Source organism: Panthera onca, chromosome B4 (assembly GCF_046562875.1).
Source record: "Panthera onca isolate mPanOnc1 chromosome B4, mPanOnc1 haplotype 2, whole genome shotgun sequence".
Lineage (NCBI taxonomy): Eukaryota > Metazoa > Chordata > Mammalia > Carnivora > Felidae > Panthera > Panthera onca.
This window is the reverse complement of record NC_138345.1, coordinates 93,683,972-93,756,060: the sequence shown is the minus strand read 5'-3', so window position 1 is coordinate 93,756,060 and position 72,089 is coordinate 93,683,972. Positions and strand designations below refer to the sequence as shown.

The 72,089-nt window shown below is 39.5% G+C and overlaps 2 protein-coding genes and 1 pseudogene across 4 annotated transcripts in view; 1 reads left to right on the top strand and 2 right to left on the bottom strand.

Moving 5' to 3' along the window:
- The window catches only part of YEATS4 (YEATS domain containing 4), an 80,270-nt gene extending 58,482 nt beyond the window's left edge, over positions 1-21,788 (bottom strand). For 2 of the 3 annotated variants that reach the window (XR_009617156.3, XM_078449693.2), the window contains exons 1-6: positions 21,529-21,788; positions 18,707-18,826; positions 17,556-17,622; positions 17,355-17,449; positions 11,818-11,910; positions 11,642-11,729 (exon numbers count right to left, since the gene is read on the bottom strand). Coding sequence is in view for 2 of the 3 variants with exons in the window: in XM_078449693.2 (XP_078305819.1) it covers positions 11,642-11,729; positions 11,818-11,910; positions 17,355-17,449; positions 17,556-17,622; positions 18,707-18,826; positions 21,529-21,579 (514 nt within the window). In the remaining variant the exon portion in view is untranslated. Of the gene's footprint in view, positions 536-11,641; positions 11,730-11,817; positions 11,911-17,354; positions 17,450-17,555; positions 17,623-18,706; positions 18,827-21,528 lie in introns of all 3 variants that reach the window. The other variant, XM_060657010.3, reaches the window with a different exon arrangement.
- Positions 21,789-31,150: 9,362 nt separating this feature from the next.
- On the bottom strand, positions 31,151-48,593 carry LYZ (lysozyme). The gene is made up of 5 exons (XM_078449694.2): positions 48,505-48,593; positions 43,101-43,336; positions 40,941-41,105; positions 33,178-33,256; positions 31,151-32,073 (listed from the first exon to the last, which is right to left on the bottom strand). The coding sequence occupies exons 2-5, from the start codon at positions 43,234-43,236 to the stop codon at positions 32,007-32,009; spliced, it is 447 nt and encodes a 148-aa protein (XP_078305820.1). The 5' UTR covers positions 43,237-43,336; positions 48,505-48,593; the 3' UTR covers positions 31,151-32,006.
- A 14,069-nt stretch (positions 48,594-62,662) lies between these two features.
- Positions 62,663-63,883, top strand: LOC132660290 (tRNA-splicing ligase complex subunit RTRAF-like; annotated as a pseudogene).
- Positions 63,884-72,089: the final 8,206 nt, after the last annotated feature.

Genomic DNA, 72,089 nt, shown 5'->3' with positions numbered 1-72,089 from the left:
CTACCAGGAAAGTACAAAATTTTTACAACTTACACTTTATAATGAAATTGTGATGCTTGTCAAAAGGATAAGCTATACATACAAAGCGAAAAAATTTTTTAAATTGTGCTTAACATCATTAGAATTACCCTAAAATGGGTTGATAAAATGCCTATTCAGCATTCATTCTCATTACACACATATATTTCACTTCCTTAAACACTGCTTGAAAAGTACAAATACTTTGACTTAATTGCTGAGAAATCTGTGGTCAACAACTACATGTGCCGTTTCTCTAAGAAACATCATGGCATGTGCGGTCCATTTCTCCTTTAAAGTCCATCTTATTTTCAGCTTAGCTTACTATCAAGTTCTCTTAGAACTGTTTATATCTCTTTTGTCTGATCATCTTCTTCAAGTTTCCTGATTTCATTTTTTAAACAATTTATAGTTTCACGACTTGCCTTTAATCTCTCCTTAAGCTCTGCGATTTCAAAGCTTGTTTTTTTTTTTGCAGCTTCTAATTTTTCTCTGGTTTTCACTTCAAGTTCTGCAACTAAGGAAAACATTTTTATCGAACTATTTCATTTTTCTCAGATGTCTAAGGTATGTTATAGAGTAATAAATATGGCATTTCCTTAGGTCAGTTTCCATGATAAAAAATATAAACAACTTAAGATATATTACATTAAACATAAGGAGGTGGGTAGAAAGTCTGAACTCTCATGAGAGAAGCTAAGACATTTTCTACAACTAAGAATGAAATTTGGCCACTCAGTTTAAAATTTACAATTAAGATGTTAAGACATAATGTCCTTGTTTTCCTTTCCATACACAAATTTGGAAATAAGGGGGCATACAATCCAAGAGACATCCAACTAATAAGAAGAGCTAACTAAATACAGTGTTCTGAGGGCACCTGGGTGGCTTAGTCGGTTAAGTGCCTGGCTCCTGATTTCTGCTCAGGTCATGATCTCACAGTCCTGAGATGGAGCCCTACATAGGGCCCTAAGCTCAACGTGGAGGCTGCTTAAGATTCTCCCTCTCCCTCCGCCTCTCCCCCACTTGTGCACATGATCTCTCTCTCAAAAAATAAAAATAAATGTTAAAAAATTAAAAGGAAATAAAGAGGGGTGCCTAGGTGGATCAGTCCACTAAGTTTCCAATTCTTGGTTTCATATCAGGACATGATCTCATGGTTCCTGAGACTGAGTTCTGTGTTGGGCTCTGTGCTGGCAGCGTGGAGTCTGCTTGGGAGTTTCTCTCTGCCCCTGCACCCCCTCTTGCGTGCGATCTCTCTCTCTCTCTCAAACATTTAAGAATAAACAGGGGCACCTGGGTGGCTCAGTCAGTTAAGCGTCCTACTTTGGCTCAGATCATGATCTCCTGGTTTGTGAGTTTGAGCCTCACATCGGGTTCTCTGCTGTCAGCACAGAGACTGCTTCGGATCCTCTGTCCCCCTCACTCTCTGTCCTTCCCTCACTGGTTCTCTCTCTCTCAAAATAAATAAACTTAAAAAAAAAACAACAAAAACACATACATACATACAGTGTTCTTAATGTACAGGTGAAACATATAAACAAAATCACACTGGTAAAACAAACCTTTATTTTTTTTCTCAAAAAAGACAGCAATAATTCTTAGGTCTAAATTCCAGCTGTACCATTTATTAGCTGTGCCACTCTTAAGTTATTTATTATTTTTATGCTCTTTTCCTCACTATATTATGATGTATATTATAATAAGACTATAACAAATACCTCATATTATTAAAAAAATATTTTAAGTGTAGTTTTTTAAAAGTTTATTTATTTATTTAGAAAGTGTGTACTCGCATGCCAGTGGGGGAGGGCAGACAGACAGGGAGAGAGAGAATCCCAAGCAGGCTCTGTGCTGATAGCCCAGAGCTTGACACAGGGCTCAATCTCATGAACTACTTGCCAGATCATGACCAGGGCCCAAAATCGAAGAGTCAGACACTTAACTGACTGAGCCACCCAGACACCCTTAACTTCTAGTTTTAATTGCTTCATTTATTTTGCGACCTATTTCTTTCTCCCAAACTAGTCTTCGTGGTTTTACAGAAATTCTGGTAGATAATGTGCTCTTAGTTGAGCTTTTCTATTTTCTTGGTGCTTGTGGAATGACTCCTACTGGTATTAATGACCAGCTAGTCAAAGAGGACCTAGCATCTTATGAAGTAGGGTAAGCAGAGCTGTGAACTTCCATTTTTAGTTGATATGTAAACTTTATTCAAACATTTTAAATGAATTAATGTATACAAAGTATCTGGAATACTGCCAGATACATAAAAAGCCATCCTAACTACCAATATGACAAAGAAACACTAAATGATATCTAAAACATTCTAGCTGACTACATAACAAATTACTAAAGAAAATATCATTACTGTAAAATAGAATACACCTATTTATTATTTTTAATGTTTATTTAATTTTGAAAGAAAGAGAGAGAGAGAGAGAGCACGAGTGGGGGAGGGGCAGAGAGGGAGACACAGAATCCGAAGCAGGCTCCAGGCTCTGAGCTGTCAGCAGAGCCCAATATGCGGCTTGAACCCATGAAGAGACCATGACCTGAGCTGAAGTCAGCCGCTTAACTGACAGAGTCACCCAGGTGAATAGATCCATTTAAATATTCCATTTGGATAGTGTAGTATTATGCTTTACAAAGAAAAATGCCTACTTTCATCCAACATTTCCATCTTGTGGGCATTTCAGGTAATTGCTGCTGATGCCTATTAAAGCGTAGCTGTACTTTTGATAAGATATCACTGACTGGAAGCAGCACGGTTTGGAAAACCAGGGCAAAAAAGCCCTGTGAAATGAGAAAGACTTCGGTTCGAATATAACCTTGGCCCCTTATTGGTTAAATGCTGATATCACGTAAGTCTCCCTCAATCTGTTTTCTATTTGGTACAGTTAAAACTGTATTTCTCAGGGGATTTCTGAAAATTAAGTAATAAATGTAAATCACCTAGCACATTAAAAGCATGCAGTAATATTTCTTTATTTTACTCCTGGCTGGGGACTTTCTTTTTGTGATACATTTTGTAATACACATAAAATTTTATATTGGCAAAACAATCCTTACTTTCTTTGTGATTTCTTTCATTGCTTTTATTTTTAAAATTGATTTTGAAAATAGTAGTACCTACACATGATACAAAATAAAAAGGCTGAAAAATGTAGATGATGAAAAAAGGTCTCCTTTCACTCCCTCCCACACCAATCCCACACTGATTATTCCCGGAGATAATCAGTTGTAGGTTTCTTTGGTATATTTCCAGAAATAATTTGTTCATAGACAAGCACACACCTAAGTGATTTCTTCTCCTCACTCTCAAACAAGTAGTATCAGACTATATATGCATTGCTCTGCACCTTGCTGTTTCACTTAATATTACATCTGAAAGCCTACTCTATATCTTAGAGCTGTCTTATTCTCTTAAAGGCTGTAGACGACCTCACTAAATGGACATACATAATTTATCTGTCCCCTTTGATATGCAGGGTATTTCCATTTTTTCTTTTACAATGGTAAAATGTATGCTGTGCATAATCACTTCAGTATACTTGTGACATAACCAGTACACCTGCAGGATAAATTCCTGTTAAGTATCATTGTTGGGGCAAAGGATACACGTACTTATAACTTTGAAGGAATGCCAAGTGACTCTTTTCTATTAATTTATGGGGCACCTGGGTGGCTCAGTTGACAGTCCGACTTTGGCTCAAGTCATGATCTCACAGTTAGTGAGTTCGAGCCTTGCATCAGACTCTGTGCTGACAGCCTGGAGCCTGCTTCAGATTCTGTGTCTCTCTCTCTGTCCCTCCCCCACTCACACTCTCTCTCTCTGTCTCAAAACCAAATAAACATTTAAAAAAAAAAAAAGGTTCTATCAATTTACAATCCCACTAGCATTGTATGTCTGTTTCCCTACTGTTTCAACTTTTTGGTCTCAGTTACTCTGAAAGGTTAAAAATGGTATTTCAGAGTAATTTTAATTTGTATTTCTCTTTTACCACTAAGGCTGACCACTAATCTCCTTCTTCCTTTTTATGAATTATGTTTTACCTTTGCTAATTTTTCTATCACATTACTGGCCTTTTTAAAAAATTGAGGTATAACTGACATGTTAGTATCAGGTGTAGAACATAATGATTTCACATTTGTATACGCCGCAAAATGATCATCACAGTAAATCTGGTTAACATCTGTCACCATAGTTACAAAAATTTTCTTTCTTGTGATAACTTCTAAGATCTCTTAGCAACTTTCAAATATGCAATACAATATTGCTAACTACAGTTTCCGTGCTGTACATTACATCCCCATGACTTTATTTTGTAACTGGAAGTTTGTGCCTTTTCACCCATGCAGCCATTTCACCAACCTCCCACTCTTGACTCCAACAACACCAATTCATTCTCTGCATCTATGAGCTTAGTTTTTGTTTTTTAATTCCATATATGAGATCATTTGGCATTTGTCTTTCTCTAACTTATTTCACTTAGGATAATGTCCTCAAGGTCCTTCCATGTTGTCACAAAAATGGCAAGATTTCCTTTTTTTTTTTTTTTTTAACCGGTTGAATAATATTCCACTGTATATATATTCCGCTGTGTATACGTTTGCTCTATCTACTCATTCATCAATAGACACTTCAGTTGTTTATTGTAAACAATATCTTGGCTACTGTAAATAATGCTGCAAAGAACATGGGGCTGTTTCTGTTTTTGTCATATAAATATCCAGACATGGAACTGTTGGATCATATAATAGCTCTATTTTTAATTTTTTGATGAATTTCCATACTGTTTTCTGGAGTGGCTGCACCAATTTACATTCCCACCAACAGTGCATCGGGGTTCCCTTTTCTCCACGTCCTCACCAACACTTGTTATTTCTTGTCTTTTTGATTCTAGCCATTCTAGCAGATGTGAGGTGGTATCTTATCGTAATTTTAAGTTGCATTTCCCTGATGAGTGATATTGAGCACCTTTTCATGTGCCTGTAGGCCCATCTGTATGTCTTCTTTGGAAAACTATTCAGATCTTCTGCTCATTTTTAAATTGGATTGTTTGCTTTTTTTTTTGCTATCAAGTTGCAGGAGTTCTTTATGTTTTTGGATATGAACCCCTTATCAGATACATCATTTGTAAATACCTTCTCCCGTTCATTATGTTGCCTTTTCATTTTGTTAATGCTTCCCTTTGCTGTGCAGAAGCTTTTTAGTTATTGGCCTTTCTTACCGATGTGCAGGAGTTTGTTATACTTTAAAGAAACTAGTCATTTGTGATATGAATACAGTATTTTTCATGGCTTGTCTGTCTTTAGACTTAGAGTGTTTTACTATGCAAAAATTTTTCTCTCCTTGCTCCCTCTCTCTCCACATCAATTATAAAATGTATACTGAGTGAAAGGCACTTTGTTAGATGCTGAGGTAGAGGAAGAAAATAGACCAGAAAGAAAAATGAATTACAGTGTCATAGGGAGCTATGAGAGCAGACTGGATTCATACCAACATGAAAGGGGGTGTGTGTGTGTGTGTGTGTATCAAGGAAGGCTTCTTGGCAGCAGTAAAATCTGAACTGAGTTTTAAAGAATGAGAAAGGAATCAGATGGAAGAAGCGGACACTGCAGGCCCTGGAAACAGCACATATAGATTTGGGAAGCAATAAGAAGTCCTGTACAAATGGCAACAGATAGTTTTAAATGTAGTCAGGAAGACCTGATCCGACTCCTTTGTCAAAAGGACAGCATTCACTGTAATATAGATTCTTGTTGTTTGGCTTAGTCATTACACTTTATTTTTTGACAAATCGTAAGACTGCAAAGGGCATGATATATTTGGAAGAAGACCTGGGCTAATTAACAATGAGATCATAAAGGAAAAAATTCAAAAACTGCTTTTAGCTTATTTCAGTTTTCTGCTTCCTATATATTAAATGATCATATAAAAAAATGTTTGTTTTGGGGCACCAGGGTGGCTCAGTTAAACATCCGACTCTTGGTTTCAGCTCAGGTCATGATCTCACAGTTTATGAATTCGAGCCCCACATTGGGCTCTGTGCTGACAGTGCACAGCCTGCTTGGCATTCTCTCTCTCTCTCTCTCTCTCTCTCTCTGTCCCTCCTCTGCTCGTGCGCCCTCTCAAAACAAAGAAATAAAACAATTTTTAAAAACTTATTTTAAATTTCCAAATTAAGCCTCAATTTGGAGGAAATCAATCCAAAGAGGAATTATTTTTGCCAAGTCATATAACTTACTAGTTAGTAGAAGCACAAACTATGAGGCTTTTACACAGAGAACAGTTTATCAACAGAAAAGAAAGACAGCATGGACGCGGGTTAAATCCTGGCTTCGCTGGGTGATTTGGGACAAGTCGTCAAGTCTCTCTATGATCTAGGGCCTTAACTCACAAAATGGGGCTAATGGTACCTTCCTCCTAGGGTTGTTAGAGGTATTCAAGAAGTTCAGAAATGTAAAGCACTTATCTAGTACACAGTAAGCTCTTATCACATGCGCACTATCGTTTTAATGATTCCTTATAGAAGTGATTAATAGCCAGATCACTGTACTTAAGCAATTTTCTATAAATTTATTGATGTAAATAGGTTCATAAACTTTTAATATGCAGGGCGTCTGGATGGCTCAGTAAGTTGAGGGTCCGACTTTGGCTCAGGTCATGATCTCACAGTTCGTGAGTTCGAAACTTGCATCGGGGTCTGTGCTGACAGCTCAGAGCCTGGAGCCTGCTTCAGATTCTGTGTCTCCCCTTCTCTCTGTCCCTTCCCCACTCACGCTCTCTGCCTCTCAAAAATAAAGAAATGTGATAAAAAGAAAATTATAAACTTTTAATATGCTACGTAACATGCAACCTCTACTCTGAGTATTACTCTATCTAAATATATTGCTAAGTTTTTTGAGCCTAAGTTGTGAAGACTGCCTAGGATGAAGTTCAGGCTCCACCACTAACTAGCCGTGTAAACTTGGGCAAGTTTCTTAAACTCCCTGTGCCTCCCTCTTCCAAGTGGATTACCTAAAAAGTTATTGTAGATTTAAATAAGTTTATACATTTACAGATTTAGATGAGTAAAAACAGTAAGTGTTTAATAGCTCTGATATTTTATTATAACCAAATATTGGGTGTAATGCCCTCAAATTGGTAAAAGTGTACATATCTTTTTTATGTCTTTGATTAAGATTCCAAAATTGCTTTCCTAAAAAGGCTAAACAATTCATGAGAATGCAAGGTTCACCAAATCCTTAACATGTACTACTATTAAAGATTCCTTTTGCTAATTTGATACAAATATGGCAACCCATTAATGTTTGGCTTGCATTTTTAAAATTACTAGCAGGGCCAATATTTTCCCACTCTATTCTCTAGCCATCTCTTCTTTCATCTGTCTGCCCATGGCTTTTGTCTATTTGTCAATTGAAGTTCAAAAATTTTTTTCTACGTTATCGAGTTCAGGGTTTTAAAGCTATGAATCCCTTGCCATATTTTCCACAAATTTATTTTTTTTCGTCCTTCTGAAATGTAGAAGTTAAATATATTTTACAAAGCCAAGTCTGCCTTTCTTTTCATGTAATTTCTTCTAATGTGATTTCTTCTCATACCACAAATTTAGCAAGTCTTCCTTACCAGGACAGAAAGTCACTTCTCTAATTTTTTAAATGACAGGTTGCTTGACTTAAAAAAAAAAAAAAAAATTACTACATTTAATTAAACTGGAATTTGTTTTGTAAATGCTACGAGCAACGATCTAAATTAAATTTTCCTTCCAAAAGCTTAACAGTTGTGCCAATATCATTTATGGAATTAGATACTATTAAGAAAATAAACTGAATACAAAACATGTAATTTACTGATAAAAACTTCCCAAGGTTATACAACTCCATACCATAAGCTTTAACACATCAAAGTCCTTTTTATAAAACACGTTATCAGTACTACCTACTATACACACCTGAATTAATATCAGTTTGTTGAAAATACAAAAATGTGGGCACTTGGGTCATTATTTTTTTAGTTTATTTATTTATTTTGAGAGAGAGTGAGTTGGGGAGAGGCAGAGAGACAGGGAGGGAGAGACAGGGAGGGAGAGACAGGGAGGGAGAGAGAGAGAATCCCAAGAAGGCTCCATGCTGTCAGTGCAGAGCCCAATGTGGGGCTCGAACCCACGAACTGCGAGACCATGACCTAAGCCCAAATCAAGAGTCAGGCACTCAACTAACTGAGCCACCCAGGTGCCCCTGTGGGCATTTGAATTTTAAAAGAGCAGTTTATTCTTATGAATTGGGCACATTTCCATAGTATAGGAGAAAGATCTATAATGAAGAGGAAATGACCAATACAAAATAGCATATCAGTAGTGCTTTTTACCTTCTAAAAGTGATCATATACGTATGTTCTATGTTTATAACAAAGTAGTCCAGGTAAATGTTCTTGCAGATGTAAAAAATAAAGCATAAAATTTTTTAAATCAGTGTGATTTAAAATTTTAAGTGACTACCGAGTTGTAAAATTGTAATTAGTATTCAGCTCTTGTAACTCCTAGTCACAGGTTTCATGAAAATACAAACAAAACACCATTACAACCATTAGCAGTTAAACCGCAACCCCCTTCTCTCCTGCATTCTCATCTCCCACTCCCTCTTTTATTGCGTTCACCTCTTGTGGCCTACAATATACTGGCTTATTTCCCCCCTGATATTGCACCCCCTCCCCACCTCTTGACCCCATATCCTGCTTCTGCTACCACTTCCAAGGCTACTACTTCCCTTTATAGCCAAGCTCCAAGACAGTTGCCCCCAGCGCTTGTCTCCATCTCCATTTCTCTCATTCTCTTTTGATCCATTTCAGTTGATCTTCTGTCCTCACCATTCTCCTTCCATTGCTCCTCCTAAGGTCATCAAGAACTTCTACTAGCCCGTTTCTCGGCTCTTATCTTACTTGATCTATCAGCACTGGACCACTATCAGTATCAGTTCTAGCAGTATTGGACAGAGCTAATGACTATTTCCTGATACACTGTCTTCACCTGACTTTATATGCACCTTGTTTTTCTCCGTACTCACTGCTATTTCCCAATTTCATTTGCTGGTCATCTCCTTAATCTCTAAATGTTGATGCCCATGGCTCAGTCCTTAGACCTCTTTTTTTATCTTCACTCACTCCTTTGATGATACTAGTTGGTCTTAAAATTTATAAATCCATCCATATACTAACTTCCAAATGTGTATCTTTAGCTTAGACCTCTCCTTAAATACTAGACTTGTGGGTGCAATTCCCTTACCAGCATTTCCACTTTGATGTCTTACAGGCATCCCACATTCAACATGTCCACAACAGCACTTCTAATCTTTCTGCCAAAGCCTGCCCCTCCCAGACTTCCCACCTCTATGAAAAGCAACGATGGTTTTTTTTGGCTCCTTGGGCCCAAAACCTTAAGAGTTATTCTGTCTGTCTACTTCTCTCACATCTTATTCTTAAAACCATCAAAAAATCCTATTGTATCTATCTTCAAAATAAATCAAAACCTGACACCCTCTCAGCACTTCCACTGCTATTACTCTGGTACCACCTACCACTCTATCATATCTGGAATACTGGAACAGCCTCCTAACTATTCTCTCTGCCACTATACTTTTTGCTTTATGTGTGTTTTCAACACAGCAGCCAGGGTGATTGATCTTTTAAAATGTTTTATAATGTCACTTCTGTTAAAAACCCACAAACAACTTCACATTTCCTTCTGTTTAATTAATACTGTAAAGTACTTGCGGCTACCCTCAAGTCCCTAAATGACTTGATCCCTTATTAACTTTTCTGGTCTCACCTCCCCCTTCTTGTCTCTTTACTCACTCTACTCCAGTCACACTGGCCTACTCAGATATGCCAGGCATGCTCTTACCTTAGGGTTTTTGCCCTTCTTGCTCCCCTGACACTTAACATTCTTCCCTCAGATAAGAATGGTTCACTTCTGGGACACCTGGGTGGCTCAGTCAGTTAAGTGTCCAACTTTAGCTCAGGTCATGACCTCATGGTTCGTGGGTTGAAGCCCTGTGTAAGGCTCTGTGCTAACCTCTCTGAGCCTGGAGCCTGCTTCGGTTTCTGTGTCTCCCTCTCTCTCTCTGCCCCTCCCCTGCTTGCTCTCTGTCTCTCTCTCAGAAAAAAAAAAAAAAAAAAAAAAAAATCATTAAAAAAAAAAAGAATGGTTCACTTCCTTACTTCTTTAGGTATCTGTTCAAATGCCACAAACTCAGGGAGCATTCTCTGACCTGATATTTAAAACTTCAACTATCTCCTCCTACCAAAGGTGTTCCCTCCCCTACTTTATTTTTATCCATATCACCTAATCACTATCTTGCACTTTATTGTTCTATTTATTTAACATCTGCCTTTATTTTACTAGAATGTAAGCTTCGTGAGAGCAAGGATTTTGTCTGGTTTGGATACTGCTCTATCTTCAGAACCGAAGACAATGCCTGGCATATAACTGGGGCTCAATATATACTAGAAGCAAATGAATGGAAGATCAAAGGAACAACTGAATGAATGGTGACATAAATGTTAACACAAGATGGCAAACAGGTTTCACGTTGAGTGCCAAGTGCAAATGCTTGGCAGTAGCTGCACTAAGCGATGTGTAAGGGATTCTAAGGCCATGTTAGCTTAGAGGGAAAATACAACATGACTGATTATGAGTATGTCATTCTAGTACCTACCACCCCAGCATTAATTCAGATTAATAGGGCTTGATCTCACAAACCATGAGACCATGGCCTGAGCCAAAATCAAGATTTGGAGACTCAACCAACTGAGCTACCCAGGCACCCCATAGCATACTTTACTTTATTACATGGAATAAAATACATATAAATATACAAAATATGTGTGGACTGTTTACCAATAAAGCTTCCCATCAACAGCAGGTTATTGGTAGTTAAGTGTTTGGTAAGTGAAAAGTTGTATACAGATTTCTGACCGTTGGGAGGTGGGGATGGGGAGGCTGGTTGGCAACCCTAACCCCGCATTGTTCAAGAGTCAACTCTAATTGTGTTCTGCAAGGTTCTTCACACAGATTTTATTAGCAAAGACTAATAAACAGGAAATGACTGAGTAACAGATTAAGCAAAATTAGTGAAAAGCTATGCTTAAAAGTAATTAGAGAATAAAAGACAGTATTTCAAAGAATGTGAGAGGCTGTTTTTTACCTTTCTGAAAGTAGGCCTACTTTGGAAACAATTTTTTGTTTTGTTTTGTTTTTTGAGAAAGAGAGTGCACAAGCAGGGGAGGGGGCAGAGGGAGAGACAGGGAGAACCTCAAGCAGGCTCCATACTCAGTGTGGAGCCCGATGCAGGGTTCTATCCCACAACCCAGGAATCATGACCTGAGCTGAAATCAAGAGTCGAATGCTCAACCAACTGAGCTACCCAGGCACCCTTACTCTGAGAACAATTTAAAACATCCTTCTTAGATAGATGCTCTATAGTAATACATTTTTTTTAACTCCTAAAAATTTTACCTTTATATATCATTAGAAAAAAATTTAATACTCACTAATCATAATCTTTTTACCATTATAGAATACATTATTTTTCAGAATAATTATGAACTCATGGCACTTACATTCTGTTTCATGCTTATAGGCTCCTAACGTTAGCTGGCGAGATGTTGTTAATAATTGTTGCATCATTGCTGTTGGGTCTTGAAATATCTAACGGGATAGAATGAAAAAAGACCAATAACTTCAAAGTTCTACAACTTAAAATGCTTTTAAAATTCTCATTATAAAATCCTCTTACCATTTCATCATAGAACTCTGAAACCACTGTCTTTTTTCCCAGCATTGCATTGGTGTCTGACTGAAACAGCTTTAATAAATGATAGAGGGTCACCTGTGAAATAAAAATAGATGTCACACCTGTGCAATGATTTTCATCATCGTGAGACATCATGATTTCTGTAACTGAATTAGAGACTGGAATTAGCTAACATGTCAAATTCAGGATCGTATCTCAACTACAACTTACTGTGTGGCAAATCACTCAAACTCTGTATCTTATTTTCCTATTAGGTATCATTATCCATCCACATCGACTAAACATGAATGCTTTGAAGAGAGTAAGTATGGATGTTACAAAGTGTCTCTACAAAATGACTACATAGAAAAACAATATAAAATACAGCTATAGAAATTAAACTGGAAAATCATTAAGATATGAATTCTTTTATTTACACAGGTAAAACTAGATCAATTTTGACAGCTATTCTGTGAAGATTAAAGTCTACAGGGGCGCCTGGGTGGCTCAGTCGGTTAAGCGGCCGACTTAGGCTCAGGTCACGATCTCGCGGTCCGTGGGTTCGAGCCCCGCGTCGGGCTCTGTGCTGACAGCTCAGAGCCTGGAGCCTGCTTCCAATTCTGTGTCTCCCTCTCTCTCTGCCCCTCCCCCGTTCATGCTCTGTCTCTCTCTGTCTCAAAAATAAATAAAACGTTAAAAAAAAAAAAATTAAAAAAAAAAAAAAAAAAGTCTACAAATTTACAGGGGGAGGGAAGATTTTATACTTTCAAAATAAATAACCAATACTAAAATGCTCAGTGAATGCAAAATATTTCTTCGGTGATCTATTATTATATAAATAACATAATAAATAAAAGTCAATGATAATTTACTTCTGTAGGAGCAACAGGTCTTCAAAATACCTAAGAACAGGTATAATAGGACATCAAAGGAAAAGCTTTGCAGCATAATGTGTGATTACTTGAACAAAATAAAACCTAGGTAGCAAAACAGCAAAATTGATGTTATAGAAACCAATTCAGAGGCCTCAAAGAATTTTCTAAAAGGTTAGCTAAAATCATTATAAGGAACATGTATGATATACCATACTTAATTTTTTTTTTTTCCATTTGAGAGAAAGAGAGCGTGACAGCAGGGGAGAGGAGCAGAAGTGAGGAGGGAGAGATAAAATCTCAAGCAGACTCCACACTCAGTGTGGAGTCCAATGCGAGGCTCAGTCCCACGACCCTGGGACAAAATCAAGAGTCAAATTCAACTGACTAAGCCAGCCAGGGGCCCCTATACACCATATTTAAAGCAGATAATTTAACAATTTCTGGAGTAGACAGAAGGGAGAAGAGACTACATGAGTGGATTAACCAGAACAGAAAAACTCACAACATGAAAACTTAAGGCAGAAAACAGCAGCAGAGGTCAGAGCCAGCACTCCCAGTGGAACCCCAGGGAGGCTCCAAGCCCAAAGTCGGCAGCTATAGAAATCAAGAATGCTGTGTGGTGGCAAGGCCTGTTACCCTTCCCTTCTCCCATCACTCAGAGACAAGCGAGCATATCCTCCTGTGAAACTTACAATTTTTCACCCAATCAAATATGAAGCAAAAATAAAGATATTTTCAGGCAGCAATGGTTCAAAGGTTCATTACTCAGGCATCCTTTCTGAAATAATTCCTCCAGCAAAACAAAAAAAGAAGCCTGGAATGATGAAGAAAAAGAACCATCTGTCATCACATGAGGAGGTGACAGTATTACCTAAAATTGAAAAATCAGGAGCACCTGGGTGGCTCAGTCAGTTACGTGTCCAACTCTTGATTCAGCTCAGGTGGTGATCTCCCAGTTTGTGAGATCGAGCCCTGCATCAGGCTCCGCTGACAACATGGGGCCTACTTGGGATTCTCTCTCCCTCTCTCTGCCCTTCCCCCACTCACCTGCACATGCTCTCTCTCAAAATAAATAAAACAAAAAAATAAAATTGAAAAATCAAACAGATTGAAATATAGGAGATGCATGGCGTAATTTCTAGAGAACTGAAAAGAATCACTGTGGTTCTTCTTGGGAAGGGGCCAGAGAAGGGAGAAAGAAAATGTTATGAGTTAAATTGTGACCCTGCCAAAAGATATGCTGAAGTCCTAACCCTTAGTACTAGTAAATGTGACCTTACTTGGAAATAGGGTCTTTGCAGGTGTAATCAAGTTAAGATAGAGTGGTTAGGCTCTAATCCAGTATGACTGGTGTCCTCATAAGAAGAGAAGACACACAGAGACAAGGAGAGATAGGGGCCAGGTGACAATGGAGGCACAGATTAGAGTTATACTGCCAAAACCAAGAAACACCTGGGGCTACCTGGAACTAGAAGAGGTAAGAAAGGATCCTCCTTCTCTTGAGGTTTTGGAGAGAGCATGGCCAACACCTTGATTTTGGACTTCTAGCCTCCAGAACCGTGAGAATAAACATCTGCTGTTTTTGGCCACTCAGTTTGTGGTCCTTAAATTTTTTTTTTAATGTTTTATTTATTTTTGAGACAGAGACAGAGCATGAGTAGGGGAGAGGCAGAGAGAGAGGGAGACACAGAATCCGAAGCAGCCTCCAGGCTCCGAGCTGTCAGCACGGAGACCGATGCAGGGCTCAAACTCACAAACCGTGAGATCACGACCTGAGCCGAAGTCGGATGCCCAACTGACTGAGTCGCCCAGGCGCCCCAGTCTGTGGTCCTTTATTATGGCAATCCTAAGAAACTGATACAGGAGACTTGTATTTTTTTAGAGTATTTTTTAAAACCGTGTGCACGTTTTACTTTTATAATTTAAGAGAAATTTAAAACTGCATCATAAAACTGTCCTTCCTTAAATTTATTATTCAGATTCCCAAAAGCATTCATGCAGATATAGGCAACGAAAAACATCAAGATAGATGTCTCTAATTTTGAAGGATGTTTGAAGATTCTTAGAGCAATGGAAATGCCTATACTAGCTATGAAGATAATTCTAGGAATAAAAACCCAATTTTTGCATTCTGCTTCTAGGAATAACCATTCCTTTTATACTGGCTTAATCTATTAATAGGTTATTGGGTAACAGGTATTAGTCACAAGTTACTTAGGTCTTTCTTCTATATTTTAAATAAACCTTCATGACTTATTTTAAAGAGCCAACAATTAAAAAAGTATAAAGGCTTCATTGTACTAAAAGAAAATGATGGGCACCTAGTTGGCTCAGTCGGTTAAGCATCCGACTTCAGCTTGGGTGATGATCTCACAGTTTGTGAGTTCGAGACCCACGTTGGGCTCTGTGCTGACAGCTCAGAGCCTGGAGCCTGCTTCAGATTCTGTGTCTTCCTCTTTCTCTGTCCTTCCCCCACTCATGCTCGGTCTCTCTCAAAAATAAATAAACATTTAAAAAAAAAAAAAAAGATGACAATAGTTTTTGGGTAATAAAATTCAGGCCTATGTAGATCTATATGGAAATTTATTCAGTAAGTTCATCACTGCAGAAGTGTCATAACCACTCTTTCCAAGACTGGACTTTGAATGTTGTCTTATACTGAAGTTATATGATACCATGATTTCTTTCAGAGATGTATTTTCCAATTGAGAGTGGTGGGTGAGACAGTTGAAGAACAGACAAGGCAGCACATTCTCAAAGTAAAAATGAATTCAAAGCAATCTTACAAAGTTAAAGAGAGTTTCTGCTATAGTAGCATTACTGATTTCTTCTCCTCTCTCAATATCTGCTGCATTTCTGTGCTCTATTCTCCCTAATAGACTATTTTCATTAAGGACAAGAACAGTATCTCATCTTTGTATCCGACCCCTAGAACAATATCTTGACAAATAATGGGTATTTAATAATTTCTTGCCAAGTAGAATATAATGTCTTTTGAAAGTATTCTATTCTAAGAAGGACAAAAGAATGATAGGAGATCTGGAAACCTTATCACATGGAAAGTATTTAAATAAGCTATAGATGTTATTCAGGAGAAAAGAAAACAAATGTATGAACAGTTATCAGTAAAAAGTTCAAGGAAGCTTACCATAAACTAGAGCTTTATTACATTTAGAACTACCTAGATCTGAATAGGATGTTTCACTTAATGACAAAAGTCAAGAGTCTGTCTACTGGAGACAACAAGCCCAAACAAGACTCTCATTTGAAAGACTGCCTAAAGAAATTCCTACGCAGGAAGAGTATGGCCTATATTATGGGTCCTAAATCTTACTGTGCACCAAGATCACCTGGGTACTGGCCCCCTCTCCAAACCTACTAAATCAGACTTTCCAGGGGATGGGGCCTAGGAGTCCAAATTTTTAACAAACAACTCCAGTATCTCTGGTGCAGTCCATTAGGAACTAATTCTCTGAACTACAGGCCCAGGTCATAGCTCCTTTAGAAGAACATACACTTCTAAAAATGTAATCTGATAATTAAAGTGTAAATGTTTGGTGCTAAAGGAATGCACTGAATCTAACAAGATGAAAATTAACGGTGATGACCTGAAACTAGAGTTAAGCACCAGTCATGCGTATGTGGAATAAGGGAGCCATAACTGAGTTGTGACCCTATAGGTTTACAAACAAAACAAGCTGAGTGGACTTAGTCAAAAAAAAAAAAAAAAAAAAAAAAAAAAGGGGGTCATGGAAAGAATGTGAGGTATGAGTGCATATAACTTGGGTTCAAAAACTAGCTCTGCCACAGTAACTGTGCTTTTGAGCAATATGGCTTGATCTCTGAACTTCAGTATCCTCATCTCTAAAATGACGGTATCACCAACCTCACAAAATTGCTGAGGAATCAAAGTGAAAGCTTTGAGGGACATTTTACATTATCAAGCAACAATGTGATAAGAGGAGATCAAAAGATGAAAAAGTCAGTGGTTATAAATAAAAATTCATGAATAAAATATAAAGTAAAGCTGCTAGTACGGACAGCAACTTGAAAAAACAAAAAGACTATTGCTAGGGCTTTTATTTTTTTTTTTAACCTTTATTTTTGAGACAGAGAGAGACAGAGCATGAATGGGGGAGGGTCAGAGAGAGAGAGGGAGATACAGAATCTGAAACAGGCTCCAGGCTCTGAGCTATCAGCACAGAGCCCAACGCGGGGCTCGAACTCACGGAGTGAGAGATCATGACCTGAGCTGAAGTCGGACGCTCAACCGACTGAGCCACCCAGGCGCCCCTGCAGGGCTTTTAACTATAAAATGTGGGTATTCTCATTCTTGACAGCAGTTGGACTCATCTTGTTTATTACTAATAACCAAATAATATTAATGAATTTAAAATTTTTTTTTGTTCTAGTAATCACACAATCCCATGATTTCTTTCTGAGAAATGTTCACATTATATCCCATCTTTCTATACTTGAAAAATTAAAGTTTTCAAAGGCACTTCCCATGAAAAATCTTAACTCAAGGCAAAATATACTATGCGATAAGCTTACATAAAGTGTATCTGAATAAAAATGTCAATATGTAACAAACTATTCAAGTATTGTCACATTTTCACAATTACAAAAATCTATTTTATGGTTGCAAAGATTATCATTACTCACAGGTCTTTCATTAGGATCAATGAAAAATATTTTGATGATTATTTCAAATTCACCCCATCCTGTTTCAGTAATTTCATATGGAGGCTTAGTAACAACTGAAAGGAGAGAAAAAAATAATTATAAAATATTTTTAAATTTGTATATTATGAATAAAAAATCTTTTTAAATGTGTACATTATGAATCAAAAAACTGTACTGTACCTCTTAAAGGATTGCCATAGCTTTCATGTAATTTAAATTGGATTTTCTTCACATATGCTGACATATCCTAAAATACAAAGGAATTAATTAGTTCTGCCATCTATATATAAAAACTGAGAGAATATGTATGTAGTCATTGAAGGTTTTTTTTTAATAACAGCTTTATCAAGATATTCACATACCACGTAATTCACCCACTTAAAGTAACTATTCAATGGCTTTTAGAATATTCAGAGTTGTACAGCCATTCCCATAATCGATTTTAGAATACTTTTATCACACAAAAAAGAAACCTCATACCCATTAGCACAAACTCCTAAGTCCCTCTTCCTCTCATTCACTGGCAACCACCAATCTATTTCTGTGTCTATGGATTTGCCTCTTCCGGATATTTTATAAAATGGTATCATCCAGTATGTGGCTTTTGGTCTGGCGTCTTTCACTTACCATAACATTTCTAAATTTATTCCATGTGGTAGTAGCATGTATCAGTACTTTATTTCTTTTTGCTGCCTAGTAATATTCCATTGTGTGGATATCCTACATTTTATTCACCCATTCATCGGATGAAAGATATTTGGGTTGTTTCTATTTTTTTTTGGCTATTAAGAATAACACTGCTAAAAACATTCATATGAAAGTTTTTGTGCTTTAAAGGGTTTTAAGTGGAGAAATATTTGTTCAATTAACATCTACTGAATACCTACCATGTACTGACTGCATTCCAGACATTAGATTCAGCAGCAAAACAAAATTGCCAGCAGCCAGATTATACAGCAGTTTTGCCATTCATCCTTTCTGATGGTCTTTTACCAATTGTTAAAGAATTAAAAAGTATGAACTACTATTCCCGAAACACCTGATTAAATACTAGGCTAACTTAAGATGTGATGATTGGAAGATGTGCTGTGTTTGTAGCATAGTTTTTGTTATCATAACTTAATTTTAGTTACAAAGTTTTGCAAAATTGATTTCTGCTAACAGTTATATGATGACAACTCTCACTTTATTCTTTCAACTTTTTTGGGTTGACATTTCTACAATGGGCCAATTTTATAATCAGAAAGTTACTATAGAATAATATTATAATTTATCTTCAATCAAAAACAAACTATGGCTTCAAAACAGTTATAGGAGAAACAAGTGCCTACCTCATTTCTATACGGTTTGACATACACTGTCCACTGATGGGTGTGCCCATCCTCTTCTCTCTTCTTCCCGAAATATCGAGCAACATTACCATAAACTATTGGTTTAACGATAGTAACCCCCTAAAAGAAAAATAATTTCAACATCAATTAATATTGTATTATTACCCAAATGTACAGAATAAGAGCTGTGAAAACCTATTTTAAGGAATGGCAGGTGATCTAAAAACCTAGTTTGCTTATAACGTGGATTTCTCTCAAAAAATCAATTTCAGACAATTATTCTCATTTCGTGTTAACAAAGTAACTAACCACCAGATTAATTATAATGTTCCTGCTTTGAAAATGTCTATTTAAGTCATGTCAAGTACTTGGAGAGGTTTTTCTTTGTTTTTGTTTTGAAGAAAGGCGAAAGGCTATTTACAAACTTGAAAGTGAGCCTCAGGAATTAAGACCACCAGTTTTGACTGCCATCACCTAATGGTAATAATGTCCTGATTTGTCAGCTTATAGCAGTGTTTCCCAAAATACAGTACAAATATTAAAGGCAGTTTGGGAGAGGATTTTAGGTAGAATTAGGGCAAACATTGTTCATTTTATTACTTATGTGTTAAGTTCTGAGATGTAAGTACATGTTTCTCGGCACATCTGGTAAGTGTAGAAGTGGTGCGTGTTGACAGATTATCACGGAAAGGAGAAACAAAACATTTCAAGTCAGGAGAAAATACTGAATGACATGAAACTTCACGTGAAACTTGAGACTAGTTGTTCAACAGTAAGAATGTAACTGACTGTGCAAAATACACCACATGTGAAAAGTGCTATGCCAATGTACTCAACAATTACTAAGAAATGAGGAAGAGCAGCGAACAAATGAAAAAAAACTTTCCATTTTGGCTGGTAATTAACAAAAAAATCCAATCCCTATAAGCCTCATGTTAGTTCAGAAGAAGGCAAGCAATCTGTATGAGAATTTAAATAGTCACAGGAAGTGCTACTGACACTTGTGGCACAGGTTTAAGGCCTGAATAAATGAGCGTAAGGTGAATAGACAATAGATCCTGTAGCTGTTACCGTGTTACTGGAAACTTGCAGATTTCCTCAGTGACGCAGAGGGGGTTCACTTACCAAGAGACTTTCTATATGAATGAAACTTATCTAAATTTGAAAAAGATGCCTACAAGACCACATAACAATCATCAAGAGTGAGAAATAAATCCTTAATTTTAAGACTCTACATGACACTCATTTTTGACAGAAAAGCATTTGAGAACTACAAGCCTCACCTCCACACCGAGCGCAGAGCCTGCCCCAGGGCTCACACCCACCACGGTGAGATCATGACCTGAGCCGAAATCAAGAGGTGGACGCTCCATCAACTGAGCCGCCCTGGTGCCCCCAAACTTTTTGAACCTTACATGACCACAAGTAGAGAAAGTTTTTTTTAAGTTCTCCAAAAGCCAATGTTTCAAACTTCTGGTAGTACTTTCCTATCAACCCAAAATCTTGTGCAAAAAGCTTGGCTAAATATATATTTATGAAATTTCTGGTACTATGAGTTTTACCTGACCCCCTTCCAATACATTTTGGCAGTTTTTTAAATTTTCCAAGAACTCCTACTTTGCATGTGATATGAAAGCACTGTGTGTAATAGCTGTATGCGCAAACAGTTAAAATTATGTGAAAGCAGTAGGACACAGAAAGGGACTCGAACTAGAGTAACTAGATTGGTGCAAACGTGGGTGATTGGTTTTTTAAAGAAGAATCTCCTTTATGCAATAAACCTGAAATCAGAAGGGGTAAAAACATAGGTGTTCTATCAAGAACCAGTTAGTCCTGCCTTAAAAACTAACGTGCCAGGGGCACCTGGGTGGCTCAGTTGGTTAAGCGTCCGATTTCAGCTCAGGTCATGATCTCGCGGTTCGTGAGTTGGAGCCCCACGTCGGGCTCTGTGCCGACAGCTCGGAGCCTGGAGCCTGCTTTGCATTCTGTGTCTCCCTCTCTCTCTGCCCATGCTCTGTCTCTCTGTCTCTCTCTCAAAAATAAATAAACATTAAAAAAAAAATGGTTTGGTCTGGTCAGACCTGCAAAAAGAAAAAACAAAAACAAAAAACTAACGTGCCAGGAGATGCAGGAAGTGGGAGGGAAACATTTAAGTGTCAAACTTCACGTTAGGCTCTACAACAATTAAAAAAAAAAAAGCGAACATTTACTGAATGCTCTCTCCGTGCCAGCCAGTGTTACGTTCTTTGCATGCCTTGATTCATATCTTGGCGGAAGCTGGGGGGGCTCTGTGAACACCACGAACTCTGGAAAGCTGCCTCAACTATCCTACCCTGGGGATAGGGTTCTTCGGCGATCACATGTGCCCAGTGGGGTAAGCCTCCGTAAGGCTGCTGGAGGGACTGCATCAGAGAACCGGGGAAAGCGGTTAGCTACGGTGCTTGGCACGGGAAGCGCGCAATCCAGTATCCGCCACTGTTACTATCGTCACACTCAGGTGGACGGCACCCCGGTTTACCGGTGCCCGGGGCTGGCAGAAGATGACACCAAGCCCTCCAACTGGCTACTTGCCTCGGCAACAATATCCAGTTGTCCCCAAACCACTACCGGTTGATTTCTGCAGGGAAGGCGGCCAAACGGTAGTCAAAAGAAACACTTATTTTCCCGCGGCAGCTGTGACTCCCCGTCTGGAAACCGCGGTTCGAACCCGAGCTGAGAAGAAGGCGCGAGAGGGAAAGCAAACGGGCCCTGCTCACGCTGCGCAGGGAGGAGCCAAGACGGGAGAACCGCTCCCGGAGCGGAGGCGTGGGCCGGGGACTGACCTTCACTCTCCCGCCGGAGTCAGGCCCAAATTCGGCCATTCTCTTGAACATATTGTCCTACAGAAGAAGCCGCCGCCGCCAGGGAAAGAGACCGGGGCCGGCGGGGTAGCCGCTCCCCTCAGAGGCCCCGCTCCTCCCGCGCGGGCTCAGGCGGAAGGTTTCTGGGTAGAGCGAGGGCGAGTCACCGGGGCTCGCGGCGCTGGGGCACAGCAAACTCCTCGCGGCGGGCGGCGTCCCGGAAGGCCGTTTAGCCCCGCGCGCTGTAGCGCCCGATGGAAGGAGGAGCGGTGGCGGCGCCGTGCGCAGGCGCAACGAGCTCTCGCGCACAGTGCGCACGCGCCGGGCCGCAGCCTCTTGCTGGGCGTGCGGAGGTGGCGGGAAACCGCTGGAGCCGACCCAGACCACCTGGCTACAGAGTAACCGAGAAGTTGGCTTTTGGAGCCAATACCTTGTCATCGCTGAGCAGTTCCGATTCTGAAATCAAGTTCATGAAATCTACTCGCCCACCCCAGCTTTTTTGTGGTCTTCATCCAGACCTCCACACTTGAACCGCTCATTTCTTATTTACCTCCTTCTCTCCTCCTTACTTTCTTTTCTACTCACAGTTTAGATTCCAAGGTCCATAACTTGATGGCAAACCTTATCTCTATTGCTCGTAAGTGGCACTGATAACTGCAAAGCTTAGTGCAGCACTAAACTAGTGGTTTCCAATTGAAGTTTTAGATGGTAGCCAGTTCTCTCTCCTTTTTCTCCACTAGTTATTTTAAGCTTTTCCTGAGTCTCAAACCTCCGACTCCAACATCAACCCTCTCACTCTTAGCGGATGACTTTGCATGCGTGTTATTTCACAGAGAAAAAGACCTCCATGCCAGCAGACCCAAACATAAGCTTTGGTTTGCCCAATACCCTTCATCCCTTCTCTTCTGTTCAAGAGGGAATCTTCTTCCAGTTTAAAATCAGTTCTTCAGTCTGTGTTCTTGATCTCATTCTTTTTTGCTTCCTCAAGGATTTTGCCCCATCAGTCATCCTCACCCTGCCCTGTATCTTCAGCCTTTCTTCTACTTTGTCTTTTCCCCATAAGAAAAGGTAAGTTTAAATCTTTCTTATTAAAAGCAATATGGAGGTTCCCCAAAAAGTTAAAAATAGAACTACCGTACATCCAGTAATTGCGCTACTAGGTATTACCCAAAGGAAACAAAATTACTGATTGGAACAGGCACATGCACCGTGATGTTTATAGCAGCATTATCAACAATAGCCAAATTGTGGAAAGAGCCCAAATGTCCATTGACTGATGAATGGATGAAAAAGATGTAAATACACACATATAATGGAATATTACTCAACCATAAAGAAGAATGAAATCTTGCCATTTGCCACGATATGGATGGACCTAGAGTGTATTATGCTAAGCGAAATAAATCAGGGAAAGACAAATATGTATGATTTCACTTATATGTGGCATTTAAGAAATAAAACACATGAGCATGGGGGGAAAGAGGCAAATCAGGAAATAGATTTTTAACTATAAAGAACAAACTGAGGGTTACTGGAGGGAGGTGGGCAGGGGGATGGGTTAAATGGATGATGGGTAGTAAATCCAGTTACTACTTTCCCTTAACTGATTTGACTTCTTGACAGGATTTGATGCTGTTATCCACTGCCTCTTTTGTGGTGCCCATTCTCTTGGTTTTTCTGTTATTTCTCTGGGATCTGATTACTAGGTAGTTAGTCACTGTTTCCTCTATGTTCCCAAAGTGCCCAAGGGATTGTAACTCTTATCATGTTATATATTAATTATTTGTGAATTCCATTAAGGCAATAACTATCTTATTCACCTTAGTATTCTTAGACCTTAGTCAACATTTCTTGTGCCCAATAATGTTTGTTGAACGGTGAGTAAATGAAAACTGGAAAAGTCAAGAAGACTTGAGGCCATTTTTCCAAAGGTAATTGAAACCAATGAGATCTGTTAAAGACACTGTCATACAAAATGCTTCACATCATAATATGGGACTTTTTTTTTTGTCCCCTTTACCCTCATCTGAAGTTCACCTTTTCCAAATTATGGCTTTCAAAATGTGATCTCTGGAACCCAAATATGCCCTTTATAATTATTTTTCCAGCTCTCTTTTTTCTTCTTTTCTCCTGTTTCTCAGAGGGTTTTTTATTCTTTGCTTAAAATCTTACCCTAAGTATTTTTAAAGTAAAATAACATTTAATAAAATAAAATTAAACAAATACATAAAACATATTGGAAACTTTGGGGGAAAGATAATGAAATGAATACATATCTTTTGCTTCCCCCCAAAACTCCTTTAAAGCAAGTAAAGAGATTTTCAAAAAGGCATAAACCTTTAAGGTAAGAAGAATGGGAAAGAAGGTGAAACAAAATCTTGAAATCTGGAATACAAATGGCAAGTGGTATAGAGCATTCCTGAGAGCTGAGCAGTCAGAACTAATAAGCTACTCAATTTGCACTACAGAAACTTCCCAAGTTTCAAGAATCTGTAGTTGTGGGGATCTCTGGAAGTAAGGGTGGGAGAAGATGGAGAAAAGGAGCTAACAAAGACTGTTTGAGAGGCTGTTTAAGAAATATTAATACAATTAAACAATTACATGCTATTTACTACCAAGGAATAAACAGAGGAAAAACATGGTCTCTATATTGAAGAACAACAGGTAGAGTTGAGGAAGGAATACCATACAGAAAATAGGTAGATTAATGAAACTATGGCTGCCAGGGGCTAAGACCTCTGTCCCTCACTTAACTCTTAAAATGCTGGCAACCAGGCCTTTGTTTTCTAGCAGCCAATAGGGAGAGGCTTCTCTGGGGAATCTGACCAGCCTAAGGGAAGAGATCTCAGGATCCCCGATGAATCTCACTCAACCTATCTTGATCATCCTTCAGCAAAGTACATATGGTCAAATCCACATAAGCCCTTGGAACTCCAAATTAAACTTTTATTTTTCAACTCCTAAATTTAAGGAGATAACCAAGGATTACCAAATAACTGAGAAATGCCTCTAATATGAAACATACAATTCAAAATAAACAAAATGACAGATTAGAGGAAACATAGGGAAGTAAAGGTCAAAACAAAACAAAAGAACAGTGATGATATTCAGATAAAACAAAAAATAGTAAACATGACACTAAACAAAGAAAAAAAGGAACATTTATAAAGGAAAAAAGAGCTGTAGGAAATTTGAAATACGATAGTAGAAATGCAAAAACTCAATTAGGGGCACCTAGGTGGCTCAGTTGGGTGAGCATCCGACTCTTGATTTTGTCTCAGGTCATGACCTCATGGTTCGTGGGATCAAGCCCTGGGTTGGGTTCGGGGCTGACATCACAGAGCCTGCTTGGGATTCTCTCTCCCCCTTTCTCTGCCCCTACCCTGTTTGTGCTGTCTCTCTCTCTCTCAAAATAAATGAATAAACATGTAAAAAACTCAATTAAAAGGTCAAATGATAATATCAAAGAAATCTCCCAGAAAGTAGAGCAAAAGACAAAGAAATGGAAGAGAGGACGGAAAACATGAGAACAGGGGCACCTGGGTGACTCAGTCGGTTGAGTGTCCGACTCTTAATTTTGGCTCAAATCATGATCTCAGGGTCATGGGATCAAGCTCTGCGTCAGGCTCCTTGATGACATCTTGGACCCTGCTTGGGATTCTCTCCCTCTCTCTCTGTCCCTCTCCTTCCACCCCCCCCCCCCCCCCAAAAAAAATTCTGTATTAGGTTGCTAGGGCTACCATAACAGAATACCACAGGCTGGGTGCCTTAAACAATAGAAATTTATTTTCTCACAGTTGTGGCGGGTAGAAATCCAAGATCAAGGTGTTGTCACTTTGGTTTCTCCTGTGGCCTTTCTCCTTGGCTTGCAGATGGTGGCTTTTTCACCATGTCCTCACGTGGCCTTTTATCTGTGCATACACATTCCTGGGGTCTCCTCCTCTTCTTATAAAGACACAAGTCCTATTGGATTAGGACCCTACCCTTATGACTTCATTTAATTACCTTAATTACCTATTTAAAGGCCTTACCCTCATATACAGTCACATTGGAGGTTAGGGCTTCAACATATGAATTTTAGAGGGACCCAATTCACTCTGTAACTATATCAGAGGACTTGTCTAGGAGTTCCAAAGAGAATGAAGAAAATGGAAGGAAGGAAATAATTAATAAATGATTCAACAAAGCTTTCTAGTACTTAAGGTTATGAGTTTCTAAGCTGAAGATCCTACCAAGTACCCAGAACAAATATGAAAACAGATCCACATCAAGGCACATCATTGCAAACTTTCACAACTCTGAAGATAAAGAGAAGATCCCACGTACTTCCAGGTTATGAATTCATAATGGCTTAAGACCCTTAGTAGCAACATTGTAATCTAGGGCACAATGGACTTCCCTGGGTTTGGTTCCCCAGGCGGTCCCAGTTCAATAGACCATCTCCAAATTTCTGAAGAACGTTAATTCCAACTTAATATTCCATACCCAGCCAATTATCAACCAAGTGTAAAATAGAAAAAAGACAATTTCAGACATGCTAAGTCTCAAAAAAAGTACCTTTCATGTACCCTTTCTGAGGAAGATTCTGGAGATGTAATCCACCAAAATAAACCAAGAAAGAGGAAATTATGAAATACAGGAAACACAATAAATATCAAATATGGAGATAAAAGAAGAGGATCCCAAAATGATGTTGAAAGAGCAAACCCAGGGTGATAAGCTATGTATTAGACACAGACAGAAACGAGTCCCAGTTAGATTTGGTGGGAAATCTTTGGGAATTACTGCTTTAAAAAGATGAAATTGGGGTGCCTGGCTGGCTCAGTTGGAAAAGAATGAGACTCTTGATTTCAGATTTATGAGTTTGAGCCCGTTGTTGGTTATGGAGATTACTTAAATAAATTAATTTTTTAAAAAAAGATAAAATTGACAAAATTCTAGCTGGGTCTGAAGCCTTGAGAGATTATTTAAATACTTTTAATGTGTAAATATTAGACCTAGAGTTTGGGAGGTAAACTAATGAGATATACAGAAAACTAAGCAAATTTAAGAATCATACAGTTATTAGCTCGAGAGAAAATAAAATACTGCATAAAAGAAGAAAATAATTGTATTTATGGCTACAGAAATACTGAGTATTGGTCTAACAAAAAAATATATAATTACATTGGAAGGATGGGCATTGGGTGCCCTTGTGTGATGGGAGGAGGAGGAGGAGGAAATAGAGCCTAATCCTTAACCCTGATAGTGGAAAGTCAATATCCTAACATGAAAACATCAAGAAAAATCAATACAAGTCTAATACTTTAAAGCACGGAGGCAAATATAAAAAATTACTATTAAACTAATAGAGTAGAAAGTGATCATGTAAAGGGGGAGAAATGAGGAGGTACATCTTTCATAATAAACCTTGTGGAACTTACCTGACTCTGTAAACATTGAGAATTTATAACCTGGTTAAAATTAAAAAATAACTTTTAAAATACAATTGCATAATAGACATGCATTTAATTGAAAAACATTGTATCTATGAATGACATTGGTCACTTCCGATTATAATTTTTATTAATTCCCTTTAGCAACTTCTAAGTAAATATTTTAAAAATGAGTCCACTAAATACTAGAAATGTGCTCAGGGCTTAGTTATAATTAGTGCCACATAAAGAGCTAAATTATCATTTGGAATATCATTCCGCATTTCAAATAATATCCTAGGGTAAAACTAAGCAATATGAAAATTGAGTTTCTCTCAAAAATGATCAACCATTGATACTGATTTTTATTCCATTCCTGAATAAGAGAGAAATTTAGTTTGGGAAGTTAATTGTATGAAAATAACAGGTAAAGGTAAAAAATGATATTTATCAAAAACATTAAGCAAAATCTCCAACAAACATTGCTTTCGCTCTACAGACAACTTTTACTAATCTCTCATTGTTTCTTCAGTCAGCCTGTGTTGTATGGTGCTTCCTGGATATAGCCCATCTCTGCATTTAGGCAGTCACTCTTCAAGTCTCTCTCCCCTACTTTGATCCATTCTTTATACACCTCTGGGTAACCTGATATGAATAAACCCATATTTTTTCTGGGTTTATTCATACTAGAATGGTTCCAAAATCTTGAAGCCCAAGGCTGCACCTGTGTTGAAGTCCTCTGCTGCCCTCCCATGGCTAGTCTACACACTACATTCACATAGTCTTGAGACCTGACCTGTGGATGAATTTGTTTCTTTAAGTTTTATTTATTTAACTAATCTCTACACCCCACATGGGGCTCAAACTCACAACCCTGAGATTAAGGGTCGCACAGCCTTCCGACTGAGCCAGCCAGGCACCCTGAGACCTGACCCTTGGAATCCCAGAAGCTGTTGTACTGGAATCATGGGGACCTGAGGAGTAAGAAAAATCCTAGAATGGTAAACATGGAGGAATACACTAAATAATGAGAAAGAGATTCATTCAATCAACTGTTTATTGAGCATGTATCATGTTCCAGGCACTGTTTTAGGTGTTTGGAATATAGGTGTAAACAAGAGTAAAAAACTCTGCCCCCCTTCCTATTAGGACAGTGACCCAGCATAGCGTGTTAGAGATATAACACAGTTAAGAGGGTGTGCAGATGTGGAAGAAGGAGGAGCCAACGAAGGGTATCAGAGCCTGAGTGGAGGCCGTCTCTTCCATGCTGTGGCAGTGTTGGGAGATTGGTTACATACAGACAAATTGATCAAATACATACATGTACTAAGGATACATTTTAAGGTTATTAAGGACAATGGATGCCAGCTTTCTCACCGTCAGAGAAGGGAGTTCTCTGGGAGCAACATGGGAAAAGAGAAAACTAGAATAAACCCTGTGGTGTGGGATTGGAGTTGGAGATACTGATGTGAATTCAATATAAATGGATAGATAGAGTGACGAGTATTGTGCGTATCCTCCTTCTCCGGCCATTGACAGGGCCTGGCAACAGTGACACCCTAGTGCCTAGATCTTGTGTTTTAAATACCATTGTCCACTGTGAAGGATCAGTGTTCTTTGGAGAAATGGGTGATTTCAGGGCTGGAGCAGGGAAAGAACAAGGTGAGTCTTAGAACATCCTGGGCCAGAACACAAGAAGGTGCTCAAAGAATGATGAGAACATGTCAACATAATGCAGAAGCGAGCTTGCAGGAGCTCCACTAGCCAAATCATGGACAGCGTGAGCATCAAAAATAAATGATAGTAATAGATTATAATTCATTATAACTTGAATAAAACAGGAAGCCATGAGTCCATACTGATACAATAAATAAATGCATAAGTTGAAAATTTGATAAGGAACAATCTCAAAGTACCTTACTCTTCGCAAATACTTCACAGGGGAGGTGACTTGCAGACATCACCTTCATCAAATGACTGAAATGAACGTCACCAGTAATAGAACATTTCAAAACTGCATGCCACCTAAGAGGGCACAATGAGAATGGCACAGCCTCACTTCCGTGGTACTCCTGCCAAAGAGGCACAGCCTAATCTAATCAGTAGAACCTCAAAACAACCTTAGGACATTTTACAACATAACTGCTTTGTGGTCTTCAAAATTGTTAGTTGTAGAAGTCAAGGGAAAAAAAAAAAAACTGAAGAGATGATCCAGATTGAAGAAAACTAATAAAGACCACCAAATACAATACATAATTCTGAATGAGATATTTTTACTGTAAAGAACTTAGAGGGACAATTGATGAAATTGAATGCGATATGATGATTAGGTGGTAATTATGTAGCACGGTTAACTTCCTGATTTGGGTGATGTTTTGAGGTTATGTAGGAATCACATACTGAACAATTCAGGGCCACATGGGCACCAATTTACTCTCAAACTATTTAGAAAAATAAAAGGCCTTTGTACTGTACTTGTACATTTGGGGGAAATTGAGTTATTTCAATATGTTTAAAAAGTGGGAAAAATCTGGGTTTTTTTAAAGATTTTTTTTAAGTAATCTCTACATCCAATGTGGGGCTTGAATTCACAACCCCAAGATCCAGAGTAGCATGCTCTACCCACTGAGTCAGCCAGGTGCCCTGAAAATCTGTTATTTTAGAAGTTATATTTCAGCAAGAAAAGACAAAATAATAAATAAATAAATAAATAAATAAATAAATAAATAAATAAGGTATGTGGTCTATCCAGTGGCTATAGGCATGAGTCATGGTGACCTCCCACAGTTAGAAACTAAATAGAAGAGAAAAAGCCAGCCAGGAGCAATCCGTGATGCCGGATGTGAATGAGGAGAAGCAGAGGGAGAAAGAGTTTTCTAGAAGTATGAAGTGGTTTACTTCGTCAAGTACTGCTGGGAGATCATGTAAGTTGAACAGAGAATGGGCGATTACTAGAATTGGCCTCAAGGAGTCACAGAAGGAGCCATGAAGGAGAGGTTTCAGCTAACTAAGGATAGCAGCCAGGTGAAGAAGGTTTGAAAAGAGGGGCACCTGGGTGGCTCAGTCGGTTGAGCTTCTGACTTTTTAAAAAATTAATTAATTTATTTATTTTGAGAGAAAGAGCATGTGTGAGTGAGGAAGGGGGAGAGAGAGAGAGAGAGAGAGAGAGAGAGAATCCCAAGCAGGCTCTATGCTATCAGCACAGAGCCCAATGCAGGGTTGGATTTCACTAACCTCAAGGTCATGACCTGAGCCAAAATCAAGAGCAGGAAGCGTAACCAACTGAGCCACCCAGGCGCCCCTGAGCTTCTGACTCTTGATCCAGGCTCTGGTCGTCATCTCACAGTTTGTGGGATCGAGACCAGTGTTGAGATTGCGCCAACAGCCTGGAGTCTGCTTGGCTCTCTCTCTTTTTCTCTCTCAAAATAAATAAATAAACATTAAAAAAAAAAAAACGGTTTGAAAAGAGAAGGTGAGGGAGAAAAGGCAGGTGAGGACATGGAGTCGGTGTATACAGATCTCTCATCCCAGAAGTCAGAATGATGTAGTTAGAGACTTGTGTTGGTTAATGGAGGTCTTTGTAAGATGGGAGGTTACCAGGACATTTTGTACAATGGCAGGGGGGATCCAGCAAGGAGGGGGAAACTCAGGATGCAGGAAACAGTTAACTTGGAGTAGTGAGAGGGATTCAATCCGAGATTGCATGTGCAGACAGTTATTGGCGGGAGCAGAGGAAGAGAGGTAAGGTGTGACCACTGTCATGGTGGCAAGGAGGAGAGAATTTCGTATGAGGTTGCTTCTATTTTCTCAGTGTCATGTGAGGGCAGGTGATATACTGACGAGAGAGAGTGGAAGATGGGTGGTTGGGTGTGTATGCTGGGTCTTTGAAGGGAGAAGAAGAGAAGTAAAATAGTCATTTTGGAGAGTGGGAACACCACCATAGGAGTGCAGAGAAGTCAGTAAGATGGTCATGCAGACTGAGGGCCCATGTCAGATTTGTGGTTATGATAGTGAGATCTATCAGAATGCTTGTGGGTTTTCCTCCAGCAATATCTAGCTATTTGGGTACAGGTGAAGACATAGGATATATTAAGAGTGCCAAATATATGTATTTTTAACACATATATTTTTTCTTCAGAGACACTAGATGGGTCTAAACAAAGACAGACAAAGCCTTTAATGATAATGTTTGTATTTTTTTATAGTATACATAATTTCACACTTGTGGTTAATCAGCAATTATTTCAGGATTTATTCATTCTGCATGAATTTAAGTTAATAAAATTAAAGAACAGTAACAACTCATCTAGTCCTTTATATTCCTTCATAATCAGAAAAGTGCCCAGAAGAATTCTTCAAAGGGCTAAAATAGATTGACACATAAATTGTTAATTTATTTTTAAAGGAGTATGAAAGCAACATTTCTGAGAAAACATTTAAACCAAGGTCACACTTTAGAAAAGCAAAATCCTTAATTCAGGCTGTTTTCGTTTTTGTCATTTAGCATTTTTACTTGATATTGTCAAACAGAGTGTTTTGGTTTGGTTTGGTTTGTTTTTGTTATTTTTCTGTGTGTGTGTGTGTGTGTGTGTGTGTGTGTGTGTATTTTGTTTTTGTTTTTACTGCTTTTGGAGATGCCTGAACAGATGAAGGCATCAGATGCCTATGAAGCTAGAATTTTGCCTATGATCAATTTGTTGTAAGACAATCTTCTGTTACATTTTTATAAACTACTGGGGAGTAATAAAGATTAAGTCTGGGTTATTTCTTTAAGAACTGAATGTACTGGAGGTGTATTTGATAGGCAAGATTTTAGATAAGCTTTCACCAGCATTATTTCTATTAGCAAACCGAAAAATGTTACAGGATGACTATCAAATAATAAACACATTTGTAAACAAGCCTTTTAGAATAAAGACCATATTTTGCTCCTGCATCTGTAAAAATGTTATTGTTTGAAAGAATGGTAGTGTGACCTTTCACTCAATCACTACTCCCTTAAAGGAAAAAGACCTAGAATGAGCTGAAGAAGGAAAACTCCAACAGTTACACTCCACAGTTCCGAACATACTGAGAGACATCTTTGTTTCGACAGTGTGTTTTCCACGCCACCCTGTAGAGAATGGTGAAATAAATGGTGATAAGGTTAAAACACATCTTCATTGTAATACACATACTTCAAATCCTCTGGGAGAACAGAATGTTTTACCACTAAATGGACAACAGGCTACAGACAGATATTGCTATTTATTAAAGGGAGAGATGTACACCAAGTATATCGCCTCCCCTGAAGCCCTCACTAGAACACAGAATGCTGAACATAAACATTGACAAATGCATTCTGCAATAGCACCTGCAAAGTGCTTTCCACATTCACTTAACTCCAAAAGTAGTTTCAAGATACGACAAGGAACGGATAGAGTGTTGAGAATCGTAAAAACTCTAGAAATCCTCTAAAATAAATTGAAGAGTTAAAGAGTAAGATTCTATATTTTTAAGTTTTTATTTAAATTCTAGATAGTTAACATATAGTGTAATACTGGTTTCAGGAGTAGAATTTAGTGATTCCTGAGTAAGATTCTAAATCAGAGGAAGTAGATTGTTTCTAGGTAACTCCTTGTTTAGCGTAAGTCTAGAGCTGCAATATTCACTTCTCAGTAGCATACTTTGGTCTTTGAAAATCCTCTCTCATTTCTCTTTTTTTTAATTTAATTTTAATCTTTATTTTTTTACATTTATTTATTTTTGAGAGACAGAGTGAGACAAAGTGAGAGTGGGAGAGGGGCGGAGAGAGAGGGAGACACAGGATCGGAAGCAGGCTCCAGGCTCTGAGCTGTCAGCACAAAGCCTGACTCGGAGCTCCAACCCACAGACTGTGAGGTCATGACCTGAGCCAAAGTCAGATGCTCAACCGACTGAGCCACCCAGGCGCCCCCCTTTTTTTTTTTTTAATTTTTAAAATGTTTATTTATTTTGAGAGAGAGAGACAGAGTGCAAGTGGGAGAGGGGCAGAGAGAGAGGAAGACAGAATCCACGGCAGGCTCCAGGCTCTGAGCTGCCAGCACAGAGACCGACGGGGGGCGCTTGAACTCACAGACTGTGAGATCATGACCTGAGCGGAAGTCAGACTCAGACGCTTAACCCACTGAGCCACCCCCTCTCACTTTTCTCTTAATCCTAGGGCAAAGTAGCTTTCCCCACTAATGCTTAAACGTACCATGCTTTAATGCCTTGTGGATCACTGACAACCCTCTTTGCACATTTTACAGCTTGACTGATGTTATCTTGCAGCAACTCTGAAAAAGAGATGGTGAGGAATGAGGACAACTTCCAGAGAAATTTCATTGTAAGCTTAGATTTAGCCAGGATTATTCTCTTAGGCTGAGGAAAGAACATTAAAGTAATATTCCAAGAGTCCATTTATCTGTGAATGTTGGGGGAAATTTTTGTTTCATTCCATCCCATTTGGCATGAGATAAAGCATTCTGTTTCTCATTTACCAAAGTCATTGGAAGCTCTGGAATTAACTAATGCAATAGAAGGTTGTCTTTTTAAGTAGGGACTGTAAAAAACACAACAAACAAATAAAAAAACCAAACAGAGACTAACAACTTTTTAATCAGCAGTTCTACTACCAGAAATCTAGCCTAAAGAAATAATAAAAATGCACCTGGAGATATATGCGCAAGATGTTCATGGCATTTAATAAAGGGGAAAAAGCAGAGGAACCTAAGGGCTTACCAGTAAGAGTTGGACCAATAAGGTATGGAACATTAATTTGTGGAATTCTTTTCATCCTTGAAAAAGAATACAGCTTTGTATTTGTTGACATAATTTTGTGTGATAAAGAGCAAGTCATAGGCAGTATATGTAGTACAACTTCATTTTTCGTAATACACACATTGTTTACATGTTTGTGTGTAGGTTCATTTGTGAATGATATAGCTTTATGTTCATATACATGATTGATACATTTTGTGGAAGAATATATACTAGAAGTTACCAGTGGTCATAAATCTCTGGGTAGTAAAAATTTTTATTCAATGAGCACATATGTTATATATTTTAAAAAATAAATCAAAAATAAATTATCTGGATAAAAAATATATTCTGAGATGAATCTTGTCTATTCGGAATTTTAACATTTAAAATTAACAGTATCAATTTTACTATATTTCTCCAATATTTTTGTGCACTAAAGGTTCCACATTTATTTCTATTTTTTATATGAGTTCAATAGAATATTTTTTTCACCCTAATTAAACAAATCCATTAATCAACTTGTTAGGTATAGCAATAATTATATAGGAACTGTATTTTCTGAAGGTGCAAGTTATATGTTATATGTAAGTGATGAGTCACTAAATTCTATTCCTGAAAACATTATTACAGTAAAAATAAGTGTAAAATTAAAAATAAATAAAATTTAAACAATGTCAAAAAATAAATAAAAGGCACCAACAATAAAATAAAATAAAATCATTCAGCAAAAAGGAACATATACATAAAAAAAGTAAATGGCTGTTTATTATACTAACGTCTCTAAATTTCTATGTATTTAGGACATTTCAGAATAAAAAGTAAAAACAATTTTTTTTTTTTTTAATTTTTAACGTTTATTGATTTTTTTTTTTTTAGTGTTTTTTTTTTTTTTTAATTTTTTTTTTATTTTTTTTATTTTTTAATATATGAAATTTACTGTCAAATTGGTTTCCATACAACACCCAGTGCTCATCCCAAAAAGTGCCCTCCTCAATACCCATCACCCACCCTGCCCTCCCTCCCACCCTGCCCTCCCTCCCACCCCCCATCAACCCTCAGTTTGTTCTCAGTTTTTAACAGTCTCTAATGCTTTGGCTCTCTCCCACTCTAACCTCTTTTTTTTTTTTTTTTTTTTTCCTTCCCCTCCCCCATGGGTTTCTGTTATGTTTCTCAGGATCCACATAAGAGTGAAACCATATGGTATCTGTCTTTCTCTGTATGGCTTATTTCACTTAGCATCACACTCTCCAGTTCCATCCATGTTGCTACAAAAGGCCATATTTCATTTTTTCTCATTGCCACGTAGTATTCCATTGTGTATATAAACCACAATTTCTTTATCCATTCATCAGTTGATGGACATTTAGGCTCTTTCCATAATTTGGCTATTGTTGAGAGTGCCGCTATAAACATTGGGGTACAGGTGCCCCTATGCATCAGTACTCCTGTATCCCTTGGATAAATTCCTAGCAGTGCTATTGCTGGGTCATAGGGTAGGTCTATTTTTAATTTTCTGAGGAACCTCCACACTGCTTTCCAGAGCGGCTGCACCAATTTGCATTCCCACCAACAGTGCAAGAGGGTTCCTGTTTCTCCACATCCTCTCCAGCATCTATAGTCTCCTGATTTCTTCATTTTGGCCACTCTGACTGGCGTGAGGTGGTATCTGAGGGTGGTTTTGATTTGTATTTCCCTGATAAGGAGCGACGTTGAACATCTTTTCATGTGCCTGTTGGCCATCCGGATGTCTTCTTTAGAGAAGTGTCTATTCATGTTTTCTGCCCATTTCTTCACTGGGTTATTTGTTTTTCGGGTGTGGAGTTTGATGAGCTCTTTATAGATTTTAGATACTAGCCCTTTGTCCGATGTGTCATTTGCAAATATCTTTTCCCATTCCGTTGGTTGCCTTTTAGTTTTGTTGGTTGTTTCCTTTGCTGTGCAGAAGCTTTTTATCTTCATAAGGTCCCAGTAATTCACTTTTGCTTTTAATTCCCTTGCCTTTGGGGATGTGCCGAGTAAGAGATTGCTACGGCTGAGGTCAGAGAGGTCTTTTCCTGCTTTCTCCTCTAAGGTTTTGATGGTTTCCTGTCTCACATTCAGGTCCTTTATCCATTTTGAGTTTATTTTTGTGAATGGTGTGAGAAAGTGGTCTAGTTTCAACCTTCTGCATGTTGCTGTCCAGTTCTCCCAGCACCATTTGTTAAAGAGACTGTCTTTTTTCCATTGGATGTTCTTTCCTGCTTTGTCAAAGATGAGTTGGCCATACGTTTGTGGGTCTAGTTCTGGGGTTTCTATTCTATTCCATTGGTCTATGTGTCTGTTTTTATGCCAATACCATGCTGTCTTGATGATGACAGCTTTGTAGTAGAGGCTAAAGTCTGGGATTGTGATGCCTCCTGCTTTGGTCTTCTTCTTCAAAATTACTTTGGCTATTCGGGGCCTTTTGTGGTTCCATATGAATTTTAGGATTGCTTGTTCTAGTTTCGAGAAGAATGCTGGTGCAATTTTGATTGGGATTGCATTGAATGTGTAGATAGCTTTGGGTAGTATTGACATTTTGACAATATTTATTCTTCCAATCCATGAGCAGGGAATGTCTTTCCATCTCTTTATATCTTCTTCTATTACCTGCATAAGCTTTCTATAGTTTTCAGCATACAGATCTTTTACATCTTTGGTTAGATTTATTCCTAGGTATTTTATGCTTCTTGGTGCAATTGTGAATGGGATCAGTTTCTTCATTTGTCTTTCTGTTGCTTCATTGTTAGTGTATAAGAATGCAACTGATTTCTGCACATTGATTTTGTATCCTGCAACTTTGCTGAATTCATGTATCAGTTCTAGCAGACTTTTGGTGGAGTCTATCGGATTTTCCATGTATAATATCATGTCATCTGCAAAAAGCGAAAGCTTGACTTCATCTTTGCCAATTTTGATGCCTTTGATTTCCTTTTGTTGTCTGATTGCTGATGCTAGAACTTCCAGCACTATATTAAACAACAGCGGTGACAGTGGGCATCCCTGTCGTGTTCCTGATCTCAGGGAAAAAGCTCTCAGTTTTTCCCCGTTGAGGATGATGTTAGCTGTGGGCTTTTCATAAATGGCCTTTATGATCTTTAAGTATGTTCCTTCTATCCCGACTTTCTCAAGGGTTTTTATTAAGAAAGGGTGCTGGATTTTGTCAAAGGCCTTTTCTGCATCGATTGACAGGATCATATGGTTCTTCTCTTTTTTTTTGTTAATGTGATGTATCACGTTGATCGATTTGCGAATGTTGAACCAGCCCTGCATCCCAGGAATGAATCCCACTTGATCATGGTGAATAATTCTTTTTATATGCTGTTGAATTCGATTTGCTAGTATCTTATTAAGAATTTTTGCATCCATATTCATCAGGGATATTGGCCTGTAGTTCTCTTTTTTTACTGGGTCTCTGTCTGGTTTAGGAATCAAAGTAATACTGGCTTCATAGAATGAGTCTGGAAGTTTTCCTTCCCTTTCTATTTCTTGGAATAGCTTGAGAAGGATAGGTATTATCTCTGCTTTAAACGTCTGGTAGAACTCCCCTGGGAAGCCATCTGGTCCTGGACTCTTATTTGTTGGGAGATTTTTGATAACCGATTCAATTTCTTCGCTGGTTATGGGTCTGTTCAAGCTTTCTATTTCCTCCTGATTGAGTTTTGGAAGAGTGTGGGTGTTTAGAAATTTGTCCATTTCTTCCAGGTTGTCCAATTTGCTGGCATATAATTTTTCATAGTATTCCCTGATAATTGTTTGTATCTCTGAGGGATTGGTTGTAATCATTCCATTTTCATTCATGATTTTATCTATTTGGGTCATCTCCCTTTTCTTTTTGAGAAGCCTGGCTAGAGGTTTGTCAATTTTGTTTATTTTTTCAAAAAACCAACTCTTGGTTTCGTTGATCTGCTCTACAGTTTTTTTAGATTCTATATTGTTTATTTCTGCTCTGATCTTTATTATTTCTCTTCTTCTGCTGGGTTTAGGCTGCCTTTGCTGTTCTGCTTCTATTTCCTTTAGGTGTGCTGTTAGATTTTGTATTTGGGATTTTTCTTGTTTCTTGAGATAGGCCTGGATTGCAATGTATTTTCCTCTCAGGACTGCCTTCGCTGCATCCCAGAGCGTTTGGATTGTTGTATTTTCATTTTCGTTTGTTTCCATATATGTTTTAATTTCTTCTCTAATTGCCTGGTTGACCCACTCATTCGTTAGTAGGGTGTTCTTTAACCTCCATGCTTTTGGAGGTTTTCCAGACTTTTTCCTGTGGTTGATTTCAAGCTTCATAGCATTGTGGTCTGAAAGTATGCATGGTATAATTTCAATTCTTGTAAACTTATGAAGGGCTGTTTTGTGACCCAGTATATGATCTATCTTGGAGAATGTTCCATGTGCACTCGAGAAGAAAGTATATTCTGTTGCTTTGGGATGCAGAGTTCTAAATATATCTGTCAAGTCCATCTGATCCAATGTATCATTCAGGGCCCTTGTTTCTTTATTGACTGTGTGTCTAGATGATCTATCCATTTCTGTAAGTGGGGTGTTAAAGTCCCCTGCAATGACCACATTCTTATCAATAAGGTTGCTTATGTTTGTGAGTAATTGTTTTATATATCTGGGGGCTCGGGTATTTGGCGCATAGACATTTATAATAGTTAGCTCTTCCTGGTGGATAGACCCTGTGATTATTATATAATGCCCTTCTTCATCTCTTGTTACAGCCTTTAATTCAAAGTCTAGTTTGTCTGATATAAGTATGGCTACTCCAGCTTTCTTTTGGCTTCCAGGAGCATGATAAATAGTTCTCCATCCCCTCACTCTCAATCTAAAGGTGTCCTCAGATCTAAAATGAGTCTCTTGTAGACAGCAAATAGATGGGTCTTGTTTTTTTATCCATTCTGATACCCTATGTCTTTTAGTTGGCGCATTTAATCCATTTACATTCAGTGTTATTATAGAAAGATATGGGTTTAGAGTCATTGTGATGTCTGTATGTTTTATGCTTGTAGTGATGTCTCTGGTACTTTGTCTCACAGGATCCCCCTTAGGATCTCTTGTAGGGCTGGTTTCGTGGTGACAAATTCCTTCAGTTTTTGTTTGTTTGGGAAGACCTTTATCTCTCCTTCTATTCTAAATGACAGACTTGCTGGATAAAGGATTCTCGGCTGCATATTTTTTCTGTTTAGCACACTGTAGATATCGTGCCAAGCCTTTCTGGCCTGCCAAGTTTCAAAGGAGAGATCAGTCACGAGTCTTATAGGTCTCCCTTTATATGTGAGGGCACGTTTATCCCTTGCTGCTTTCAGAATTTTCTCTTTATCCTTGTATTTTGCCAGTTTCACTATGATATGTCGTGCAGAAGATCGATTCAAGTTACGTCTGAAGGGAGTTCTCTGTGCCTCTTGGATTTCAATGCCTTTTTCCTTCCCCAGTTCAGGGAAGTTCTCAGCTATAATTTGTTCAAGTACCCCTTCAGCACCCTTCCCTCTCTCTTCCTCCTCTGGGATACCAATTATGCGTATATTATTTTTTTTTAGTGTATCACTTAGTTCTCTAATTTTCCCCTCATACTCCTGGATTTTTTTATCTCTCTTTCTTTCAGCTTCCTCTTTCTCCATAACTTTATCTTCTAGTTCACCTATTCTCTCCTCTGCCTCTTCAAGCCGAGCCATTGTGGATTCCATTTTGTTTTGCAATTCGTTTAAAGCGTTTTTCAACTCCTCGTGACTGTTCCTTAGTCCCTCGATCTTTGTGGCAAGAGATTCTCTGCTGTCCTGTATACTGTTTTCAAGCCCAGCGATTAATTTTATGACTATTATTCTAAATTCACTTTCTGTTATATTATTTAAATCCTTTTTGATCAGTTCATTAGCTGTTGTTATTTCCTGGAGATTCTTCTGAGGGGAATTCTTCCGTTTGGTCATTTTGGAGAGTCCCTGGCGTGGTGAGGACCTGCAGTGCACTTCCCCTGTGCTGTGGTGTATAACTGGAGTTAGTGGGCGGGGCCGCAGTCCGACCCGATGTCTGCCCCCAGCCCACTGCTGGGGCCACAGTCAGACTGGTGTGTGCCTTCTCTTCCCCTCTCCTAGGGGCGGGATTCACTGTGGGGTGGCGTGTCCCGTCTGGGCTACTTGCACACTGCCAGGCTTGTGTTGCTGGGGATCTGGCGTATTAGCTGGGGTGGGTAGGCAAGGTGCACGGGGGGTGGAGGGGCAGGCTTAGCTCGCTTCTCCTTAGGTGATCCACTTCAGGAGGAGCCCTGTGGCAGCGGGAGGGAGTCAGATCCGCTGCCGGAGGTTTGGCTCCGCAGAAGCACAGAGTTGGGTGTTTGCGCGGAGCGAGCAAGTTCCCTGGCAGGAACTGGTTCCCTTTGGGATTTTGGCTGGGGGATGGGCGGGGGAGATGGCGCTGGCGAGCGCCTTTGTTCCCCACCAAGCTGAGCTCTGCCGTCCGGGGGCTCAGCAGCTCTCCCTCCCTTTGTCCTCCAGCCTTCCCGCTTTCCGAGCAGAGCTGTTAACTTATGACCTCCCAGACGCTAAGTCGCGCTTGCTGTCGGAACACAGTCTGTCCGGCCCCTCCGCTTTTGCCAGCCAGACTCGGGGGCTCTGCTTGGCCGGCGAGCCGCCCCTCCGCCCCGGCTCCCTCCCGCCGGTCCGTGGAGCGCGCACCGCCTCGCCGCCCTTCCTACCCTCTTCCGTGGGCCTCTCGTCTGCGCTTGACTCCGGAGACTCCCTTCTGCTAATCCTCTGGCGGTTTTCTGGGTTCTTTAGGCAGGTGTAGGTGGAATCTAAGTGATCGGCAGGACGCGCTGTGAGCCCCGCGTCCTCCTACGCCGCCATCTTCCGGCCTAAAAACAATTTTTTAAAAAGGGCCACACAACTAAATTATCCCTAAACCTCCCCAAAGAGAGTGGGAGAAATGACATTGTTTTTGACAAGCATTAATAAATCCATTTATAATAAATTAATAGATCATTTCAGAAACTTGCATATATTAGAAAACATCAACTTTTTATGATATAATGAGCTCTTTAATTTCTTAGGGAATTATGAGGAAGATAATAAAGCATTTCTAGACATTGAAATAGAGTTTTTCTAGGTCGCTGATGAATCTTTCAAGATTTTTCATTTGTATTGAATCTCTGTTCTTGTAAATATAGCCAGATGAGTCCTGTGCCATCAATCAAATATCATCGTGTCTTACCGCTGCAGGATACATGACAGGCATTTTCTGCACGGGGGGTTTTGCCATCATTACACCAGTAACGGCTATTAATCTGAAATATCCCATAATCAGTGCTTCGGCTTCCAGGATTGTAGTTTGTAGCCCTTGTGTTATAATCACTTTCCCATTTGGCCACACACATCCCTGAAAAAAACTTATTTTTAGTTATAAATATCAATACCACCTGATTTATTTGTCATACCATAATCAGTTCTAATTTGCTATTCTATTGTTAATGACTTACTTTATAAGTATAAAGGTGTGTTTTACTTGTAAATATATATATAATCTATATTTAAGATTTTATTTTATTATTAAAAATTTTTTTAACGTTTATTTATTTTTGAGAGACAGAGAAGACAGAGCACAAGTGGGGGAGGAGAAGAGAGAGAGACACACACAGAATTTGAAGCAGGCTCCAGGCTCTGAGCTGTCAGCACAGAGCCTGACATGGGGCTTGAACACGCGAACCATGAGATCATGACCTGAGCTGAAGTCGGCCACTTAACCAATCCAGGTTCCCCTAAGATTTTATTTTTTAAAGTAATCTCTACATCCAAAATGGGGCTTGAACTTAAAACCCTGAGATCAAGAGTTGCATGTTCCACTGACTGAACCAGCCAGGCATCCCCAAAAATATTTCAACACTTTAGTGAGAATCCTTTTGTTAGCAAATCATTTTGTAATGCTAATGAACAAGATAGCATACTTTCAAAATATTAAAATAGCTGTTTCTTCCATTGCTATTACCCTTCCCCTGCTCCCATCTTGCAGGCAAGATTTAGCCTAGAATAGGAAAATCAACAGAGTTGTTAAGTGAATTTTAAAATTAATAGCAGATATGTACGCTGATGGAAAAATGCTTTTTATCAGAAAAACTAAGAATTTTCTGGGAGAAATAAATTTTCTTAAGATACCTAAAGGTGAATTTGGTTATCAAATTAGGATCTGGTAAACAAGAGATATAGGGGTGCCTGGGTGGCTCAGTCAAATCATCTGACTTTGGCCCAGGTCATGATCTCACCATTCATGAATTAGAGCCCCTCATCAAGCTCTGTGTTGACAGCTGGGAGCCTGAAGCCTGCTTTGGATTCTGTGTCTCCCTCTCTCTCTCTCTTCCCCTCCCCCGCTCATCTTCTCTCTCCCTCTCTCTCTCTCTCAAAAATGAGTAAACATTAAAAAAAAAAAAAACCCAAGAAATATAAATAGGAAAGACTTTTTCATCTATCCATCCACTCATTCATTCAAAAATAGTTATTGGAGCGCCTTGGTGGCTCGGTCAGTTGAGCGTCCAACTTCTGCTCAGGTGAGTTTGAGCCCCAGGTCAGGCTTGCTGCTGTCAGTGCAGGGTCCGCTTCCGATCCTCTGTCCACCTCTCTGCCCCTCCCCTGCTTGCGCTCTCTCTCTCAAAAAAATAAACATTAAAAAATTTTTAAACAGTTATTGAGAGGAAATGTTTGAATTCAACCTGAAAAATATAGCGATCACATTGACAAATATGGACTCAAATATAAAATAACTTTTACTTGGACATATCTTGAATTATGTGGAAGAAAATGAAAAATAGTTAATCGACTATAGTGAGAATAGTAAAACAGGATTTCAAGCTGCATTTCAGGGATCCTTACATACACAGTAATTGAGGGGAACTGCACTGAGAGTTCAACATAGGTTTTTAAAACTTTGCTGTTAAAAATCGCATGTCGTGGCAGGGAAATTTAAAAAGCAGAAAATACTCATTACTCTAGGCTCATTTTTTTTGGAACGAAGTTCCAAACAGGAAATACCTGGAGTCAAGTAGAAAGGACTTGATACATATTCCAGGCGCTCAAATGTATCTTTTAGTCAGACTTCATCTGCCACTAAACCTGAGGCAACTGGCAAATTCAGCTGCACTCGAAGAGTGCAGTGGGTCCTGGTGTACTTAGAATGGCATAGAATTTTGCTCTCCCATGCCCTCATTCCTTCTTCTGGCATATCTGATTCAAAAGACACGAGTTGATATTTGTAACAATTGTAAGCACACAGACCCTCAAAGAAATAAAAGAAGTCCATCCATTCAAAGCCTCTTTCTTATTACTCATCTTCTGGCTATTCCACACTCGGCTAACTACTTGCAAGTATGGAGAGTTAACTTACAGGTCGCCAGGCTGACACCTTTAAAGCCATCCATCCCAAGTTTTTTCAGAGTTCTGGCCAGCTCACATCTTTGAAAGATCTTGCCCTGGACGGTGACGGACAGGAGGAGAAGCCCCAGAAAAAGGAGAGCCTTCATGTTGACTAGGAAGCCAGATCTCTAGGCTGACCAGGGCAAGCTGGCCTCAGTATTTAACCTTTTAACTTCCTTCTTCTCCTAGTCCTTTGGGGGCTCCACCCTTTGAGAGATGGGAAAAACAGGAACTGTTTATTGGTTCACTGACTTTAAAAGTTCTTTTTTGATATTTGAAGAGAGAGATTCTGGTGTCCTAAGAATTAACCTACAGGAAAATGATGAAATGGCATTAAAGACTTGGCTAAGGAAGACTTGGCATGGGGAAGTAGGGCTGTTTCCAAAGCAGGAATCATCTCCTATTTTATTATGAATTTGAGCAACTATAAAGAAAAATAACCTGAACGACCATGTTACACAACTGAAAATGGGGTCCAATTTTTTATTTTGCCTTCACTATGTTGTCTTCATCTTTTTCACTTATAATTATTTTATACACACTTTCCCCGAAAGCACATGGTACATTACCGATCGTTTTTAATGGGTATGCAGCATGATACCATATTGCTCAGCCATATTTCACTCTACATTTTTTGTTGCTGTGATATATTTTTTTGCTTATAAATCTATGTTTTCCTATTACAAATAAGCCTCATGTGAACAATTTTCTAACTTTTTGACAATGCCTTATCTCACATTTTGATGTTAGAACATAAGGGGTCATTATATAGCAAGGAGCTTTATAATCAAACCTAAAGACAGGGAGCAGACTATGCCACCTAAAAACCTTCCCCTTTGGCATAAAGATTATCTTGAACTGAAGGCAATTGAGAAGCAGATCCAAGAAAGCTCTCTGCCCTCCGACTATATGCCTGAAAACAGAACCTAAATTTGTACAGAAGTTAATCACTGACAACCTTACAAGACAGCCCCAGAGGACTCCACAGAACAAATTTTACCGACTAGCTTTTATCTTCCAGTGGCCACTAAATACTTATCTTCCCACAGTTTGCTGCCCTCGGAAGCCTAAACCTATTTTCCTCTGTTTTGTCACTCTTCTAAAAATGTATTGTTCTTTGGTGAAGATACTATGTAAGCCCAAATTCTAGCCACCTCCTTGTGTTAGCATCATCCGTGCATTTCTCCCAAACACACATGAGATACACATGTTAATAAACTTATTTGTTTTTCTCTTGCTAATCTGTCTTTTGTTACAGAGCCCCAGCTGAAACCCTAAAAGGGTAGGAGGAAAATGATTTTTCTCCTCTGGTACAGCTTCTGCTGATGAGGATGGCACAGTAGAAAGCTGGATCACTTTACTATCCCTAGAGACCGCAGTGCAGCTATGAGGGAACAAACAACAGACCAACAGAAGGTAAGAATCCTTACCACGTCAGTCTCCCAGATCTCTGACTCTAGTACCCAGTGAAGAGAGCAATACAAACATTTCTCTTTGTCCTTTCCTTTCTAAGCTCATAATGGCAGGAGAGTAACTTTGGTAAAATAGATCTTGAATCATGAATTTGGTTTGGGGTTCCTATAGGTTATGGATTCTTAGCCTCCCAGAAGTTTTCATGTTTGCATTGTCTGACTTTTGTGTTCTTTGTCATGATGAAAATCCTGAGAATCTTCATTTGTCTTGTTTTATTACTAAGAACTTGGATCTGTAACTAGTGAGAATATTCTCTCTGGTCTTCGGCACTTGGGGAGGTGGGGTTGTGCAGGCTGTTGGGCTTGCATCAGGCAGCCAGCCAGCAGGCTAGGGTGCTATTGCCATCTCTGTTTTCATTCCCTTGTTTGTGCTGGGAAAATTCCCATTCCGGTACCACATTTCAGGAAACATAGATTAGTGGATCTGTGAATTAAAGTGTCTCACTTCGTGGGAAACAGAACTTTCTTTACCACCTGTGACAATGAAGGTCTTTGCTTTCTTATACTATCTTTGGAGTGGTTCTGCATCTTGAGAGGGCCATATCGTTGGCATTCTCTTTGAGGACATCCCTGTGTCCATGGTTTGCCATAAAAGGCTTATTGATTTTAAGCCATAAAAATGCTTATTGGTTTGGAATCATAGTTGAAGTAGGTATACCTTTGAAAATTTGGACTTTTACATCTAAAGGATTTTTAAGAGAGCTCTCATCCTAAACAAATGCCCTGTTGGTACTTATAGGAAGATCAGATAAGAAAGAGAGAAAGGAAGGAAGGAAGGAAGGAAGGAAGGAAGGAAGGAGAGAGAGAGAAAAGAAAGAACAGCTATAGAAGATACATGGCTAGTGTGAGGGAAAAAAAAAACTTCACAAACTTCCTTAACTAGATTAGGAAGTAGAGATCAGACTCAGAACAAATGCTAAGAACTGCAAAGGACACTCAAGCAGGCGTGAAAGATGAAAATACTGATAGCCGGGAACTAGCTTTGACAAAAGCACAGAAAAGGCACAAGAAGGTTTGACTTATTGTCCCTTACTCTGTAAGCAAATCCCATGAAGTCTAGGCCTTCCCATATTTTTTGCTTCTGCTGCAGGCAAAAAAATTCATCAGACTGTCCCTACCCTTAAAAACAAAAACAAAAACAAAACAAAAAGCTTCGTAGTAATTGTTAGGATGTCCTTGGAACCACAGTAGAGGGAAAGGCCATCTTGCCAGTGCAACCCAACGAGAAGTTGCCAGAACGAATTGGAGGTCAACTAATCACCGAGCGACAGCACGACCTGCCACGAAAAAGGCCCACCTGGACCTAAACCTGGAACCGCTGCAGCTTAAAAACCCCACCCCACCACACCTGGGCGCGACTTCTCTGACTCCTCTCTCTCTCTCCCTGAGTCACGGAACCTCGTCCGAGACCTTAGTTCCCGATAAAGCCTTTGACTGCTAAAATTTTTTAGCCTCTGACTCTTATCTTTACCCTGCTTTACGCCTGACCCTAACATTTGGTGCCGAAACCCGGGGGGAGGTAGTAGCTCGCCTCCCTTGGCTGAGCTCCCTCCTCGCCAAGCCAGATGCCAACTACCCTACTCACAAGCACCTACAGGAGCCGGTAAGTAAGACAGACCCCTCCTTCCCTCCTCCAACTACGGCTGACACCCACGAGAGACGTCTCGCAAGTCAGTCTCCTTTTCTCCGCATGCCGCAAGGCCCGCACGCCAGTAGGCCCCTTATTGCAGCGCAAGGGACACCTCGCCCTGCCACGCCAATGGGGAGTAACGAGTCTAAACCACCTCGATCTCTTACCCCTCCTCCAATGTCTATTAAAAAACTTCCGGCTCCTGGGCTTACAAGACGAACTTCGTCGTAACTGACTCATCCGTCTTTGCACTGTAGTCTGGCCTCAGTACAAACTAGATAATGATTCTCAATGGCCACCCGAGGGGTCTTTACAATACCAAATCTTAACCGATCTGGACAATTTCTGCCATCGGCTGGGAAAATGGGGAGAAATACCCTACGTCATGGTCTTTTGGGACCTCAGGTCTCGCCCCAACCTATGTTCCTCCTGCCCCTCTGCATGCATGCTCCTTGCCCACCCACAACCCCCCCGACAACCCCACCTCACCAACTTCCCCGATCTCTGACCCATTAGAGGATCTAGCCACACTGCCCACCTGTCCTCGCCCCCTTCCGTACTCCCAACCCCCAGCCGTCCCGCCCTCGCCTCCGATATCATCCCGAACTGGTGCTCAGGCCCCTCCCTGCGAACAGACCCCAGTGGCCATCTTACCTCTCCATGAGGTGGCAGGACCTGAAGGCCTGGTTCACATTCACGTCCCCTTCTCCCTCCAAGACTTATCCGCCATCGAAAAGCCGCTAGGGTCATTCTCGGCTGACCCCACCCAATACATTAAAGAATTCCAATACCTTGCCCAAGCCTACAGTCTCACATGGCATGACATCCATGTAATCCTCACCTCTAGCCTCACCCCTGAGGAGAGGGAGCGCATCCAGGCCACAGCCAGGGAACATGCAGACCAAACCCACATGACCGACCCCACTATGCCTGTAGGGGCCGATGCTGTGCCGGCGGCCGACCCCGATTGGAACTACCAACATGCAGGCAATGGTCACCAGCGCCGGGACCAGATGATCCAGTGCCTACTAGCAGGCATGAGGGCAACCTCGAACAAATCAGTTCAAGAAATAATACAGGACCCCAATGAAAACCCCGCAGCCTTCCTTAGCCAGCTCACAGAGGCACTTACCCAGTATACCAGACTAGACCCTACCACCCCCGCCGGGGCCACAGTATTGGCCACCTATTTTGTTTCGCAATCAGCCCCTGATATTCAAAAAAACTAAAAAAGGCCGAAGATGGTTCTCAAACCCCTATGGCCGACCTGGTAAAGATGGCTTTTAAAGTTTTTAATGGCCGAGAGGAAGCTCAAGAACAACGGCGACAGGCCCGTCTCCAACAAAAGGTACAATTACAGACCCAAGCCTTGGTAGCTGCCCTGAGGCCAGCCACAATAAAGCCCTCTGGACCACGGCCCCCTCCGGGCCCTTGCTTTAAATGTGGCCAAGAAGGCCATTGGTCTCGTCAGTGTCCCCATCCCAAAAAGCCTACCAGTCCATGCCCATTGTGCCAGCAAATGGGCCACTGGGAATCCGATTGTCCTAACCCAGGGGATGACAGACTCGCAACACCCCCACGTGGTGAGGCTTCACCCTGATTGGACTCTGCCTTCCAACTGCTGGAGATGGAGGATGATGACTGACGAGGCCCAGACTCAGTAACTCCGGTGACCCACACCGAGCCCAGGGTAAAACTCCAGGTAGCGGGTAAGTCCATCTCCTTTCTGTTGGACACGGGGGCTACCTATTCCGTCCTGCCGAGCTATTCAGGCCCCACCACGCCGTCCTCCATTTCGGTCATGGGCATAAATGGCACCCCCTCCATTCCCCCATGCACACCGGTACTCACCTGCTGCTTGGATGGCTTCCACTTCTCCCACTCCTTCCTAGTCATCCCCTCCTGCCCCGTCCCCCTGTTGGGCCGAGACATCCTCAATAAATTAGAAGCCTCAGCAACCTCCCTATCCGCCTTACAAAGGCAGATCAACTCCCTAGCACAGGTCACTCTGCAAAACCGACGAGCCCTAGATCTCCTGACAGAAGAAAAAGGGGGAACATGCCTGTTCTTGAGGGAGGAATGTTGCTACTAACTCATTGAATCAGGCTTAGTTGAAACCAATATAGAACACCTAAAGGAAATCCAAAAAACTCTATCCGCCCTCCCAGGATCCTCAGACCCCCTAACCTCCTGGTGGCAATCACCCCTCCTAACTTGGCTCCTCCCCATAGTCACCCCACTAGTTGCTATCTGTATAATACTTATGCTCTTACCTTGTTTTCTCCATTTCGTATGAAAATGAATTCATGAAGTTTCCCAGGTTGCATTTCACCAGATGGTGGTCCGGCCATATTCCCGAATTCCAACTCAGACCCCACATACCATGACGTCGCCCTTACGCCCGCAGGAAGCAGCCAGATCAGATCCGTCGCCCATTATCACCAATAAGAGATTGGAATGTTAGGATGTCCTTGGAACCACAGTAGAGGGGACGGCCATCTTGCCAGCGCAACCCAACGAAAAGCCCCTAGTAGCGTGCCAGAACGAATTGGAGGTCAGCCAATCACCCAGCGACAGCACGACCTGACACGAAAAAGGCCCACCCCGACCTAAACCGGGAACCGCTGCAGCTTAAAAACCCCACCCCACCACACCTGGGGGCGACTTCCCTGACTCCTCTCTCTCTCTCCCTGAGTCATGGAACCTCGCCCTAGACCTTAGTTCCCAAATAAAGCCTTTGACTCCTATCTTTACCCTGCGTTACGCCTGACCCTAACAGTAATTACCCTTGATTTTTTTTTCTTTTTTGCTTAGCTAAACTATAAACTATTCAAATACATCAGTTTCCCTATTATTGTCCCTTTTCTGTTCCAGGTTCTTCTAGGATCCCACACTACATTTAATCTTTATTTTCTATGCCCCCTCCACTTTAAAAAATTGGGTTTTCTTTTTATTATTGAGTTCTAGATGTACTTCATATATTCTGGATGCAAGTCCTTTGTTAGACATAAGCTCTGAAATGATCTTTGTCCAGTCTGTGGCCTGCCTGTTCATCTTTGATTTTTGATAACAAGCACATATGCCCTTGAGTTCCTTCTTAGATAAACCCTCTATCCTTTCTCAGTCCCTTGGAAATATTAATCTTACCATGTCTTAGAACTGTAAGTATCCAAGGAGAAAACTGTTGGCTAAAGTAACTCCCAAAACTGGAAAAAACAAGTTTTTAAAAAACTTGATATTTCACAGGCTCCCTTGCCCAAAATTTAGTCTGCAGCCTCCACAGGATTATCTATTAAAGACAAACAAAAACCTTCAAAGTTTTCTCCACAAATATTGGTAAAAGCTGTAGCTATCTAAATGGGTAAGCTTAACTTGTCCCATCTGCCAGAATCACCATTTAGATCTAACTGTTCTTTTAGAAGTTTGTAATACAAGTTTTGTATTATTGTACTTGATATAAAATTTAAAAATTTCATAAAATATTTAAATAAAAGCCATAAGACTTCTGTTTTATCTGTCTGGATGTTTATGTGTAGCAATGTATGTATGTTATATAGATGCAGTATTTTTTCCCATCTGGATGGTATACCTAAAAACTGACTTGTAGAAAAGTTCTATTAATTGGCTTGAAGAAAATGTAAGCACTTACATAAATTAAGACTAGTCAAATTAGCTTCTGTTATCTCTACTAGAGATTTGAGATTATAAAATTGTAAATTCAACCTAAGAACAAAAGGTACAATAAAAATGATTTGCTTAATGTATGTCAACATGGCAGAAAAAGCTACGTGTGTAAGTTTTTGTAACTTTTTAGTTTCTTCGAGGAACTAAAGATATTTGGATCTGTTAACATGTTCTTTTTGCCAGATCAACAAGTTATACTATGAAAATGCATGTGTAGAAATTACAAAATGATATAATCATAAATATGCTAATATCACAATGTTAGTATGTAACAGTTCACAATTGCTTACTTCTTGGCTTTCATTGGAAATTGTTTTCTAAAGGTTAAGAATTCTAATGAATATATGTAAATGAAACCTACATGTAGAAATAATAAGGGTAAAGAAAAGAAACTTTAGGCAAAGCATACAGGGACAGTAAAATGTGTTTTTGGTAGGGAAAGGTATGAGGTATGAGAATACATTTTTGTTAAGGGGAAAGTAGAGTAATTTGTCCTAATTCAGAGGTTATTTAAATGTTATTTTAGACTAGAAAAAAACCAAAAGACAAAACCTAAATGGACATAGAAAGTTAGGAAAAGAGAGAGAAGCACTAGGAAAGGGAGGAAGGGAAGAAAGGAGGAATTGTTATCTTGTGTGGTCAAGCTGCTGCTGAAATTGAATGAATTTATTTTAAGGGCTTTAAAAGTGAGCTTTAATAGCAATAGTGTGCCTATGCAAAACTGGAATTTAATTTTCTCTCTATTGAAAGGAGAAATTTTTCTTGGATTATTGTAAAAGATTTTTCTTTACCAGATAAATAACTTGCCTGGAAAATAAGGACTCAGTATCTTATTAAGATAACTGCCTGTGCTTCATGTTCTTTATCAGGTCTTTGATTACGTAAAGATGGAGTCTTAGGGCACCTGGGTGGCTCAGTCAGTTAGCGTCTGGTTCATGATTTCAGCTCAGGTCATGATCTCACAGATGGTAAGATTGAGCCCTGCATCGGGCTCTGTGGTGACAGTGCAGAACCTTCTTGGTATTCTCTCTCCTCCTTTCTCTGCCCCTCCCCCGCTCACACTCACTCTCTGTCTCTCTCAAAAAATAAAAAAATAAATAATAAACACTTGGAGAAGAGGAACTCAGAGGAAACAGAGGCAAAATAAAATATAAATTACAATGAATATATCTGAGAAGTAAAAAAATCACATCTATGTAATAAGGAAGTATACTATAATAAATAATCAGAATTTAAAAAGGAGCTCTTGAGATTTAAAAATATGACCACATTAGTAAAACACTTTATAGAAGAATCAAGAGATAAATTTGAGAAACAGTCCCAGAAGTAGATAAAAAGACAGAGATGAAAAACAGGAGAGAAACAATGAGAATTAGAGAACAAAGAAATCAAATATCCAATAAATGGAAATTCTTAAAAGGAATTACAGAAGAAAAAATACAAAATAAATGTGCAAAACTGAAGGACACAGATTTCCAGATCAAAAGGCAACCAAGTGCCTGGCATAATGGTGTGGAATAAAATGTATATCAATGCACATCATCATGAAATTTCAGAACAACGGGGAAAAAACAAAATCTTAAAACTTAAGGATAGTAATCTTCAACCCACAGTCCTATATACCGTCTAACTATCTAGTGTGAGAGGAGGAAAAAAAAAAAAGCATTCTCAGATGTGTAAGGACAATAAAACTTCACTTCCCTGCACCCTTTATCAGGAAGTCTCTGAAGGATATTTTAAAAGCAAATGAGGGTGCCTGGCTGGCTTAGTTGGCGGAGCATGTGACTCTGGATCTCAGGGTTGTGAGTTGAAGCCCCATGTTGGGTGTAGAGAGTACTCAAAATATTTAAACAAACAAGCAAAAAAAGATGGTGTAGGATCTAGGAAACAGGGATCTAATACAGGAGAGAAGTGAATAAGATCACCAAGACAAAAGAAGAAGTATTGTACAACATTGACAGCCTTCCCATAGGTTAAAGAGAAGCCAATTCAGATTATAGCAAGAGGGTAAAGGGCTCCAGGAGTGTGGACTCCAGGGGGAAAAACCAAACTTAGAGATGGCTTGGAATGTCTGAACCTATTGAAGGGAGTTTGACAACCCTGGCGGAGACTTTGGGTAATGGAATAATACATGAATAAGTACAGGAAAAACTAAGCAACCAGAAAAATAAGGTAATTATTAATACCAATAAAACCCAAAACGTAAGCATGGTAACTCACGTATTATGGTCATCTGTGAGTGTTTGTGCATGCTTGTACAGAAGAACAGCAAGGGCAGGAGGAGTTGAGGGAGAGCTAAATCCTTACCTTCCTTGGTGGAAAAATAGAAAATGTCTATGATTGAAAATCAAGCAATAGTAGAATAAACATACTGTTGAGATATATGGCAGTAAATACTAGAAGAAATAGCTAAAGAAGTTAAAAAGAGATTACCTCTAGTGTTGGGTATTAAATGAAAAAGATTAGGGCAATTTTTCATTAAATTTGATTAATTAAATTTCATTTCATTCAATTGTCATTAAATTGATAACATTTTATTTTACTTTAAAAATATACACATATGTGGCACAAAACAGACACTCAGATCAATGGAACAGAATACAGAACCCAGAAATGGACCCACAAACATATGGCCAACTAATCTTTGACAAAGCAGGAAAGAATATCCAATGGAATAAAGACAGCGTCTTCAGCAAGTGGTACTAGGAAAACTGGACAGCAACATGCAGAAGAATGAACCTGGACCACTTTCTTACACCATACACAAAAATGAACTAAAAATGGATGAAAGACCTAAATGTAAGACAGGAAGCCATCAAAATCCTCAAGAAGAAAGCAGGCAAAAACCTCTTTGATTTTGGCTGCAGCAACTTCTTACTCAACACAACTCTAGAGGCAAGGGAAACAAAAGCAAAAATGAACTACTGGGACCTCATCAAAATAAAAAGCTTCTGCACAGTGAAGGAAACAATCAGCAAAACTAAAAGGCAACAGACAGAATGGGAGAAGATGTTTGCAAATGACGTATCAGAAAAATCTATAAAGAACTTACCAAACTCAGCACACAAAAAACAAATAATCCAGTGAAGAAATGGGCAAAAGACATGAATAGACACTTCTCCAAGGAAGACACCCAGATGGCCAAGTGACACACGAAAAATGCTCAACATCACTCATCATCAGGGAAATACAAATCAAAACCACAATAAGATACCACCTCACACCTGTTAGAATGGTTAACATTAACAATTCAGGCAACAACAGATGTTGGTGAGGATACTCAAAAAGCAGATCTCTTTTGCATTGTTGGTGGGAATGTAAACTGGTGCAGCCACTCTGGAAAACAGTATGGAGGTTCCTCAAAAAATTAAAAATAGAACTACCCTACGTCCCGGGAATTGCACTACTAGGTATCTATCCAAAGGATACAGGTGTGCTGTTTCAAAGGGACACATGCACCCCAATGTTTATAGCGGCACTATCAACAATAGCCAAAGTATGGAAAGAGCCCAAGTGTCCATCAATGAATGAATGGATAAAGAAGATGCGGTATACATACACAATGGAGTATTACTTGGCAATCAAAAAGAATGAAATCTTGCTATTTGTAACTACATGGATGGAACTAGAGGGTATTCTAACCAAAATTAGTCAGAGAAAGAAAATATATGACTTCACTCATATGAGGACTTTAAGACACAGAACAGATGATCACAAGGGAAGGGAAGCAAAAATAATATAAAAAACGGAGGGGGACAAAACATAAGAAACTCTTAAATATGGAGAACAAACAGAGGGTTACTGGAGGGTTTGTGGGAGGGGGGATGGGCTAAATGGGTAAGGGGCATTAAGGAATCTACTCCTGAAATCATTGTTGCACTATATACTAACTAACTTGGATGTAAATAAAAAGGGGGGAAAAAAAGTGCACCTATGTGATGAGCCCTGAGTAATGTACAGAATTGTTGAATCACTGTATTGTATACCTGAAACTAATATAACACTGTACATTAATTATACTGGCATTAAAAAAATTAAAAAGAAAAAATATACACATATGTTTTGTGATGAAAAAATGAAATAAATAAGCATTTTGGTTAAGCATCTGACTCTTGATTTTGGCTCAGGTCATGATCTTGTGTTTCATGGATGGAGACCCATGTTGGGCTCCACACTGTCAGTTTGGGATTCTCTCCCTTTCTCCCTCTTCCCCTACCCCACTCACCTCTCTCTCTCTCTCTCTTAAAGTAAATAAAATAAACTTTTAAAAAAGTTTTTAAAAAACTCGTATTAATGGAGGGAGGCATTGGCATAGGTTTTGTCAGGGAGTGTTAAATAATCACTAGCCAATGAAGCAGTGCCATTTTCCCGAAGCTGTTAAGGACCTTGGGGGAGTAGCTGTACTCTCCTCTTTACTCTGCTGCTGCTGTCTCTGTGGAGTTTGGCCCAGGGGTGCAGAGGACCTAGTCTCATCTCTGCTGTAGCGGATGGCTCCTAGGACAATATGCAGGGGTGGAAGAGATGGGAGGGTAGGGGTAGGAAGGTAAAGGGGGAACAACACCATCAGGCTGTCCAGGGGCAGGTGATGAAAGGTTAAGGTGAAGTAATTTCGCACTCAGCTAATAGAGCTTCATCTAGCTGTGTAACAGCCTGTGCAACAGACCCATCATCCCTAGCATCTGCTCCTTGCAAGCCCAGCAGCCTGGCCACAGGTCAGTGTGGCTTCCTGTGGGAATATTACCTGCCTCAGGAGCAAGGCTTGACCCTAATCCAAAGATAGCATTTTGCTGGCCCCTGAATTCATGGGTCACTGGCATATGGTAAGTGAATTGGGTTTGCCTAATCTATACCCTTGTATTTATTCCCCCACAACTTGGTGATCACTTTCCATTCTTTTAGCTCTCGATACCCCTGTAATTTAAGCTCCTGTTCTTTGCAAAAAAGATGAAAAAAACAAGATCATTTCTTTTGTGGGTCTCCTGCCACCACTCAAATCATTTAACTTTTGCACTTAATTTAGTCTACGGCCTTGCTGTTGCTGTGCTTTGAGTGAGGTAATGGATTCATACTGAGAAGAAATAATATTTAACATACACCAGAGGAATTATTTCTACTGTAATGCCAATGCTGTGCTACAGCAGTCTCTAGTTTCTGGGCTCTATCACAGAGGCATGACTTACTGAGTATGGAACCATCGCGAAGTCTGATCCATAGGACTAGCCTAGTAGGATCTGCCATACACTCTACCCCCGATTACAGAGGAGATTGTGCCATCCCTGATATGTGCTCTCCAGGCACTCTCTTCTCTGCCTCCACACCTGTTGTTTCTGCAATCCGCTATGCAGACACCGAAAGGAGTGCCAGGATGTCTCGTGAAATTATGGCATAGAGAAATGAGGCTGGAGGGGTGAGCAGGACCAGATCTAGGTGCTAATCCAAAAGACAGTGAGATTTAGGACGTAATCCCAAAGACCAGGGGAGACTATTTGTGAGTATTAAACTGGAGAGTAACAGGATCAAAATCTTTAAAAAAAAATCACTCTAGATTGGACTCAGGGGCTGTTGCTAGAGAACTGACAGGTAATCCTGATGGCAGACAATGGGGTATGGAGACAACTGAGGGTTCAAGAGATATTTAGGAGGTTTGAATAATCAAGATTACTGATCACCCAGACTATTTGGAGATAAAGGACAAAAGATAGATCAATAAGACCAGTTTTTGTTTATAAGATGTTTATGAAGTGTTAGTCACTTTAAATAAACATTACCTGTAATTTTTACAGGATCTTAGAGGGAGGTATTATTTCCAATTTAGAGATGAAAAAAGTAAGTGTCCCGGGGGGCACCTGAGTGGCTTGGTCGGTTAAGTGTCCGACTTCAGCTCAGGTCATGATCTTGTGGCTCATGGGTTCAGGTCCCTCATCAGGCTCTGTGCTGACAGCTCAGAGCCTGGAGCCTGCTTAAGATTCTGTGTCTCCCTCTCTCTCTGCCCCTCCCCCACTCATTCTTTGTCTCTGTCTGTCTCTCTCTTTAAAAAAATAAACATTAAAAAAAATTTTTTTTTTAAATGTGTCCCAGATAAAGTCATTCACTCAAAGAAATACAGCTGGTCAATGACAGAGCTGGGAGTTAGACTCGGCCTGTTTCCATGGTCTTTTCAATGTACAATACTACCTTGTAAAAACTGAAGTGGAAAGAGAAGAAACTGAATATTGATACCCAATTCTCACCCCTTGACAATTATAAATTCTTTGTCTATCCCTTGTCTGATTTTAGGTCCTGACAGTTTTGCAAGCCCATTTTATATATTTATTTTTAAAGTATGAGTTATCTCTAAGAGGTTGGTCTAACACCTCTTAGATGCCATGGAACAATTAGAGGCTATTTTAAAATGCATATTTCAATATGCTTGGTGTGTGAACAACTAATAAAATAATTCTGGATGGCTTTTTATCCTTTGTGAATACTTTCTAAATACACTATTCTTTCTGCTGTCTTTAAGCTACCACCGCAAATACAGTTAGAACTTTGGCCGGATCTCACTTCCCTGTTTCACATTATAAACATACATTTTCCTTACCACTTTGGCCATATTACAAAAAACTTTTCTCAACTTACACAATAATTTGGCATTGAACATTGAGAAATTCTGATGAAATACCGAACTGATTTTTCAAATGTGTGATAAAATGCAGTCTTATTTGCAATGACATGAACATGTTCCCATTTTGATTTCCTCATTCCAGAAGAGCATTCTGATTTCATTTCTTTACTGAGTATGGTCTTTGGGTTTAAGATTCTGTATGATCTTTTCATTTGTTCCAGTGCCAATAAATCTCCTTTCACTGAACTAGAAACCAGTGATTTCAGTCTGCAAATTAGCTCTGTAAAATCACAAAACATTGGAGAAAAAATTGTTGCAAATAGGAGAACAAGATCATATACTCGAGTGGTACTCCTCCTCCACCTTGACAAACATTTTATTGCTACCCTTAACAAGCAAATAAGACAATATGCTTAAGCAAATTATTGGTAATAATTTATATGCATACATGTAACGGAAGATAATGCTATCCTCCCTTCTGCATCACTCTAAGTCATTTTGGATGCAGCCATACTATCTTCTCATCCCTCCACCCCCAACCCCAGGTCAGCCACCTCTGTGAGGTGGCTGGTTGCTGGCATAGGAATAGTCTACTTCCAACTCAGTCAAGTAGGAATTCAACTCACAAACATCGTGCCATTTGCACATGAGTCTCACAATGACCTGACCCAAAGATGATGAGGGTTCTATTAGTGTCTTACGTATTGAGTTTGGAAAGTAGTTTCCTTGATTGTTGATTCAGAATGCTTTTCAATTAAAGAGTAACTTAGTAAATTTAGAAATGTTATAAAAATATAGAATGGTAAACTGTAACCTGCTCTTAAAAATGAGTAGATGTTTGGGGCGCCCGGGTGGCTCAGTGGATTAAGCATCCAACTTCCATTCAGGTCATGATCTCACAGTTTGTGGGTTCAGGCCCCACATCGGGCTCTGTGCTGACAGCTGGGAGCCTGGAGCCTGCTTCAGATTCTGTGTCTCCCTCTCTCACTGCTCCTCCCCACTCATGCTCTGTCTCTCAAAAATAAATAAACGTTAAAAAATTTTTTTAAAGTGAGTAGATGTCTTAAAATCTAGGAACTTAAGATATTTTTAAGTTTCCTCATAGACGTATACTACCTTTTAAAACAGAAAAGTTGACACACACACACACACATGACTACTAATTTTTGTGAAAAAATAATAGAAATAGAATAAATCTAGAATACATCTAGAAAAATTACACTTAAAATATCTTCCTTATGTAAGAAATGCAGTCACTGCACACTACATATCTCTGTGGTCTATGAGATCTGGTGTAGACCTGAATTTCATGATGGAACTACTGACAAGGCTTTCCAAGTAGTCTCCTTACCTCTGGATTTTCTCCCCTCTCACCCACGCTGCACCCAGAGCATGTCAGCCTTGAACTCATAAGACTCGGTGTTTGTATCACGCACATATCAACCACATGTTATCTATAACCTTATTGTCTGTTATTGAGGTTTACTGACATATTGTCCATACATTCATCATCATGAGCTCTTCAAGGGCTTACTCTCCTTTTAGGCCACTCCCCCCACCTTTTCATTTGGAAGAATACTTATGTGTACAATATAGACATTCAACACAACTGATAAATTCACTGTGGAAAAAATGCATTCCACCTACAATTAAGGTGTTACTCTCCTCTCTTGACCACATGTTAAAGTAGGTTTCTGACATTACAAACCATGCAAGAAAGTAATACAAACCTACAAACAAAAACCAATCACAAACCATGAAAGGATGTGCTTCTCGAATCTTAGAGAACAATTAGAAAGACTGGAATTTTAAAATTCCAGGGAGAATTTTTTAAAAATAAAAAGTTAAGGGGCGCCTGGGTGGCTCAGTCAGTTAAGCAGCCGACTTCGGCTCAGGTCATGATCTCGCAGTCCGTGAGTTCGAGCCCCGCGTCGGGCTCTGTGCTGACAGCTCAGAGCCTGGAGCCTGTTTCGGATTCTGTGTCTCCCTCTCTCTGACCCTCCCCCATTCATGCTCTGTCTCTCTCTGTCTCAAAACTAAAATCAATGTTAAAAAAAAATTAAAAATAAAAAAATAAAAAAATAAAAAGTTAACTCAGGTCTCTGGAATAAAGTAGAAATATGACCATATGTTTGAGACACAGGATTCCTCATGCTAATGTAGGTAAAACATTTTTGAAGGTATGATTCAACACTTCATTTAAAGGTAGTAAAGGGAAAAAAATCTCCACTTCAATTGCCAAGAAATTATCTATGAGTAATTGTATTACATATGAAGTTCCTGTGTAACATTTTATTATAAAATCCACCAATTAATTCAATAATTAATAGAGGTTTATTGGATATCTTCTATGTAAGAGGCACTGTATTAATGCTAAGGATAGCAGGTTGACTGTTTTCCTCTACAGGACATGCAAACTAACAATTACAATCCAATATAATAGTTGCTTTAATGTTGCTCTGTACAAAGTGCTGACGGAGTGTGAAGGGAACCTGAAGTCTGTCAGGAAGAGACCGTGAAGGCTTCACAGCATTTCAGCTGAATGAGATTTTGAGGAAGAATAGGATTTTATTTGGTGGGCAGGTGGGTTAGGAGGCTCATGGTAGAAACTTTTAGTGCTCGCTCCTGTCTGGTTCTCTCTCCTTCCAGGCACAGAGAAGGATTATACTTTCCCACTCTTTTGTAGTTAGGCAGAGCTATGTAACTAGTTCTGTCAGCGGGCTAGGGGTAGAAGTGACATGTGACACTTCTAAGCTGAAGCATTTGATTGCTAGTGCAAAACATTCCAGGACCTTTTATCTGCTTTAACAACTAGTGAAGTTGTAAGTTATCAGAAGGTGTAGTTACCCGATGATGGAAACTGTCAGCCTGGGTGCCTGAGTGACTTTGTGGAGCAGAACCACGATGACATTATGACATGGACAAGAAATAAATTGTGTGCTAAGCCATTAAAATTTGGGGACTGTTTTGTTATTTCAGCATTGCAGATAGGGGTAAAGCATTTAAAAATAAAAGAAAGGAAGAATAGACCAGTTTCCCATGCAAAAGAATTTGTGCCTTCCAGGAAGTGGAATACAGCTCCACATTCCTGAAGTGTGGGCTGTGCACAGTGAATTCCTTCCAAAGAATACAGCATAGAAGGGGGTGGGGAGGAGAGATTAATTTTGCAGTGGAGAAACATAACAAATTCTACTTTGGCCAGTGGATCGAGATTAATATTAACAGTGATAGGTTATGTTGATAGCATGCACCCTAGATATGATGTGAAAATTGTACATTCCCTCTGTGGTCTTCCTCTCCAAAATACGTAACCCTAAGCCTAATAATGAGGAAAACATCAGATAAGTCCCAATTAATGGATATTCTATAAAATATCTGACCAATACTCATCAAAATTGTCTAGGTCACCAAAAACAACGAAAGTTTGAGAAATTATTACAGCCAAAAGGAACCAAAAGAGACATTACATGTAACATATATGTAACATAGTACCCTGGATAGGATCCGGGAACAGAAGAAGGGTACTTGGTAAAAATAAAGAAATCTGAATAAAGTAGGAACTTTATTTAATAATAACATATCAATATTGGCTCATTAATTGTCACAAGTGTACCATACTGATGTAAGATGTTAATAATGGGGGTGAATGGGTATGGGGTGTACTGAAACTGTCTGTACTATCTTGCAATTTTTATGTAAATCTCATACTATTCCAAAATAAAGTTGATTTTTTAAATAAGGAGTAAGATAGAACATGGTGTGTTCTGTAAATTCCTTTTATTTTTTTATTTTTTAATTTTTAAGTTTATTTTGTGTGTGCATGAGAGAGAGAGAGAGAGAGCACGACCACAAGTGAGGGAGGGGCAGAGAGAGAAGGAGAGACAGAATCCCAAGCAGGCTCAGCACCATCAGCGCAGAGCCCGATGTGGGGCTCTAACTCATGAAATGTGAGATCATGACCGGAGCTGAGATCAAGAGTTGGATGCTTAACCAACCCAGACGCCCCTGGAAATTTATTTATTTATTTTAAATTGTTTTAATGTTTATTTATTTTCAAGAAAGAGAGACAGAGAGACAGAGCACAAGTGGGGGAGGGGCAGAAAGAGAGGGAGACACAGAATTCAAAGTAGGCTCCAGGCTCTGAGCTGTCAGCACAAAGCCCCATGTAGGGCCCAAACTCACGAACCGTGAGATCATGTCCTGAGCCTAAGGTGGACGCTTAACTGACTGAGACACTCAGGAGCCCCTGGAAATTTCTTTAAATTGAGGAGTGAAGTGAAGGGTTTTGGTAGGTAAGCAAAAGATCTTTTATGCTATTCAAAGGCCGGGTGAGAAATCTCTAGTAAATCTATGGATAGGCTTCAGGGGTATTGCAAAATCTCTGAAATTTTATGAAATTATATTGTGTATATGTATGTTGTTCTCAGAAGAAAGTCAAAAACTTTATTATTCATTTGTTCTTAAAGGGAAAAGGACCTAAAATATGTTAATAATCCTCACTGAAGACAATGTAGAAACTCTGAAATATTCTGAGCAAGAAAATTGACACAATTATATTTTTTGCATAAATCACTTTTTGGTAGTACAGACTAAGGTGATAGCGTGTGCATGTATTTGAAGAAGAAAGGCAGGAATAAAGGCAAGATGATAATAAAGACAGTGACCTTCAAACTTTTTGATTGTGGTCTACTTCGCATGAGGGAGAAATGATCCTATAAATTACCTTACCATACCACTGTCACTTTCCTGAGGAAGAAGAACTGAGTCATTAGGATGAAATGTCATTTTTTCAAAAACCAAAACTTGATGGAATGATCTATATCTATCTATCTATCTATCTATCTATCTATCTATCCGGATATAGATATATATCTACTTTAGCATTCAGGTTGTAAGTGTGCATCATTAGTTCATAAAAATGAAAAAAAAAGTTCAGTTTTGATCAATTCATACTCTTAGGAGGACTGTGGACTGCAAATCATTCTTTGAGAGACGGCTGTTACAATCTACAAAAGAAATAATGAGACCAAGATAGAAGAAGGTAGGAGGTACAGAGTAGAAGGGACAGATCAGACATACCAAGGGATCAGAATCAGCAGAGTTTTTTGATTGCTTGGAGGAGGAGATATAAGGCAGAGGGGAAAAGCTAACTTGATTTTTTGGTTCCTGGTGAACCATTTATGGGGAATGCAGGGTGGCAGATAAACCTGGAGGAGGATACAGCGGGTAGGAGATGATGAGTCTATTTTGAATGTTTGAGATCCCAAGTGGATACACCTGGGAGGCAACTGGATTCTGGGATCTTTCAGTTCAGCAAAGGGGGTCTGGGCTGGGCTCTAAGTTCCTAACTTAGGGAAGTGAAACATTCATATCGTAGTTTGATTTCTCTATCATTTACAATAATAAATAGGAATTCCAATTTTTGAAAGAAATTTGATAATACGTCTGAAAATAGACAATGAGGATGAGGGAGGGAAGAAGTAGAGCCAATTAAGAATCCCTGAGATATGGCAAGAGCAACTACATATTTATGATTAGAAATTCTTGCTGAATGAAGTTTCCATTGCCTAATTTCTTGAAATTCTGTTCCATGCATCTTTGTATTTCCTTACCAATCTTTCCCTCTTTACATCATGGAATTTAAGTGTTCATTATTTGTTGCTGCTACTGTTGGGACTGTTTTACTTTTCATTGATATATAATCTACATCTAGCAAAGTTCACAAATTTTAAGTGTACAGCTGAAGGAATTTTTACATATTTCTGTGTAAATGAACACAACCCAGAAGGTTCACTTATGCCTCCTTCCAATCAACACTTCTCCAAAGATAGCCACCATTTTGATCTGTATTACCATTAGTTTTTCCTGTTCTGAGCTTCATAAAAATGGAATCACAGAGTATGTTTTCTTCATGTGTGGCTCACCTCATTCCACAGTATGTCTCTGAGGCTCGATAATCTGTTGCCACTCTGTTGCAGTAGTTCATTTTTCCTGTGTAATATTATCCCACAATTTGTATAAATATACCTCAATTTGGCCCTCTCTCTGCTGCCACTGCCGGTGCCTGCACTGGTGCCTGCCACCCCTCCTTGCCTCTCCTCTCCAGGCCAAAGGCTGGAGGACCAGAGCAAGACACAGGGATCATGTTCCAACGCAAGCTGACAGTTCTTGACAACAACAATCCTGCTGGCTTCATTCAACTGTAAAGATGAAACAGAAGTTAGAAACTTTAGGGTCACCTGGGTGGCTCAGTCGGTTAAGCGTCTGACTTTGGCTCAGGTCATGATCTCATGGTTCATGGGTTTGAGCCCCGCGTCGGGCTCTCTGCTGTCAGCACACAGCCCGCTTCAGAAACTCTGCCCTGCCTTCCGCCCTCTCCGCCTCTCCCCTGCTTGCTCTCTCAAAAATAAATAAACATTAAAAAAAATAATTTAGAAACTTTATTGTTTGGCTTGAAGACCAGAAAACCAGACACTATTAGATTAAAAACAGGTAATTTAAGAAACATCCACAGCAGTGATTGGCCCAAGTTCTTTGAAAAGTATCTCAGAGGGGCACCTGGGTGGCTCAGTCGGTTGAGCGGCGGACTTCAGCTCAGGTCACGATCTCGCGGTCCGTGAGTTCGAGCCCCGCGTCGGGCTCTGGGCTGATGGCTCGGAGCCTGGAGCCTGCTTCCGATTCTGTGTCTCCCTCTCTCTCCACCCCTCCCCCATTCATGCTCTGTCTCTCTCTGTCTCAAAAATAAAAAAAAAAAAAAAAAAAACGTTAAAAAAAAAAAAGAAAAAAAGAAAAGTATCTCAGAGATGTTAACTGTCCTTTCAAGATTCAAGATGATGAGAAGTAATTGACAGGCTTCTTGGCTTAGCTATTAGACTTGAATATGGAGATAATGCTGAAAAGTACAAGGATTTGGTAGCTGATGATAGAAAAAAATGCTGACAACGCAGCTAAAAATGCAGAGCCATTGATCAATTTGGATGTAAATAATCCCAATTTCAAGCCTGGTGTAATGACTTTGGCTGACCTTCAGATTCAGTGTCATGATGATTACCTGATAATCCTAAAGCAATTCAAATTTTGGTCCAGGATGCAGTTGTTAAAGCAAATCAAACAAAAGAGGACTTGCCTGTTGCTGTAGACAAACATATTCTTGGTTTTGACACAGGAGATGCAGTTCTTAATGGAGCTGCTCAAATTCTGTGATTGCTAAATATACAATTGCTCAGAGAGCTGCAGACAAAAATTAATGAAGCCATAGCAGCTGTTCAGACAATTATTGCTGATCCAAAGACAGACCGCAGACTGGGGAAAGTTGGAAGGTGAACATTTTAGGATTTCAGCTTCTCACCTACACAGTACAATTGGGAACCATCTATGCTCTGGCATGTGTTTGGAAATCAAATGTCACGTTTTTGAGGGAAGAATCCTAAAAAATTGATTATGTTCTCGAGATTTACCATCATCGCTCTTTCTTTAATAAAGTTCAGGAAAGTGCGGAAAAATATACCACAATTTATCCATTCTACTATTGGTGGATAATTTTTTCTTTTTTTTTTTTTTTTTGGTAAATACGAGTAAAGTTGCTGTGCACATTCCTGCACATGTTTTTGGTAGGCATATGCATGCATCCTCTTGAGTATCATCCAATAAACAGAACTGTTGGGTCTAGCACAGGTGTTTGTTTGGCTTTAGTAAATTTTGCCAGTATTCCCCAATAGTTGTGCATCCTTTCCTTTCCACCAGCAGTGATTAAAGTTCCCATTTCTCCACACCCTTGGTATTACCAGAACTTTTCACTGTAGTCCATCTGGTGGGTAGTATCTCATTTTTTTCATGTTAAATAACAGCTTTTTTTTTTGAGGTATAGCATACATAAAGTAAACTTCACATATTAAGTGTCCAAATTGATGTTCTGACATATACATCCATGAAACAATCATCACTAAGACAGTAAACATGTCCATCATCTTCAAACATTTTCTGTGCCCCTTTGTAATGTCTCTTCCCCCTCATCCTCACCTTCCTATTTCTAAGCAACCACTGATTTGCTTTCTGTCACTATAAATTCACATTTTCTGGAGTTGTAGACAAATGAAATCACACTGTAGGTACTCTTTGTTGTCTGGCTTCTTTGCATCAACAATTATTTTGAGATTCAGCCATATCATTGCATGTATCAATAGTCCATGATTTTGATTGCTAAGCAGTGTTCCATTGTATGGCTATATCACAATTTGGTATTCCATTCCGTTCCCTTCCGTTCCATTCCATTCCAATGGACGGACATTTGGGCTGTTTCCAATTTGTGGTTATTGCAAAAAAAAAAAAAAAGCTGTTACGAACACTCGTGTCCAAGTCTTTGTATGGGCATATATTTTTTTTCTCTTGGGTAAGTACCCACAATTAGAAAGCCTGGATTATGTGGTAGGTGCATGTTCAACCTTTAAAGATATTGCCAAACTGGGGCGCCTGGGTGGCTTGGTCAGTTGAGCGTCCGACTTCGGCTCAGGTCATGATCTCAGGGTCCGTGGGTTCGAGCCCCGCGTCGGGCTCTGTGCTGACAGCTCGGAGCCTGGAGCCTGTTTTGGATTCTGTGTCTCCCTCTCTCTGTGACCCTCCCCCGTTCATGCTCTGTCTCTCTCTGTCTCAAAAATAAATAAACATTAAAAAAAATTAATAAAAAAAAAAGATATTGCCAAACTGTTTTTCAAAGTGGTTTTAACACTTTACATTCCCAATACAAGCATGCTTGCCAATACATGGTGTGGTCTATCTTTTTAATTTTCACCATTCTAGTAGGTATGTAGTGGTATTTTAATTTGCATTTCCCCAATGACGAGTGATGTAGAACATTTTTTCATGTGATCATTTGCCATCTTCGGTTCATGTTCTTTGGGTTTTTTGTTTTCTTATTGCTGAGTTTTTTTTAAAGTTTATTTTCTCAGAGAGAGAGAGAGCAAGCCAGGGAGGGGCAGAGAGAGAGAGAGAGAGAGAGAGAGAGAGAAAGCCCAAGCAGGCTCCGCACTGTCAGTGCAGAGCCCAACGTGGGGCTCAAACTCATGAATATGAGATCATGACCTGAGTGGAAGTCGGACACTTAATTGAGTGAGCCACCCAGGCACCCTTTCTTCTTATTGTTTTGAGCGTTCTTTATATACTCTAGAGACAAGTCCTTTAGCAGATATTTGCTTTGTAATGTTATCTCCTAGTCTGTGATCTATGGCTTGTCTTTTAGTCTCCTAACATGCTCTTTTGAAGAATAGCTGCTTGAAATTGTGATGAAGTCCAATTTATCAGTGTGTTCCTTTATGGATTGTGCTTTTGGTCTTGTATCTAAGGTCCCAAGATTTTCTTCTATATTTTTTTCTAGACAGTTTTAGGTTTCACATTTAGGTCTATGGTCCATTTTGAGATGATTTTTATATATGGCGATATGCCAATGTATGAATCCAGACTGATTTTTGCATATGCAGGCACGTGTGCACGCGTGTGTGTGCATACATACACACACACACACACACACACACAGCTTACAGAGAAAAAACTGTAATTTCAAAGAAAATAGATTTCTTTCTGGGTGGTGATTGCCATAAGGGCCATTTCCAGATGCACCTGCTCTTCTCAGTCAGGCTATTGAAATTTAATTCGAGCTGTAGTTGAGTTGTGTCTGGCTGTGTTGTGGTTTTCATCTGATGCAGTTCACCACTGGCTTCAGATGTTATAAGAGTGGGATCAGGACTTTCCTTTCAGCAGACCCTGGGATCTGAAAGCTAACAAGATCCTAGAGACCCACCTGGGCTTCGTGGCCAGGTCATCAGTTTTCAGAACTATGGAGTTATCTCCTTGCTTTACAGCCAAGCTGCCAGGTTATTGGCTTGCTGGGGAGATTATTTTGTTCTTCAGTCTAGTTTCCTTCTTCTGTGCTTAGAGATCTCCTTTGGCCATGCTGCCCATCCTCTGACCTTTGGAGGGAAGCTACCCTTCTCTCCATAAAGGTCCAGAATGCCTCAGAGGATTTTGTCCCAGTCTGCCTGCTGAGTTTTCATGCTTTGGTAGTTGGAAGTCTGGATTGCTTGTGAGGACTCCTGACCCATCTCCAGACCTTCATAGTTGGACCCTGGAGTACCTCTGGTGGATTTCTTTTCACTCTCCTAAACTGTTCCTCTTGACTCTAGAAACTGGCTGCTCTGAACTTGTGGGAGACTTTATACACCTTAGGAGGGGACCTCTTTTGGTTTTCCTTCTCTCCTCCCAACGTTTTGCCCACTTGCCCCTGACTAAAGACCCATAAGAGAAACTGAATGTATGGACACAGACTTGCTCTTGGCTGTGTGTCCTTGGAATTTGATCAGTCATGGCAGCCCATATGTGGCCATTAAATGTTGACTAAAATTTAGCCAGTTTCTCCTTACACCCGTCTATGGCAGGTTCTTTTTTCGTGCCGTTGCTCTAGTGATGAGAGCAGCTGTATGTCTCTTCTCTCCTAGGAAGGACTCATTACTTTCAGAGTTTCTTTGTGTTTCTTTTCTATGTTCCCTGTGTCTTCAGCTCTCTAAAGCATTTTTAAAAAGTATGTTTGGCTTGTTAACATGACATTGACAGTCATGATTTCTGCTAAATCAGCAGAACTGAGATTTATTCTTAATAATTTGAGAATTGTGCCTTTACAAATAAATTTAGAATTTATGGCTAAATGGGTAACTAAGGTTAAGAGAGGAGAAGAAATTTGCCAAGGTGAAAAAATAAGGTAGCGGCTGTCTTAGCTCAGGTTGTCATAACAAAATACTGTAGACTAGGTGGCTTAAACAAAAGGAATTTATTTTTTCAAAGTTCTGTAGGCTGGAAGTTCAAGATCAGGGTGCTAACACAGTCAGGTTCTGGTGAGAGCTTTCTTTCTGGTTTGCAGATGGCTGAATTCTCACTGTATCCTCACATGGCAGAGAAAGCTCTTGTAAAGGTACCAGTTTTATTGGATCAGAACCGTTCCCTTAGGACCTCATTTAACCTCAGTCACCTCTGTAAAGGCCCCATCTCCAAATATAGTCACACTGAAGGTTAAGGCTTCAACATATGAATTTGGGGGAGACACAATTCAGTCCATAGCAGGAGTCTAGCTGAATTATAATCTAGAGCTTGTATTCCCAGCCTTTCCAGGGTAAAGACTAAGAAAGTAAATATGGGGTCGAGGGGCTCAAGGTCTAGTTCTGACTCAGCTATGAAGTCAGAAAATCCTGAGTTTAAATTCTGCTCTGTACTAAAACTGTGGAATCCTCATTTCACTGAGGATCAGTGATTTCACTGAGGGATCCTCATTTACTGAGCCTCAGTTTCCTAGGAGATGTGAGACTCACTGGGATCATATATGAAAAATGCCTATCTGTCTTGATTATATTTATGGAGGTGCCTGGATGATGATACAGAGAGGTTAATTTCATTGAAAGATTTTATTGTTATACAGTTCCCAAGAGGAGGGACACATACCACCACACAGGGCCACAGGGGGAAGCACCCTGGTCAGGAGGCAGAAGGAATGAAGGAAAAGTATGACCCAGAGTCTTTACTGTGCTTTCCACAGGAAGGATGGAATGAGGCAGGGTAAACAGCTTGGATTGACTAGTTTGAATAAATTCAGTGGGCTCTGGGCTATGGGATGGTCTCTAGTTGTTTGGTACCTGGCCCTGGGGTGATTTAAGGCAGGAGAAATATTGGCTTGGTACATGAGAATTAGATATAGAAGAGGGTTAAGAGTACGGGCACTGGATCAGTATGTCTGCATATGAAAGGTGTGTTCTCAAGCAAGCGATTTACTATCTCTAGGAATTAGTTATCCCTGGAAGGAGCAGCCTCTCCCCACCCAGCAAATCCCCCAACATGTTAAACCATCATAAAATTTGAAAAATAAAGACATGATTAATACACTCTCCCAGTTCTTGGAATATTAGTACGGGCTTTATGAGTGCTTACTCTCTGTTTCACAGTCCCTCCATTGACAACCCCACTCTCACCTCAGCAGCTTCTGAAAGATGATTCACTTTTTTCCTCTGGCCTTTGTTTCTCTCTGTCATAGCCACATTTGATGCATCTTGCCTGAATGAGGCTTAGAGCCTTATTAAGAGGAAGTCCTGGGGCGCCTGGGTGGCGCAGTCGGTTAAGCGTCCGACTTCAGCCAGGTCACGATCTCGCGGTCCGTGAGTTCGAGCCCCGCGTCGGGCTCTGGGCTGATGGCTCGGAGCCTGGAGCCTGTTTCCGATTCTGTGTCTCCCTCTCTCTCCGACCCTCCCCCGTTCATGCTCTGTCTCTCTCTGTCCCAAAAATAAATAAAAAAAAAAAAAAAAAAAAAAAAAAAAAAAAAAAAAAGAGGAAGTCCTTCTGGAGTGGAAGGGCATGAACATGTAATAAGAATAGTCTGTTGGGGGCCAAATTGTTGAGGGATAGACATCCTTATTCTGGAGCTGGAAGAAAGGGAGTCCTAGTTTGAGGCCCCATAGGACATCAACCATGGGTTATTATATATAAGCATCCTGGCAACAGAGAAGACAAGCAGAAAATCTATTCCCCTTGACTGAACTGCCCACACGTTTCAGCAATAACTGGTCTTCAGACTGGTGAAAGGGACAGTCTGTTAGGTTCCCCCCAAGAAAGACTAAGGCTTAGCAACAGCTCTGACGAACAGGTTATTTTCTTGAGTTACCTGGACTGTCCAGCTTCAGGATAAAGTAGGGATAAAGAGGACAGATACTCTAGAGTGAGTAAGTGTCCTTGGATTCCTTGAACATCAAAGAAAAAGATGCGTATAGAAGATAGAACAATTTTCTGTTAAAATGACCAAGTAGGGCTTTAATTGGTAAAGCACCACTCAATGTCAAAGCAGGACATTGAGAGAGAACACCGTTCAGGATATAGAATTATGAAACCCAGGTGCTAGATACATATTTTTTTATTTCAACTCCATCCTACCATGAAAAGGTTAGCCATGGTTGAATTAGCAACAACAGAGTCCACAGTTCCAGTGAGCGATATAAACTTGGCTCTAGGTACATCATACATATTTGCCCAAGTAACATCCCCAAAAGAAAGATTAAGAAGCTGTACCTAGCTCTATGATCCTGGCCAGTTATTCATCCTCTGTGAAGTTCAATTTCCTTCTGTACACCCTGAGAATAGTAATGTTTACTTTTTGAGATTATACCAGGAAGATTATAGCAAAGTTTAAACAGTCAATAAATGATAGCTCCTCCTCTGTCCCCCTCCAGTTCTCTTTCCTCTATAAACATAAAAATAAGTTATTATAAAGTAACCAGAACAATTAAACTGACACAAAGTGAGCACTTACAGTGCACTAAAAATTAGTCTAAGTGTTTATGTGTCTGATCCCATGAATCTATGAATTTAATAGCCTCTTGAGAAAAATCCCAGACTTTGAATACATCATATGCCATAACATTTACATATAACACTCTCCTGACTGTCTGAATAAACCACAAATCCAAATAGACAAGAGTAAGATGAAAAGATTTTTATCATAGTTGACTCAATCTGCTACTAGAATAAGAATGACAGAAATCAGAGACTATTGTTGCCTTCATGGCATCTGTTTATTAATTAATTTTAGAAATTTTTGAGGGAAAAAAAACAATAAAAAGATACCAGCTAGAAACACAGCTCTCAAAAAGTGTCCACAGTAATCAAGACGGTATGGTAGTGAAGAAGAGATAGACACACAGATCAATGGACCAGAATACAGAACCCAGAAACAGACACAAATATACTCAGTTAATTTTTGACAAAGGAGCAAAAGCAATTCAACCGAAGAGGGATAGCTTTTTCAATAAATGATGCTGGAGTGATTGGATATCCATTGGCAAAAAATAAAACAAGACAAAATAAATCCCCACAACCTAAACCTCACATCTTCTGCAAAAATATACTCAAAATGGATCACGGACTTAAATGTAAAACTATAACTCGTAGAAAAGAACACATGAGAAAATCTCTGACATTAGGACTAGGTAAAGAGTTCTTAGACTTGACACCAAAAGCGTAATTCATAAGAGGAAAAATAGATAAATTGAACCTCATCAAAATAAAAACATTTTCCTCTACCAGAGATCCCATTAAAAGGATGAAAAGACAAATTACATACTGGGAGAAAATATTTGCAAATCACTTACCACACAAAAGCCTTTTATCTAAAATGTATAAAGAACCCTCAAAATTCAACATAAAAAAATAAATAATCCAATTAGAAAACTGAACACTGACACAGAAAAGACATTCACAGACATTTCACCAAAGGGGATATACAGGTGGCAAATAAACACATGAAAATATTTTTCAACATTATTAGCCATTAGAGAAACACACATTAAAACTACAATATCAATACACATAAGAATGGCAAAAAATAAAAAATATCAATAACAGCACATGCTGAAAAGAATGCAATCATACAATGATTGCGGGAATGTGAAATATTACACCCATTCTGGAATATAGCCCAGTCATTCCTATCAAAATTAAAAATGGATTTACCATACAGTCCAGCAATCCACTCTCGGGTATTCATCCCAGAGAAATGTCTTGCTTCCACATAAGAACTTGTACATGAATGTTCATAGCAACTTTATTCTTAATAGTAAAACCTGCAAACTATCCAAATTTATTTTAAAGGATGAATGGTTAAACAAATTGTGGTGTGTCTACACTATGGAATACTATGCAGCAATAAAAAAGGAACAGATTACTGATACACACAACGGAAGTTTAGAGGAACTTCAAGGAATTTATGCCAAGTGAAAAGAGACAATCTGAAAAGGATATATACTGGATGGTTCTACTTATTTAAGATTGGTGAAATAACATAATAATAGACATGGAGAATAGAGTAGTGGTTGCTAAGGGTTTGGGATGATACTCTAAAGTGGCGAAAGGAAGGAGTCTCATTGTGATCGGTACAGTTGAAAATCTTGGTTGTGGCGGGATTATCCAAGGGCCCTATGAGAGAAAATACCATAGGGCCACACACACAAACACAAGTACATGTATACCTGGTGAAATTTAAATAAGCTCTGTAGATTGATGAGTGTAAATATTTTAACTTTGATGTTATACTATAGGTGTACAAAGTATGAACACTGGAAGAGGCTAGAGGAAGATTGCACAGGACTCCTCTGTATATTCCTTTGCAAGCTTCTATGCATTTATAACTATTTCAAAATAAAGAGTTTTTTTTAAAGCAGCCATGGACCTTTATTAATTTTTTTTTTTTTTGAGAGAGAGAGAGAGAGAGAGAGAGAGAGCATGAGAGGGGGAGGGGCAGGAAGAGAGAGGGACAGAGGATCCAAAGCAGGTTCTGTGTTGACAGGCTGACAACAGTGAGCCCAATGCAGGGTTCGAACTCACAAACTATGAGACCATGACCTGGGCCAAAGTTGGACACTCAATCAACTGAGCCACCAGGTGATCCATGGTGCTTTGTGAACCCTTAAACATATATAATTTATTTATGATAAATAGGTTTGCCAGATATACCAAAAAGAGTTTTATATTTGTTAAATTTTCCTGAAATTA

Coding starts and splice junctions, on each gene's coding strand:
- LYZ (XM_078449694.2), bottom strand. CDS start 43,236: ATGAAGGCTCTCCTTTTTCTGGGGCTTCTCCTCCTGTCCGTCACCGTC. Junction 41,106..43,100: donor AGGTGTCAGCCTGGCGACCT/GTAAGTTAACTC, acceptor AGTTTTTTTCAG/GGATGTGTGTGGCCAAATGG. Junction 33,257..40,940: donor CTGTCATGTATCCTGCAGCG/GTAAGACACGAT, acceptor TCTCTTTTTCAG/AGTTGCTGCAAGATAACATC.